The sequence below is a fragment of the Protomyctophum parallelum genome (genome assembly GCF_964188405.1).
Source record: "Protomyctophum parallelum genome assembly, chromosome: 5".
NCBI classification, from domain to species: domain Eukaryota; kingdom Metazoa; phylum Chordata; class Actinopteri; order Myctophiformes; family Myctophidae; genus Protomyctophum; species Protomyctophum parallelum.
The window spans coordinates 26,911,711-26,983,799 of NC_139702.1; the positions used below are offsets into that span (position 1 = coordinate 26,911,711).

Here is a 72,089-nt window from a genome sequence, read left to right on the forward strand (position 1 = left end):
GCCAGCTAGCCAGCAAGCCTGCCCAGTCAGCCAACGCAGCCAGTCAGCTCCGCCAGTCAGCCAGTGTAGAAAGTCAGGCTGCCAAGCCAGAGCATATCAGCCCTTGCAGTCAGCCATTGCAGCCATACCAGCCTTGCTCAGTAAGCTCAGCCAGTCCTCTCTTGAGGCCTGGCTCTCTGTCTGCCTGGCCCGGTCTGCCCTGCCCTGCCTTGCAGCAACAGAACCAGCCTTTCTGGAAAGCCAGCCAGCTCAGAATGCGAGCTGAGCAAGCCAGTGCAGCAGCAAGCCCAGACTAGGTTACCGCAGCCTTACTGTGCAGCCACAGCCACTCAGTCTAGACCAGCAGGAGCTGGCCAGGCTCCAACCCTTGCAGCGCAGCCGTAGGCCGGATAGTCCCCCTGCCTGCACTTTGTTGCCTTCCTGGCCTGTCTGCCTGCCTAGGCGCCTCGGTCTTCCTGTCTGTCTGCCTTGGCCTGCCAGTCTGAAACTGGTTTAGACTAACTGCGTGCTTGCCAGCTGCGCTGGCTTGCTGAGCTCGTATTCTGAGCTGGCTGGCTTGCCAGCAAGGCTGGTTCTGTTGCTGCAAGGCAGGGCGGGGCAGACCGGGCCAGGCAGACAGAGAGCCAGGCCTCGAGAGAGGCCTGGCTGAGCTGACTGAGCAAGGCTGGTATGGCTACAATGGTTGACTGCAAGGGCTGATGTGCGCTGGCTTGGCAGCCTGACTTTCTACACTGGCTGACTGGCGGAGCTGGCTGGCTGCGTTGGCTGACTGGGCGGGCTTGCTGGCTAGCTGGCTTGCTGGACTCCCTGAGGGAAGCTTTGGGATGGATCTCTAGGGGCATCGACTTGTGTTGAGCCTTCCAACGGCGTCTACCTTGATCTTCGTCCTAAGAAAGAAAGACAGAAAAAGAAAGACACACACAAACTCAACTACGCAGCTTCCACATGAGGAAGGCAGGCAGGCACGCACGCAGGCAGGCACAAGCTGCCTGCGTGCTTGCTTCGCCCTCCAGTTGCTGCTCCAGTTATTTGTTTTCCCTCAAACCCATCCTCAATGTGTTGGGTGAGGTTGAGCTCTGTCCAGCACAGGAGCGGCCGGGACGGAAACCAGCTTGGTCTTTAGTCAGTTTGGTGTCTATGAGTGGCATGAGGCGTTGGAGTAGCAGCCTCTCTTGTAGGTGATGCAGATGAGGGAAATGGGTCGGTAGCTCTTTGGGGATGATGGGTCTTTGCCAGGTTTAGGGATTGCAACCACTTTGGCCGTTCTCCAGACAGAAGGGATGGTTTTCTGTGCCATGCATGTATTCAGCATCCCTACGAGCCAGGTCTTTGCGTTAGGTTCCAGGTGCTGTATAATTTCTGCCAGTATGTCATCAATCCCTGCTGCTTTTCCGGGTTTCAACTTTCCCATTGCAGTTTCGAGTTCTTCTAGGTCGAAGGGTTTGGTTTGAGGGCTGGCTGATTGTGGTTGGTCTGATACCACTGTGCGATGGTATTCTCCTGTGGGTCGGTGGCGGTGTTGGTTACGACTGTTGGCCACCAGTTGTGATGCAACAGAGTTTGCTGTGACCGTTGTGAATTATGGGTGGCTCCCTGAGGTCCTTGATCCCCATGGGGTCCAACAGTGGTCATTGAAGCGTGCACAGACATGCACAAATGCACCTACACATGCACAGGCGCACATGCGTATGCACACCTGGACCTGTAAATGAACAACAACACAAAAACTAAGGCACTGGTGTCTGACTTCTGGTTTACCGGAACGGGGTTCAACTCCCTGCAGTGCCCTGCTCAATGTGTTATATTTACATGGTTCATTGGTCCATGGTCTCAGGTCATTGAGCGGCGCGCTATTGTGTGCGATTCTTCATCATTGTTAAGGATTAAAAAAAAAGGTGAAAATCAAGGAAAAGCGAAAGGCTATAGTCCATGGTCACGGACCGCATACTGGTCAAGGTAATTCATACTGGTGAAGATCATTTACTAGTCTTATGAAGGTCATTTATACTGGTCAAGGTCATTTACTAGTCTCATGAAGGTAATTTATACTGGTCAGTCATATACTGGTCACGGTCATTTATACTGGTCAAGGTCATTTATACTGGTCAAGGTCATTTACTAGTCTTATTGAAGGTCATTTATACTGCTCAAGGTTATTGATCAATATCAATGACCTTGATGACCCCAAGGTCATTAAGTGGCATGCTATAGTGCGCGATTCTTCATCATTGTTCACGATTTGAAAAAAGGTTAAATCGCGGAAAAGCGAAAGGCTATAGTCCATAGTCTCGGAGGGCATACAAAAATGTGTGGTGCTATACAGGCCGTTCTGGAAAATTTGGGACAGAGGTTCATCGTTGGCATCCAGGGAGTGTGTGTGCAAAATTTGGCATCGACCGGGTTAATGGTGCTGGAGATTAGCTGTTAACAAACTGACGGACACACACACACACACACACTCACTCAGAGTGCAAAACATACTCTATCCCCATGGCTTTGGCCTGGTGCCATACCGTTATTAATTATTGCCTACAATGTCAATTGTGAAATTACTTTACCGTTGCAATGCAACATTTACATTTCAACGAATGGACCTCGTAAAACAAAACAAAAACCAAGGCACTGGTTGTGGTACTTCTGGTTTACCGGAATGGGGTTCAACTCCCTGCAGTGCTCTGCTCAATTTGTTGTATTTACATGGTTCATTTTTATTTTCTGCTCATTGTGTTGCCTTTTCATAGATGATAACCCCCAGGTTCTTTAATGTGTTTGCACTCCCTACAGTTAGGTTACCAAGTCTATTTATTTATTATTTCTGTTCACTAGAACTAGAACCAATTACCAAAGTAGGCTTTCTAATGACACAACTCGCCTTTGTTTTTATGTGTAGCAAAAACGTTCTTTTTATTTACGCCAAAGAGTAGAGGCTGGTCTGCATTCATGCGAGCGGGGAAGTTTAGAGTAACATAGCTCTAAATGAAACGCATTAGAGCTATGGACCAGAGCTAGTAGTCATAGCACTTCATGGTATATGCATAGTTTATATAGTTTCATTATAGATATATTAAACAGAGAGGACTGGAGTCAATTGGGTTATATTATGTTTAACACTAATTTGAAGCTGTCAAAATCTGACAGACTTCTGGCGGCCATGGCCACGCCCACCTTTTGGTAACGCCCACTTTCGGCCAAGCCCACAAAAAGGACCCCCCATGTAATTTGCCAGGCAGGCTCCACTCTCAGACAGATATTTGGCCTTGTCTTATGAGCTAATTTAGAATTTCCTGTCTGAGAGCTAGCTAATTTAAGACATCCGGTTGCCTTCAGAATAAAATAAGGTTATTTAATTCGTTAATTAAATAATTGTCAATGCCCCAAGGCACAGCACTTTTTTGAGCGTTGACCTCAGTAGAAGGTCTGCTGCCGTGAATTTTACACCTCTCCCACTTAGCGGAGAGTGGGGTGTGGTACAGGACATCTCCCCGAACGCGTGGGTACTGCATCTACAAGTAGTACAAGATAAATTGAAACCATTGACACCTACTTCGATGGTTCAGTTGTCATCTATGCCGGGGAATTTAGCAGCTCTCATTCAAGCGTTTTTTCAAAATCCAGGTCACACATTTGATTGCAAAACAATCTGTGGTGTCACTCAACAACTAGTGAATAGCATCTTACTTGGCCTTAGGAATGCACAATGACCCATTAGATTTTATACACAAACTAGTAGTTTGGTTGAGTATGTGTGGTGTCCACACAGTTGTTCAAGCAAAACATACAGACATCTGTACATTCTGTGCCTGGACAGTTGAAAGCAATTAACAGAACAATAACGGAGGACAATTTGGAAGAAGATGATGATGATGTGGTTTTATGCAATGAAAGTCTAAATGACAATATGTGTGAAGCTATACCATTACCAATTCTAACATTTCTACAACAGACATCTGCTATCAAAAAATGTCACACACGGCTTGAAGAAGCAGCAGCGCAGGACTCAACATTTAGACGGAAACTTGAGAAATTCAATCTAGCCAACACATCAGTGTCATTAGTGTCTCAGAAATGTTCTAGGACAGAAGAATGCACCATATTAAACAGCTTTGTAGAATACACACTTCGGTCTCCTTTCCTTGGAGATGACCTGCTTTGCCTGAAAAGTCTTAGTCTGTATAGTTGTACTCAATGTGGTGACAAGGCCTTACCATCTACAAAGAACATGTCACAATTCATAGTGCAGCCACTTGACGTGTCACAAAAAGGCATCTTAGACACTATTGCACAAATATTACCTGCTCAATCTGAACAATGTGAAACATGTCAGCAGGAAAAGAGCTTATCAACATATGAAGTAATTAACAGCCCACAGACCTTACTTCTCCTGTTAAGAGCTGGCACAAAAATTCCAAAAACGTTCAATTTATCCTGTCTGTACCACCAAAATGAGTATGCTTTGACCAGTATGTGTGTATTTTTCGACAGGCCACCATATGCGTCATTGTACATCCTTAAAGATCATAAATGGCATATCTGGACAAATGAATCGAATGACACAGCAGGCTATACCTTTGATGCAAAGAACATCCGCTCGACAGCACACAAAGACAGTAGTCACAAGTAGTTTCTATGTCGTGTCATACGAGAAAATAAACAGTCGAGAAATAATCAAGTTTCGTCAGGACAAACAAATGCATAAATGCACAGACAGATGCAATCAACGCACACAAGTGACACCCATTCCAAAGCTAGAGGTAACTCCTTGACCTGACTTAGCTTGCGTAGAGAAAGTGATTTCATGTCAATGCCCCAAGGCACAGCACTTTTTTGAGCGTTGACCCCAGTAGAAGGTCTGCTGCTGTGAATTTTACACCTCTCCCGCTTAGCGGAGAGTGTGGTGTGGTAGAGGACATCTCCCCGAACGCGTGGGTATGTCCAGATAGTTGCCTCGCGGAGGCCTCTTTGTCCAGTGTCCATTCTGGGTCTGGAAACGGTACTTTTTTCAGCGTTGACCACAGTAGAAGGTCTGCTGCTGTGAATTTTACACCTCTCCCGCTTAGCGGAGAGTGGGGTGTGGTACAGGACATCTCCCCGAACGCGTGGGTATGTCCAGATAGTTGCCTCGCGGAGCCGTCTTTTGTCCAGTGTCCATTCTGGGTCCGGAAACGGTACTTTTTGTCAGCCTTGACCCCAGTAGAAGGTCTGCTGCTGTGAATTTTACACCTCTCCCGCTTAGCGGAGAGTGTGGTGTGGTAGAGGACATCTCCCCGAACGTGTGGGTATGTCCAGATAGTTGCCTCGCGGAGGCCTCTTTGTCCAGTGTCCATTCTGGGTCCGGAAACGGTACTTTTTGTCAGCATTGACCCCAGTAGAAGGTCTGCTGCTGTGAATTTTACACCTCTCCCGCTTAGCGGAGAGTGTGGTGTGGTAGAGGACATCTCCCCGAACGTGTGGGTATGTCCAGATAGTTGCCTCGCGGAGGCCTCTTTGTCCAGTGTCCATTCTGGGTCCGGAAACGGTACTTTTTTCAGCGTTGACCACAGTAGAAGGTCTGCTGCTGTGAATTTTACACCTCTCCCGCTTAGCGGAGAGTGGGGTGTGGTACAGGACATCTCCCCGAACGCGTGGGTATGTCCAGATAGTTGCCTCGCGGAGCCGTCTTTTGTCCAGTGTCCATTCTGGGTCCGGAAACGGTACTTTTTGTCAGCCTTGACCCCAGTAGAAGGTCTGCTGCTGTGAATTTTACACCTCTCCCGCTTAGCGGAGAGTGTGGTGTGGTAGAGGACATCTCCCCGAACGTGTGTGTATGTCCAGATAGTTGCCTCGCGGAGGCCTCTTTGTCCAGTGTCCATTCTGGGTCCGGAAACGGTACTTTTTGTCAGCATTGACCCCAGTAGAAGGTCTGCTGCTGTGAATTTTACACCTCTCCCGCTTAGCGGAGAGTGGGGTGTGGTACAGGACATCTCCCCGAACGCGTGGGTATGTCCAGATAGTTGCCTCGCGGAGCCGTCTTTTGTCCAGTGTCCATTCTGGGTCCGGAAACGGTACTTTTTGTCAGCCTTGACCCCAGTAGAAGGTCTGCTGCTGTGAATTTTACACCTCTCCCGCTTAGCGGAGAGTGTGGTGTGGTAGAGGACATCTCCCCGAACGTGTGGGTATGTCCAGATAGTTGCCTCGCGGAGGCCTCTTTGTCCAGTGTCCATTCTGGGTCCGGAAACGGTACTTTTTGTCAGCATTGACCCCAGTAGAAGGTCTGCTGCTGTGAATTTTACACCTCTCCCGCTTAGCGGAGAGTGTGGTGTGGTAGAGGACATCTCCCCGAACGTGTGGGTATGTCCAGATAGTTGCCTCGCGGAGGCCTCTTTGTCCAGTGTCCATTCTGGGTCCGGAAACGGTACTTTTTTCAGCGTTGACCACAGTAGAAGGTCTGCTGCTGTGAATTTTACACCTCTCCCGCTTAGCGGAGAGTGGGGTGTGGTACAGGACATCTCCCCGAACGCGTGGGTATGTCCAGATAGTTGCCTCGCGGAGCCGTCTTTTGTCCAGTGTCCATTCTGGGTCCGGAAACAGTACTTTTTGTCAGCCTTGACCCCAGTAGAAGGTCTGCTGCTGTGAATTTTACACCTCTCCCGCTTAGCGGAGAGTGGGGTGTGGTATAGGACATCTCCCCGAACGCGTGGGTATGTCCAGATAGTTGCCTTGCGGAGCCGTCTTTTGTCCAGTGTCCACTTTATAAAGTCCATTCACTCCAGTGAATAGCATTTATCCATTTAGATAACTTTATTATTATTATTATAAGGATTTAATTACTTATTCTTACACAGAAACATAATGTGTGTCTTATAGCATCATATAGCATCATTTAAATGCTTAATTTGTAGTTTTAATGTGCAAATTAAACTTTTTTTCAATACTCTAGAGGGTACTCTTATTTTGAAGAGATCGTCCACCGGAAGTCTTAAATTAGCTCACTAGATTAGCTCACTAGACGCTGCCCAATGTTTTTCCTCCGGGGTGGAAAGTAAAGCCTGGTGACGCGAGGTTAATAATGCAACGTTAACCCAACGTCAACTCTCTTTCAAGTTAAATTTGGTTTGTCACATTACTTGTAATGACGTTATGGTGTGGACTGTGCAGGAGGATCTCGATATTGTACACCTAAACTGCTGTCTGTGTGGGTAAACGTTGCTATATAGTAGCCTAGCCTCCATGGGGTATTAGAGAGGAAGTGTTTCGAGTTTGAGACAATTTCAAAGTTCATCAAATTACTTTGTCAATATTTAGTGAGGAGGGTTAGTCATTAACTGGCAGATGGCTGCAGTTGTGGAGTAGTTTTTATGCACCGCGAGTCCGCGACCGATCGTAGCAAACCGGTTGGCAGTCTGTTGTCACTTGTCAGAATGTTTGGAGTCCGAGTTTTGCGCGGTTTCGGTCCACTGTGCAGAGTTGGTGCTGGTAGTCAGTCTGGTCACCCCTTCGGGTTGTCCTGGAAACGGACCAGAGCCTACACAGCGACTCACAGACTGGACATCGGAGGGATCTATCCGCCCATCGCCACTCCGTTCACCGTTAACGAAGACGTGGACTATCAGAAACTTGAAGAAAACCTGAAGAAATATGCTCAGATACCGTTTAGAGGTAAACAACACTACAACTATGCTTGAATATCCATTCCAATCACCTTACGTCACAGATTGGACCTTTAAATCAGTGGCACTGGTTGCCAAAGTGTGGTCCGGGGACCCTCAGGGACAGCCTGGACAGGTTCCTCATTGAATAAAGTGTGAATAATATATTTATTGAGATGTTACTGATGCTACATTGAGACTTTAGGCACATAGTCAATGTTATATTCTCAATTTTCATCCCGATTCCCTTGAATCTAGAAGGATGTTAATGTAGATTATTAAACTACCTATGTGTTTTATGAAGCAATGCATGGCAGTCAATTTGCTTAGGGGCCAGGCCAAAGTTCTCCCTGCAAAATAAACATTCCATTGGCCAGTGTGTCCCTGCTTTATTCGCCCCCTGCTGGATTCTATCGTGTGGGACGTTTCAGGACCCGGCGCTGTCCACCACTGGTTTTCAGAGCATCCATCCTATTGTAATAATAAACTCTCTGCCACTGCCAGCATTGCAATACTACTGTGCTTCATTGTGTGAGCTACGGCTACCCTATAACATATTTCTATAAAAGCACAGCAACATAGGCCTATTATCAAGCACACATTTTTTGTTTTTGTTTATATATTTGTTTGGTAAGTTTAACTACTTAAATTCTATTCATTGATTGGGGTCCCCCAGGGGATCTACTCTAGAAACTTGGTCCTCTCCTTTTTGGCCGAACAAATCTCTTCATCAAAAATAACAGATCTACGAGCTCACGTGCTACTCGCCCCGGAAACATGGCTGTCGTGAAGTACGACTGTACGGCTACAAGCTTTATTGGTCATTTGTATTAGTTGTTGCTCAAAGTGTGTGTGTGTGTGTGTGTGTGTGTGTGTGTGTGTGTGTGTGTGTGTGTGTGTGTGTGTGTGTGTGTGTGTTACAGGGCTGGTCGTGCAAGGCTCCAACGGCGAGTACCCCTATCTGAGTGAGGGGGAGAGGGTGGAGGTGGTCCGACGGGTCAGGCAGTCTTTGCCCGGTGACAAACTGGTTATGGCTGGATCTGGCTGCGAATGTAAGTGTGTGTGTGTGTGTGTGTGTGTGTGTGTGTGTGTGTGTGTGTGTGTGTATTTTTTTGACCACACACATTTAAGTATGAATTTTCAAATGGACGATTGTGTTCCATTCATTCGAAAAATTAGAAGGAGAAAGGTCCAAGAGATGTGATTAAGGGTGGGTAAAAGAAAATAGCAAGAGAAAGCAAAAAAGAGTAAAAATGAAGAAAAGGTAATAAAAATTGATGGCTTTGAACCTGAGTTTTCCACATGGGGGTATTCCCATGTGGAAATAAAGAAGTGGAGCTTTACATTTTGACATATTGCTGAGACTTATCCGGGGCAACTTAAAATAGCTATGTTTATATCTAAGTACTTTTATGCAAATTACATTGTATCACATTCACATTAGAAATTCTGAAGGATAATGGAAAATATCCACCATAACAAAATGTTTTCACCCAACGCTTGAACCTTTTGTTCAGAACAAATTGTTTTGATAAAAGAAGCTAGGAGGAAGGTAAACGTATTTGTCACGTTAATAACATACCAACATTTAAACAGTAATTTTGCCAAATCGTATAGCCTCCGAAACCCAGATGTTTTTATTTCACAAATCGTATAACTCTATAACTATATTCTTCCCAGTGATCATGTAGTTTTGGTGGTCTATTTGCTCCAACCCAGCTGTAAGAGTCGAGATCGAGATGCAAGCAAATTGTATTTAATCTCGGCAATGTTTCAAAGGTTTCGAAGTTGCCAATTTGATGAAAACTTATAGCAAATGAACACTGGAGTGGAATATGGTAAAGTGAATATTTTAACCACTTAAACCATGGGGTCACACTTTGTTTGCCCGGGCACCACCAGGGGTCTATACATAGTCCCCCCCCCCCCCCCCTTCTCCAAATCTCTCCTGATTGCATTAAATTGGTATCCCGACCTGAAAATCATCTCTGTCGGGTATCGTATGTCCAAAAACTGATACTTTTCTGGATTCAAATTCAAAAACAGCAAAAGTAGCAGATACAAGCTCAAAATGCATTGCTTTGCGCCATGTTTTGAGCTTGCTGATCTGCTACTTTTGATGCTTTTGTGTGATGCTGTGATCAAGTTAATTTAAAATGTAGAAAATGAAGATTTCTGCCCTGACAGTGCTGAAATGCATTTTCTGTTGAGTTTCTAAAGGTCACACGGGCGTGCGATAGTATAAATCAGGCTTTACCCATTAAAACATTTTTGAGTTTTTGCGTTAACAAATAGCAGACATACAAGCTCACAGCGGGTCACTTCATGCCGTGCGGAGAGCTTGTACATCTGCTTTTTTTAACATTTTGGAAAAATCTTGAAAGTGTGAGAACTACTCATTTAGAAGGCATTTGTAGAATTAGCCCCAGGTCTTTACACACCAGGGGGCGAATCTTCGACGCAAATATATATATTTTAAACCTAATAAAATCAATGCATGCAAGTTTCCACGTCAGCCACGAATTTCCACGAAGTGAAAATGCGTCTATAATTGCGTCTCTGGTGTCAAATTTTGCGGACATTCGCTGACCAATCAAATGCAGCCCAAACTGCGTTTAGGTCTATAAACGGCGTACTGTATAGTAACTTGCCTGTTGTGATCGTGAACAGAGCAGCAGCCGGGCCGCAGCCCTGCAGGGAGCCCACGGCCCACTTCACCCTCCCTCGCCTCTTCTCCACGGTATTAACCTGCCCTCATACCACCACACCAGCCACCAACGGGCTCCGCCAAACTTTGGTCAACTCAACTGTCATTGCATCGCTGTATGTATTTATACATTTATTTTACAGACGGCACGTGTGTGGGCGGCCGTGGACCACAAATTACTCTGTTCTGCGCCTCAACACAATTGTGTTGTCTGCATCAACGACCTGAGGAGGAGTGGAGAGGAGTGTCGAATAATCACATATACGCATTTTAGATGTGTATAGGCAGCCGCGTCCAAATTCACCGGCCAAATATTTAGCATTTTTGGGTCGCATCGCTAATTCGCCAGTGTGTAATGACCAGGGGGGCAGTGAAGCCAATAGTGTCTGAAGCCAGTAGGAAATCCTGACTTTCTGAAAGTTCATATAATGGCCTGTTGTGGCGCTGTCATTGGGCCCAAAACCCATAGCTCTATAGAGGTCCATGTATTTGGGCCCAACTTCACCTAGACTGTATTACCTTAATAAACATGGTCATGAATACTTTCCGTCCATATCAGACCTGAAGAACGCTTTGTCAATTTTTTTTTTTACAGTCTATGGTAATGACCTTTAGTGTGTGTGTGTGTGTTGGGTCCCTACTCCCTTCCTCTGTGCTGTGCAGCCACCAGAGCAACGCTCCACATGACTGAACAGTGTGTGTGTGTGTGTTGTTGGGTCCCTTCCTCTGTGCTGTGCAGCCACCAGAGCAACGCTCCACATGACTGAACAGTGTGTGTGTGTGTGTGTTGTTGGGTCCCTTCCTCTGTGCTGTGCAGCCACCAGAGCAACGCTCCACATGACTGACCAGATGGCGGGAGCCGGGGCGGACGCAGTGCTCGTGGTGACGCCGTGTTTCTATAAGGGCAAGATGGACAGCCAGGCTCTCGTCCAACACTTCACAAAGGTCGGCTTCTTCTCGCGCCCGAACACACGCACGAGCAAAACACAACTTACAGCATATAGTAGGGGAGAGCCGCCACGGTTGTAACGCGTAACATGCACGTTATCGCTTGATTGGTCAACGCCATCAAGACGCCATCGCGTCAGTATGTGTACAGCAACGTACTCTACGTGCCCAGGAAGTTTGAAGTGTTTACCTTCATCCTACGGGGAATTATTGGCGAAAAACTGACTTTTCTCAAAATGCGTAAAATGTTACACCTGGCGGCTCTCCCCTACTGTGAATGAAGACAGTGGTTACTCAAACCTTTTCACGTCAAGAAGGACCCCCAAAATGATATGTATTTGCCCGCAGACCCCCATCTCAAAAATACTTTGTGCCAGGGACCTCTAGAGGTCGAGGATGTTTTCCTTATGTTTGCTTTATAGTTTGGCTCGCATTGTCACGATTTTTCATTTTTGGCTATACAGTATCATCAACCAGTTTAGCATGACGTTCGCCGATGATGGATTGGGGCGGCGAGATGGGAGCACCACAAGATCATTTCTCACAGTGTTGCTTTCTCTCACTATAATACACACAAGGAAGCATAGTGGCACACCCGAAAGTAGCCGGTAACAGCCTCACAGCACGTCGCGATGTGACGGTTAATACCTCAGTTTTTTCTTCAACTGGTTGGCTGAGCTGGTTTAGAATGCTTAATACCCAAACATCGTAATTCTACATTATTGTGATGTGCTCATTTTGTTTAGGAAACGGTGCTAGTGTGTGTGTGTGTGTGTGTGTGTGGGGGGGGGGGGGGGGGGGTCTCCTTTCATGCTGTTTCACAAAATCGCAGATTGGGGCGAGGCCTGACAAAAATGTTTCAAGTCATGAGATTTTATTTTTGCTTTATTCCATGAGACTAGACACAGGCCCAGACCCAGTCTCTTGTGTGCCCTGTACTGTACCGTACTGTACTGTACTGCAGGTGGCCGACAGCAGCCCGGTGCCTGTGGTTCTGTACAGCGTGCCAGCCAACACGGGCCTGGACCTCCCAGTGGACGCGGTGGTACACCTGGCCCAACACCCCAACATCCTGGGCCTCAAGGACAGCGGAGGGGATGTAAGAGAACCACTTTATTCATTCTAAGGGCCGATTCATACTATTTTACCGCTGTTTCGGCGCTGTAGTGCCGAAACGATTTCGGCTCGTCAGACATTTTCAGTAGCACCGAAGAGCCGACTTTAGGACGGTACCCCCCCCCCCCCCCCCCGAACCTCAAATGACGTCACATTGTAGGCTCGAACCGACTTTTATTCGGCTCTGAAATAGGAGTATGAATCGGCCCTAAGACAAGACATAATAGGACAGAGCGATACAACACATTATTTCAAACTTTCGCTTTGATTACAACCTTGGAATACTTAACGTTGAACATTGTCACACCTAACGTTTCGTATGTTTTACCCAATATAATAAATTCCATGAAAAAGGACAACAAAACATTGCAATTTGAGGTACTCTCCTTTAATAATTCAATATGAAAATTTAAATATATACATATTTTATGACGTGATTATCAGACAAAACAAACATGGACAAAAACTTTTACTTTATTACTTTATTTGGATTTCTTACAAATAAACAGAAAAAACAAACGCAAGCAACAACAACAGAATACGTATGCATGGATATTATGTATGTCAATGGCATTTTTAATGTTTGTTTAAGGCAAAACAAACATTAAACCTATATATATATATATATATATATATATATATATATATATATTGGGCCTGGGCCGTGGCTCAGTGGTCCAGGCACCTTGGCTGGTAATCCAGTCTGGCAGTGTACCGCGGGTTCGACTCCCGATCCCGACGGCCTTTACCGCATGTCACTCCTCCATCTCTCTCCCCATTTCCTCTCAGCCTACTGTCTGTCCCTCCTATAAAAAATAAAATAAAGGCGGAAGGCGCAAAAAACAAACATTTAAAAAATAAACCTATATATAGGAGGGCTGGAGGGGCTAGCTCACCCTCAAAAATAAAGAAATAAATAATACAACATATCAGTCATTTGACAATGGACAGTCATTGGAGTGCTTAGGCACCGCTCAAAAACAGACCTATTTTCTTAATTTCCACGCTTTCAAGAATCCCCCAAATGAATCACATTCTACCAGTCACACTACTTACTGTACTGCTTATACTGTATGTCTATTCCAAACATGTTCCACTCATTATTCCAGCTCCCTTCCTTCCGGCCGTTCCCTACGGCTACATAATGTGTCCAAGAAGACTGATGTCTAATTGATGATGTCATCATCTCTGACAGAGACGTGCTCTCCACTGAGCACTGGTCAAGAGGTGCACGGCACGCACATACACATTATGTCAACGGGTGCAGGATCCGAAGAAATGACTATGACAGGAAAGAGGTAGATTTAAAAAAAGGCGTCTAAATCCCGGAAAAACCCGTGTTTCTATGGCAGTGGTGCTCAACCTTTTTCATGTCAACGACCCCCAGAATTATCTCTATTGGGCCACGGACCCCCATTTCAAAATATGTAGTTCAGGGACCCCCCCAGAAGCTAATATTTTAGTTTAAAAAGTTCGCTCTGAAATATATATTCAAGGATTTGCACCACATTTGCACGACTTTTCAAAAATAGCAGACCTACAAGCTCTTGTAGATCTGCTATTTTTCAAGTAGTATACAGTAACCTTAGAGTATATAGTATAACTCGCGTCAGTTTGTGAATGGAAAAAAACAATAATTGTTGTTGTGTCCCCCCCCCCCTGCGCCCTGGGTCTCGTTTAGCATTTTTTATTCACTAATAAATTAATTATTAATTTCGAATTTGTTAAATTGGGGAAAGGGCTTCGTTAAGACCTCCATATTATTATGGTCAATGCATGTGTGAAAAGTGGGAGCGATTGGTGCAGGCGGTGAGGAGATACGGCAGTGTTTCTGACAGACAGACAGACACACATTCAGACATTGACTGAATTATAGTATGATGATGATGATGATGATAATCGGTGTACAGTGTACACTATCTCCATAGTCATGTGATCAACACGGACCTATCCGTTTCCCATATTCCATCCCCATTGCGCTAAGATTGCCTTCCAAAGTTTGCAGGATTTGTCTATTTCCAACAAAATGCTTAAAATCATGAACACAATTATGCACACACATTCCCACTAGGCAGAGTTAGAAATGCCACATCTCCCGGTTGTAGCGCCACCATGAGGCCGATTTTGTCATTTCTGTACATTACTGTACACAATTTTACCATACATCACGCAAATCGGTATACACTATCTCTATAGTCATGTGATCAACACGCATCTGTCCGCTTTCCCATACCCCCGGAGGGTGACATGATTGCGTCCTTTCTCAATTTAGTGAGTCTAAGGATGTAGGATGCGGCCTATTTGCACCACTGAATAAGATTAGGTGCCACACAAGATAGGGCCCTTGGTGTACTGTACAGTGAAAAAAATGAAAAGCAGTCAGCAAAAACATTGGGCATGCATTTGTCACATTGGAGAAACACAAACAGGGTACAACGCTTTGAGCATTAAAAAACAAACACCAGTGAGTCCCAGATAAAGATGAAACATTCATTTTCCTTAGATGAACCACTTATTTTTCAAGTTTTAAATTTAGACGTTGTCAGTGTGCGGCAGAAAATAGACTACAGTGGGTTCAGCGATCCTCAAAGGACGTGGGAACCCTCATCTGAGTCTTTGAGCGAGTCCCGCGTGCTCTCCCCACAACAACAGGAGCAATCATAACGGCATTGACGTTATTTATTTCTGTGTTCATTTATTTTGCACAATGTGGACTTGTGCTGCTGTTGAATTGAATGGGCGATATGACCATGAATTGATTTGAAGGACCCAACCTCTGGAACGCCCTGCCGCTCCATGTTCGCTCTGCTCGGGTCGTTGACGGCTTTCAAATCCGTATTAAAGACTCATTTTTACTCTTATCGCTTTTAATTCAATTTAATTTAGGTCTACCCATGTACGATGTTCCGCTTATTGTACAGTATTTTACATTTTGCTCTCTGACACATAGAAATAATGCTTTTCCTTCCTTTTTCCCCCCTATATTCTATCCCCTTCTTTCTGTTTGCCTCTGTGTATGTTATTATGCTCTGTAAAGCACTTTGGTTCGACCTCGGTCGATGTAAATGTGCTATACAAATAAGGTTTGATTTGATTTGATTTGATGATTTCAGAATCGATGTTTTGCGGCACGGTCAATCCAACAGTTTGCATACATGAAAGAAGTACAATAAATTAAGGGCACTTGAAACATTGAAATGAAAATTGAGACGAAACGACCCAACTCAAAATTTTCAAGGTTTTTGATTTTTCCTTTCATAAATCGATGCTCTCTTTACATCTGTGTGTTGGTTAAATAATAATATTCGCGTGCACGGCCGCGCACACACACACACACACACACACACACACACACACACACACACACAGACGCACCCGACAGAGACGATATACTACTACTAATATAAGAAGAACATGAACAAGGAGAATTAAAGCAACATAGTGGAATAGTAAAATATAGAATGTAATGAGCCAGATGCATGAATATGCATAACCGCCGATTTTTTGAAAAGGACTCCAAAATGAAAAGCCATGAAAATATCATAGCATTACACTGGGGTAATAATTCTTCATTAAGGCCCTTAGGAGATACGGCTACGTAAATATCCAATAAGCTTCCCTTCTCTTCAATAGTCACAGTTTCCGCCTCTTGAGTGGTATAGCGAGACCTCGATGCCACAAAGCCAGAGGGAGAATATGTCATGTTTCATATCATTAAAATGCACAGCTATAGAGGGTAATCCCTATCTATCGTTTCTGAAAATTGCCTACTCTTATCATATAAATCAATGGTTCTCAAACGTTGGGTCTGGGGACCACCTGGGGTCCAAATGGACCTTTTACGAACCGGGAAAATCATACTTTTTTATCATGTAATCGTGGAATTGTATTCGTCAGTGAAGTTTCCACAAAACTGCAACATTAGGAGTAATGTTACAGCATCACGCACGCACGCACGCACGCACGCACACACACACACACACACACACACACACACACACACACACACACACACACACACACACACACACACACACACACACACACACACACACACACACACACACACACACACACGCGCGTGTTAGTGAAGACTCTCTTTAATGTTTCATGTGATGGCATCATATCTACTGTATATGTTAGTTCATCATTTCAATGTTTCATTGCCCTTTCTTTATTTTACTTCCTCGTGTGTAAAATGTCGGATCGACCTCGCCGCAAAAACACCGCTTCTCATATCATCGATCAATTTATGGCCGGCTCGCCCGTTCAACTGACAGCAACAGGTCCACATTGTGCAAGATAATTCAGAAATAAATAACGTCAATATACTGTTGTGATTGCGCCCGTTGTTGTGGGGAAACCACGCAGGACTCTCTCGAAGACTCTTTCTGAGAAACATTATCGGAGTGGTGTTCTCACTCTGGGGCTGAAGCCAAAACACTGCAACCCTCTCCCCAGGCAGGGGACAAAATGTACCAATCATTTTTACACCCACCAACCAAATGATCTAGATATACGGCTCAGGTCGAACCCATTTAGGGCCTGACCTCGAAATGTATACAAAAAAGTCCTTCTAAATCCTGAATGAAATAATTTCTTTCACAATTCTTTCAAAAATAGCAGACCTACAAGCTCGTAGCGCGCAATGGCTAAATTATAACATAATGTTTAAAACACCAAAAGGGGCTCCCGCCCAAAATGGGTTAAATATATATATATATATATATATATATATATATATATATATATATATAATTACCCTTTACTTTCTAATCAAAATGAACATTTACTGTATTTGGTTCAGTGTAGTGATGAACTCTGGTTTTAGGGTTTATTGCATCCAAACAATTGAAGAAAGTCTGGGAATCTGTGAAGAGCATGAAAAATGTTCTGAAATGTCAGTGTTCTAAACTTCACGTGTTCTCAACGTCAAAACGATGGCGGAAAAGTTGTAATTAGTGCTAAAAGACCATGGTTAAAGTAATGAGTAGTTCTCTACCACCTGGGTAGACGGCCGTCTGTGCCGACGCTGTTTTTGCACAGCTGACACATATAGTATATCGTTGCTATCGGGCAGGAAACTTGTATCTCCAACTTAATTTCAAAGTAACTTCCTACTCATCATGCTATGTCAATGTCGCAAAAGAAAAGAATAGCAGATCATCAAGCTCACAATGCGTCACCTCGCAATGCATTGTGTAATTGTGAAAGTGGGTTTAACCCATTTAAGTCAGGAAAGCATCTGTGTCCTTTTAGATTTGAACCCCTATAAGATGGAGTGCCGTAATGTTGTACTTTTTCTGTTTTGTATGTGTCTATGGCAGCGTTTCCCAAACCTTTTTGGCCATGCACCCCCCCGTTACCTCCTGACCTATAGCTGACTCACCCCCCTACATGGAAATAAAAATGGCATAAGCTATATATTTCCTATATAACACATATATGCACATATAATGAACCTGAATATGGCATATATGCAGCATAGGCTATATTCTGCATATACTTGCCATATATTTGCATAATATGTTAATATATTTATAATAAAACCATTGCACCACCATTAGCCTTTTCATGTCGCGCACCCCCCTAGAAGGCGCTCGCGCACCACAAGGGGTGCGCGCACCACAGTTTTGGAACCACTGGTCTATGGAGTTAACTTTACTCTAATAGAACCACCAGGTGCGGTTATAATATTCAAATTATGTCTTCCCTGTGTATTTTTGGTTTCTTCCTGAAAGCTGAAAGCGTCAAAAGGCACAATTGAAATACACTACTTTAGTGGCATAATAACCCTAACCCCTTCCCCATTATCATACACCAACAGCTGTGGGCGAGGCTTACGTTTAGGTGAAAACCAGGTATACTTAAAGATGGAGTGGACTAAAACATGATCATCAGTTACTATGATTATACTAGGAGGAAGATTTCCCTGATGTCATCAATATTAGTATATGGATACATGTCAGAACCTGTTCTGACATTCCATATTATGTTGGTCCTTCCCCATACATCCTTCCTCTTCGATGTCTCCCTTTTGACTGATACCTGTCCATTTAAGCTCTAGCCTGCCCCAAAGCGCTCCCCGGCAGCCGGCGAAAACTAGAGTTCTCAACAGGACCGAAAGTTAAGGCCCTCCCTGGAACCTCATCAAACCCTGTACGCTCAAGACACTGCCCCCCACTTCAATGCATGAGTGAGCAGGCCTCTTCTTATCACCCGACAGGAGGGAGTTTCCCTGGTAGGACGTAGAAGGAACACGTTATTCCAACCACTTCCTTTCTCCTCCATAGAGACCAGGCAGCATATATAATAACCAGGGTTACGGCGAGTTTTTTTTTAGGGTACCACCAACCCTAGGGCAGGGGTTCTCTACCTGGGGGTCGCGACTCCTCCGGGGGGAGGGTCGCCAAATTATTTTGGGGGGGTCCCCAGATTATTTAGGGGCGCTCCCCAGATTATTGAGGTGCGCTAGCCCCTCCTATATACAGCTTTTGTCCCCACACGTCTCAAGATTTGCCATTGACAATGAAAGGGGAATTCAGGTCAAATGTCCGCTAAATCTTGTCCCCACACGTCTGAAGATTTTGCCATTGACAGTGAACCGAGAAAATTGGTAAACATTCCGCTAAATATAACGATGATTGACATTGAAGGGAAAATTCAGCAAATCAGCCAACCAATCACAGGCAACAGGCATTCTGATTGGCCAGTATGAAAGGATGTACGATGAAGAGCGCCCCTCACTTCACATGGGTGTGATTATTTTCAACTGAATAGCTTGAAAATGGAAATCATGAGTTTACATAGCACTATGCATAAACTTTCCGTAGTGATTATATATGGGGTTTCAGTATTTATTTAAACGTTGAGGACCCCTGCCCTAACATTGAATGCCATTGACAATGAATGGCCAGTTTTGAGTGTTTAAACATTGTGTAAAAACAGACATTGAAGACAAAAGTGAGGACGCAAATTGTGATTGGCCCAGAATGAGATCATGTATGATGATAAGAGCGCCCCTCGCTTCACACAGGTGTGATTTCTTTTAACTCACTGGTAATATAGCAACATACGTTTTTTTTTTTTTTTTTATCCTGTTAGGATTTAGAAGACATTTCAGCCTCAGGTCTTAATGGGTTATGTTTTGTCTGTGGGTTTTATAAGTATTGAACCTTGTGACTAAATAATGACTACATTGGACCCATTGGAACACTGATGCTTTTTTTCATTTTTCTGAAAACTAACAATTTTGGACATACAAGTTTTCCGGCCGACAGCGACGCTATATACATACAGTATGTTTGGGTGCAGTATTATTCACGCTGTTAGCGAGGACTAGCGGGAGCTCCTATTATAGCCCTGCCTGAGTGATTGATCAATTACAGGCTCCTGTGTGTTTTTCAAATGACTGATTGGTGGATTGACTGACGCCAGGTGGTTAAAAATAAATCCTCCCCATAAGTAACGGTGATGGACTGTGAAACTGGAGAGGTGCTCCCCAGCGGAATGTCGTCTCCGCGCGAAGGAAAGGGGGGGGAGGGTGGTGGTGAGGGGCAAGGGGAAAAGGGAATTATCTTACATTCCCTTTGAACATTTCAACATTTCAGGTTTATTTGGATGTATAGCGCTTGATATCCAGATTGACAAAAGAGAATACGAAAGGCAAACAAAATAGTGAGGGGAATGAATTTTTCATGAGCTCTCCCCATCCTCCTTTTTCTTTTCTTTTTGAAGTTGCCTCTTCTCTCTCTTCTCTCCGGGGACTCCTCTCTCTCTCTCCCTCTCTCTCTCTCTCTCTCTCTCTCTCTCTCTCTCTCTCTCTCTCTCTCTCTCTCTCTCTCTCTCTCTCTCTCTCTCTCTCTCTCTCTCTCTCTCTCTCTCTCTCTCTCACTCTCCACAGCTCACTCTCTCCATGACTCTCCCCTCCTCCCATTTAGGATGCAGAGAGACGATCGGCCCTCCAAACCCCCAGATTTTTGGGGGACTGTCGGTTGGTTCGGTTATTTGGTTTCTCACTCTTAAAACCAAATTCACGCTTTGAGGCGTGACGATTATACAGTGTGCTTGGGGGGGAAAAAATGATTTTCGACTGAAAATACACGCGTCAAAGAGATATAGATGCAATGGCGTATAAATTAAGCCTCGGTGACAGCTACCCCCAGACAGTAAAATATTAGCCCTGACAGCAGGGAGGAGTGACGAAGATGAAGCGAACAAACATTTGAACATTCTTTATTCTCTCTCTCTGTCTCTCTGTGTGTTTTATACCCATTCCTCAGATCACTCGAATCGGCCCTGATTATACACAAAACCAAAGCGCAGGATTTCCAGGTTCTGGCTGGCTCAGCGGTGGTTTCTCATGGCTGCCTATTGTGTCGGTAAGAAAGAACCTAACACACTCCCGGGGGAATAAAGGTAAAACGTACATTCACAAAGATGAAGATCAAAGCTTTAGTGGACCATGCCAGTGGTCTGGCTCGTTAAGCACATTAAAAAAAACAGTTTTTGTTTATTTTTTGGTGGGGGAGGGGTCAGTAAGGCCTGTTATTTCAGCACTTGCGGTCCTTTGACGATGTCCAAAAGCTGAATAAATGCCAGTACTGTTACTGTTAAACTAAAATAAAAAAGTAAGACGCCTGGCGGCAGACTGCTGGGTGAGCGCTGGCGCTTTAGCATTGTCAGACGGACAAAAATGTACAATTTCATAGTAAATGTGACCAGTGTGGGCGCAATAAAAAATTTTTTTGAGTGAGGCATCACCAAAGTAATTGTTTTTGCTGTGAAATATTTGCGACAAATGTTGGGAAAGTTTTATTCATCACACTTCCCGGTGTTTAAGGACTATGTTTACTGTGTTACTGTGTTACATGACTGTGTTATTTCTATGTTTACAAGGCGGTCCCTGCAGAACATGGCAAACCTTCTGTTGTGTTTTTGAACACATCTCTCTGTCTGCTTGCAGTCAGAGATGGAAAGTGATTGACAACGCTGCAGCGTGCACTGTGAAATGAAAACATGATAATTCGATGGTTGAGAAAAGTTTCATTTTCTCAGATGATTAACCCATTTAGTCGACATTTTTAAATTTTCTTCTAAATCTTTAGAAGACAATTTTCTGAAAAAACTCATGTTTCTATATCAGTGGTGCTCAATATTTCATGTCCAATGAATTATATGTATTTGGCCGCCAACCCCCATCTGAAAATATGTTGTTCCAGAGACCCCGACAGAAGCAAAGATTTGAGTTAAAATTGTTCGCTGTGAAAGTATATTATATTCAAAGATTTGCACGCACATTTTCACGATTTTTCAAAAATAGCAGACCTACAAGCTCGTAACGCGCCACTTGGTGGTAACAATGTTTAAAACACCAAAAGGGGTTCCCGCCCAAAATGGGTTAACTGACTTTTAGCATTTGAAGATGTCAAGTCAAAGGACAATGCCACTGTCAATACATTGTATTGACATTGTCTATGCACAGCCTCGTCCATGGCCATATATCAAAGATTGTTTTTATGTTTAAAGGCTTTCTTTACATATTTTCAGCATTTGGTAACTTCCTCCTTAGTCGTTAAAATGTTACAGAATTACAAGAATAATGGAGTCAATGTTATTAAATCATGGACAATTTAGTTTGTAAATCAATGATTTATGCAGGGACTTGTTTTCAGCTAGATTTTTTTAAATCAATCCGCCCTTTTAAATAACTGTACCATAATGTTGTATTAGATTACGTATTTTAGAACTGGTTGGAATAACGTGTTCCTTCCATGCGCTACGTCCAACCAGGGAAACTCCCCCTTGTCAGGTGTAAAGGAGCAACTTGGACACTCAGGCATGAAGGAAGCATGAGTTCAAGTCCGTTGCTCTCCCCTTGTCCCCCATATATGGGAACTAGGTTGGCGGAGGGTGTATAGAGCCCAGGATCACATTAGATGATTGACACAGGGGTGAAAAATGGGTTACAAAATCGTGGGATAAAAATATATTTAAAAAAAATAGATTACGTATTTTAAGTTTCAAGTCTCTGAAGTTGATTTTCATACAGATCAGAGAATCTGCAGTTTGTTTCCAAAGCACATTAGATGGGTCTGAGTGGTTCAGAGTGTGGGGAAACGGGGTGCATACTTAGTTTAGACTAGTCATTGGTTAGACATGGGTTAAGGATTAAGGTTAGGTTTAGGTGTGCTGCCCCGTGGGAGGTTAGGGTTAGGGTGAGGGTTTGAGATAGGTTGTAGTTGTAGGACTAATGACTGGTCTAACCAAATGACTAGTCTACTCTAAACCAAAAACTGTCTAAACTAACTGCAGCCGGGGAAACAGGAGGTCTCCGGTTCGCATCCCGGCCCCTGCCGTCTACGTGTCCCTGAGAAAGACACTTAACCCCTTAACCTCTCCCAGAGGCGCTGCCTCTGGGAGAGGCCACAGCGTAGCGCCCACAGCTGATCCTCCATGCTTAGGATGGGTTAAAAATACATCATTTACCACATAAACCGCAAAGGAGTGCGGACCGTATGATTACCGCTAATATTATTATTATTATTATTATTATTATTATTATTAATATTTTATGTCGTAAAGATGAAACATTCCATTGAGAATTGTACGATAACGCAGCGCTCCAGTGCAGTGTGCGTGGAACACACGTGGAGACTATACGGCGTGCGATGTGATATATATGCTATACGGGTGCCTCATAAGTGGCTGCTTGCTATGTCAGCCACGTACACTTACACCATATGCGCGGGTTAGATAACACATTTGGGGATAGGCATCGATATGATATTATGCTCAGGAACTTAACCCATTGAAGACCCGAGAAGAACCATTCTAAAAGTATCTTCTCTAAATAAATAAAAAAAACTCCTTCTAAACGGTTTAATTAGAATCTTATGTTATATGCTATAGATCGGTGGTATAGGTGCTGTAACGGACCACCCAAAATTATATGTATTTGTTGGTCACCGATCTCCATCTCAAAATGTTTTGTTCCAGGAACGCCCCGGAAGCAAAGATTTGAATTAAAAATGTTCTCTTAAAAAAGAATATATATATATATATATATATATATATATATATATACATATATATATATTTATATATAATATTAAAAGATTTGCACAAACGTTAAAAAGAAATCTACAAGCTCATAGTGCGGCACAAAGTGATGTGCTATGAGCTTGTATATCTGGTATTTTTTGAATAGCCGCAGGTATAAAAATAATGCTTTAAGTGGTACGTATTTAAGTGGCTTAACATCTAAAATGACACGGCTGCTTTCCCGGTTCTAATGGGTTAATGAGTCATGTTCTGTGCCTTATAGCCCTGTCAAAGACATGCTTTCTCCTGTCTCACACGTGCACGCGCACACACACACACACACACACACACACCCGGTCATACTTTGACATGCACACGCGCAGAGTTCTCTCTGATCTATGCTCCCTGGTGTGTTCTCGTTTCCATGACTGAAATATGAGGTGTGTGTGTGTGTGTGTGTGTGTGTGTGTGTGTGTGTGTGTGTGTGTGTGTGTGTGTGTGTGTGTGTGTGTGTGTGTGTGTGTGTGTGTGTGTGTGTGTGTGTGTGTGTGTGTGTGTGTGTGTGTGTGTGTGTGTGTGTGTGTGTGTGTGTGTGTGTGTGTGTGTGTGTGTGTGTGTGTGTGTGTGTGTGTGTGTGTGCGCGCGCGCGTGAGTGCGTGTGCGTGTGCGTGTGCGTGTGCGCAGGTGCGTGCGCGTGTGTGGAGCGTAGGGCTAAGTGACTGACACAGTTACCGCAGCGAGGGTGATCTGCATAAAGGTTGAGTAGCAACAACAGCCGACACTGAGCGACTGATATTAACATGTTTCAAGATGTCGGTGTGAAGTCGGTGTGCCGTTGCGTACGTACATGTGTGCCTTGCGAGTGCGTTTGATCAGGCTTTGATGTCCCAGGGTTCTGCAGTCTCAGAACTCCCCCTATATCCCCAAAGGATTTAGAAAGGAAGGAGAGGGGGGTGGGGAGAGGTGCGGAGGGGTCTACCTGTCACTCAGAAACCACTTCCAATTCCAATTTCAAAAACCCAAGGAACTTCAGAGCCGTCAGTCGAGATGAGGCGAGATCGAGCAGGGCTCTTTTAGACCTTTTCGCCTCGGGACACAAAAGAGGAATTTTATGTCTCCCCCCCGGGAAACACAAACTTCCCAGATCTACAAGCTCACAACGCGTCACTTCGCGCATCATTGTGAGCTTGTGGGCTCGGGTATTTTTCACTAATACACTATACATTCGTTTTTTCGAATTTTAAGGAATTTATTTTGATCAGTCTTTTATTTCTTTACTGAAAATGAAACCAGAATTTGTTTGAGTGGTGCAACCACTCCAAGGAACAGCAATGTCTGTGTTAACCTATGTGACTATGAGTACCAGTAGGGGCAAAAGTGGCGCTGTTGTGCCAGAAACAGAGAGAGAGAGAGAGAGAGAGATAGTGCTGCACTGTTGCCTGCTAATGAGAGAGGGGGGGGGGGGGGGGGTGTTGCACCACTCAGTTCACACGGGTGTGATTTTTATAATTCATGAAAACTTTTAGCTTTTTTTTTGGGAATGTTTTTTTTAAATGTTATTAAATAACTAAAAACCAAAATGTACCGCTGGCTGTGCCGTCGTCGGATGCAGGTGACCCGGCGGCGCTGTGTGCTGCTGCTGTCGGGTTCTGGTGGTGTCTTTCCGGGAGGGGGCGAAATGTACTGTAGCCTCTTCTGGATTTATACAGTAAAGTTGCCAGGCGAGTACAGGCGATGGCCCCATGTATGTTCTGTCGTTGTTGTTGTCGCACGTCTAATTAGACGTGTTGACAAAAACAATGACGCAACAATAGGAAGCCTGCAGCCCAGTAGCTATAATTATTGCTTTCGGGGGAGGGTTAGTGTTATTTTCGGTCAAATCAGGCGGCACACCTGGACATATCAAACGGCACGCCAAAGTGCCGCGGCACACAGGTTGGGAAACACTGCTTTAGACTGTCCATCGTCGAGGAGCTTTGGGCTCTGGCCCAAAGCTGCCTGGCAGCCATTTGATCTGTGCATGAGTTGGGGGCAGAGTACAGGCCAGATGCCCTTGTGGAGTCATAAAGCATTTTTTCAACGATCAGTCTCCATTGGTTTGCTGTGCTGGCAAGCTGCACAGTGGGGGGGGGGGGGGGGTGTTATGTATCTGCAGTCATCATTTTTTTTCTCACCAGACAATGTCATCCTACTGTTGGGAGGAGAAACGCGTGCATGTTTTCTCTCAGAACGATCGGATATACTACAGTATACTTATTTACCGTGCTTGCAGTATATCGTTGTTGTCGGGCAGAAACCTCTTATTTGCATATTTTAACTTTTTGTGTTTTTTTTTGTAAATTAATGTCTTACTTGATCATACATACTACAGCATCACACAAAGGCATTAAAAGTAGCAGATCCACAAGCTTGAGGTTTGAGCTTGTAGATCTGCTACTTTGCATATTTTTACCTTTACCTTTTAGACATAATGGAGACTGTACTTCTACGCTTACATTCTCATACTCATTCGTCTATATTGTGAAGTTAACCAGCTAACATCCAATGACAATGATTTTTGTACCACAAATGTACCACATCTCAATATTACGGTATGTAGAATTTTTCCCAATTACTTTGGACATTAAGTTGGATATACAGAACAAGTTTACAACACATCATGTTGTAAGCTCGTAGATGGCCTATTTTCAGTTATTCTATAATATTTTTGAGTGTTTGAAACGGTCAAACCAGCAAAAGAAAGCATGTGTGATTTTGTGATTTTCACAAATCACACATTAGATTACAAACGTTTTTTTTTTTTTTTCCAAGCATGAGATTTTATTTTGCTTAAATCCGTGATCTACATACAGGTGTAGTGGTTAGTGTGTGTGCGCTGACTAACGTGTATAGGTGTGTGTCTTACCATCTACATACAGGTGTAGTGGGTGGTGTGTGTGCGCTGACTAACGTGTATAGGTGTGTGTCTTACCATCTATACAGGTGTAGTGGGTGGTGTGTGTGCGCTGACTAACGTGCAGGTGTGTGTCTTACCATCTACAGGTGCAGTGCAATTTACAATTTAGGCATTTAACAGAAGCTCAACCCATTTTGGACTGAGGGCCGATTATAAAGCCTTCTAAATACTGATCTAAGTTTTCTGAAAAACTTCAATGATTTATATAGTGGCATCGACATTTTTACATTTTTTAATACTGTACATACTGTACAAAACCCCAAAAGGGGTTCCCGCCCAGAATGGGTTAATCCACAGCGATTTACAGTGAGTAAGAACAAAAGCATATACATCATATACATAAAAATAGTCATCATGAATCATACATAAGCTAAGAACCTAATATCTATATAATGAAACTATGCATATAGTGCTATGTCTACATAAAGTGCTATCTAAGTTAGATAAGTTGAACCTTTGCATACGCCTGTAAGGTCGTCGGGGCTAGGGCAAGTGCTACGGGCTAAGATGGAGTCTGAAGAGGTGGGTTTTCAGACTACGGCGGAAGATTGGGAGTGAGTCTGCAGTTCTGACTGCAATGGGAAGTGCATTCCATAGTTTTGGAGCCAGAAGGGAGAAGAGTTTGGGACATGTGGAGCGTTGTCCCCGGCGTTTTTTAACCCATTCTGTACGGGAACCCCTTTTGGTGTTAGCATTATGTTATGCTTTAGCTATTGAAAAATAGCAGATCTACAAGCTCATAGCGCCACCGAGTGGCGCGCTATGAGCTTGTAGGTCTGCTATTTTTGAAAAATCGAAGAACGACTGACATAGAAACATGGCTTTTTCAGAAAACCGTCAGGATGTAGAAGACATTTTTAGAATCTGATCTCAGGTCAGAATGGAAGGTATTCTTCCAGCTTCCCTGAGTTGGCTGATCTCGCGGGAGGGTGTGTGGGTGTTGTATTAGGTAGTGTGTGTGCGTGCGCTGGCTAACATGTAGGTGTGTGTCTTGCATCTGCACAGGTGCAGTGGGTGGTGTGTGTGCGCTGGCTAACGTGCTGGGCAGAGAGGTGTGTGAACTGGAGCGTCTGTGTGCGTCTGGCCGCTGGGAGGAAGCCAGAGAGCTGCAGCAGAGACTCATTGAGCCCAACGCCGCCGTGAGTACATTGTGAATAAAATGTTACGTTGTCCAAATCCGCATGCGGTAGAGCGTCCATCCATCCATCCAACCATCCATCCATCCATCCATCCATCCATCCATCCATCCATCCATCCACTTTTTCAAGCCAAGAACCCAATGTATTTGGCCGTGGACAACATCTGAAAATGTTTTGTGCCAAGGACCCCCAGAAGAGTTTTTTTTTTTATCAACGTTTCTTTATAAATATTTTCAGGTCACATACGAGTCAAAAATATCATACATTTTACCCCTCCCTCCCTCCTTCCCTCCCTCCCCCCAGAGTTCCCGCTCCAAAAGAGCCACAACCCCCGGCATCTCGTACCATTAAAACACCTTGGGTTAAATCAGAGCGCCCAGCGATTTATAGCAACGGAGCACATTTAGCGGCGGACCGGATGTTATCCCGGATGTGGCCGAAGTAACATTGAATGTTGCGCAATTCGATTGTTGCGCAACATCGAATGTTGCGCAACAGACGCTCCCAGCCTGTGGAGCGATGCGATTGGTTTTGATATCAATAATCTCCGTCCTATTAACCAATCTCCGTTTAGGGCATCGCACGTAATTAATTAGCAAAGATACATTGGCCCAGGCGGTGGCGTAACCGTCTGGTAATCCAGTCCGACTGGTAATCCAGTCGCAGTGTGTCGCGGGTTCGACTCCCGATCCCGACGGCCTTTACTGCATGTCATCCCCCCATCTCTCTCCCGTTTCCTGTCAGCCTACTGTCTGTCCCTTAAAAAACCCAATAAAAGGCATAAGCCGCAAAAAAAATATCTTAAAAAAACAAACAAAGATACATTGAAATAAAAGGCACATACAAATATACATATTCAAAAAATAGACGTAATTAATAAAATATTAGAAACCAGAGAAGATTTAACAGTTTCGAGTAGTTTGTATATTCAGAACAGACGATATGCCAATATGCCCATGGGCATTCCAAGATATGGGCGTATCATACCGATGACATCAGGGATCTCCATGTACTGTATTATATGGGAACAAAAGGGACACAGACAGACAGGTACTCTGACAAAGCCCCCGACACTCTGACTCAGAGACATAATGGGTTGGAGACGGCAGTGTAACGTAGGTGTGAGGGTCGCATAGTGGCTCCAAACCTCTAATTATTTTATAAATAGCAAACGGTTCCATTTGCACACTCTTCCGACTTAATGGCGGTTCTTGACATTGAAACATTTACAGAGCCGTTGCTCCGTCTGAACTGTGACAGCGTCTGGATAATGTACAGTATAGGTACAGTATAGCACAGCTGCAGTACAATGGGCCAACAATGGCTGTGCTCCTCGGCCATACGGTACATGTACCACATGAAGAGAGGAGACATAACATGAACAATAATGGCTTTGTAACATATATATATCATTGTAACATATAGAGTGATTTAGAGCACTATACCTGCTTGTTGCTAGGTGACCAGGACGTTGGGAGTGCCCGCTCTCAAGCAGGCGATGGAGTGGTTCGGATACCACGGTGGCACCTGTCGATCCCCTCTCCAGCCACTCACAGAGGCCCAGACGCGGCAGCTGAGGCGGGACTTCTCCAGCAATGGCTGGTTGTGAGGAGACGTGCGTGTGCGCGTGCGTGCGCGCGTGCGCGTGTGTACTTGTATTACTATACTTGCGAGGGCCAAATGTACGCACGATAGTAGAATTTGATTGCAGATATTGTGTGACGACATTATTGTCCCGGTCCTCACGAGAGAAATGAGTTGTTTTTATGGTGTACAAATACCAAATAAATACATAGAAATAGGAAAAGATTTGGGGTTAGGATTACATTAGACATTTAGAGGTTAGTATTTGTGAGTGTGTATATTATTAATAATAATAATTAATAGATATTAATATCTACAAGCTCACAATGCGTCGCAATCTTGTGGATGTGTTCGGCTTCAATGCTTAAAATGGTTAAAAATATAACATTACCGTCCTAAAGTGTTAATGTCCTAATGCGCGCGCATGTGTGTGTGTGTGTGTGTGTACTGTGTACATAGCATGTGTACTGTGTAGCGTGTACATACACACAGCGGGAATACACACACACACACAAACACTGTAAACCACTTTATTGTGACATGCAGCTCCCACAGCCCAGAGTGCGTGGACATATATTTTGATAGTTACACGGAGCGGTCATGTTGGGTTGCCAGGGAGGGTGATATATACAATATGGATGCTTCTTGTCTCCGATGGAGGTCACACAACATGGAAAGCATGAAGCTCTTTCCCAAGAAGGCTCTTAAAAGAAATATTGAGTAATTATTACAAACATAATTCAACATATTACATATCGTCTCTGTCGGGTGGAAAAGTCATTATGTCTAAAACTGTTACTTTTCAGTATTAAAATTCAAAAACAGCAGGTGGGCGAGCTTAAAGCGCATTGCTTTTGACGCTTTTGTGTAAAAATATGGAGAATATGAGGTTTCTGCCCGACAGCAATGGCGTATTATACAGTGCATACTGTATAGTTATACATGCACTGCATATAACTCAATGGGCGAGGCTCTTAGATTGAAAGCCGGAAACTCTTGAGTAAAGATCCCCTATTTATAACGGCTGTCCTGCAAATGTCATTTAATCCATACCAAAACATATACATGTAAGCAAGGATCATATCGTTTTGATAAATGAGGCGCAAATCTAGCTTGTTTTGACCACAAAAAGAAGAATCTGAGATATTAGATATAGCTTGTTGCTTAGCAGAAAAGGAAATAAAAAAAATAAGATCTAAAGATATTTTAAAATATATTTTCCTGAACGGAAATGGCAGCTTCTGTTACTCTGCTCATGGGGGCTATATAGGTCCAGACTCTATATAGCATTCCTTACTCAGCTCATGGAAGCTATAGGTCCAGACTCTATATAGCATTCCTTACTCAGCTCATGGAAGCTATAGGTCCAGACTCTATATAGCATTCCTTACTCAGCTCATGGAGGCTATAGGTCCAGACTCTATATAGCATTCCTTACTCAGCTCATGGGGGCTATAGGTCCAGACTATATAGCATTCCTTACTCAGCTCATGGAGGCTATAGGTCCAGACTATATAGCATTCCTTACTCAGCTCATGGAGGCTATAGGTCCAGACTCTATATAGCATTCCTTACTCAGCTCATGGAGGCTATAGGTCCAGACTCTATATAGCATTCCTTACTCTGCTCATGGGGGCTATAGTTCCAGACTCTATATAGCATTCCTTACTCAGCTCATGGGGGCTATAGGTCCAGACTATATAGCATTCCTTACTCAGCTCATGGGGTCCAGACTCTATATATACTGTAGCATTCGGAGATTGTGGAATAGTTGTCTTGGCTACGCGAGACTACGTCCCCATAGACGGCATAAGCCAGTGAAATTTCCATTTCCGTTTCCAGAGTGTTATACAGGGCACGGTTGCTCACCGTAATCGATTGATATCAAAATAGGCGTGAAAAGGCGATTTTGGCGCCGAATGACTTCCCTGAACGCTATTGAAAAATAGCAGATCTACAAGCTCATAGCGCGCCACCGAGTGGCGCGCTACGAGCTTGTAGGTCTGCTATTTTTGAAAAATCGAAGAACGACTGACATTTTTTTAAATCTGATCTCAGGTCAGAATGGGTTAATCAGACCAGTGTGTGTCCAGTGGAAACCTCGTATGAATCTGATCTCAGGTCAGAATGGGTTAAAGTGGTTAATATTATCCACGTTGTCGCCGGGGAGAAACCTTGTACTATAGGCTATACGTTATGAAAACCTCATACAAATAATGAAATATTTGTTGAGATGAGAAGGTTTCCGCCCGACAGTGATGATATTCTATGTCTTTACAATAATGTACTAAGAGTAAAGAATAACCTGTGGCACTGAAAGAAAGAAAAACCCAACAATAATGAATGAATAATGATTTTTATAGTGCCTCGCCAAGGATATTCAAACAATGTGAATTGATTTCCTTCCAGATCTCTCCCGCAAGGCCTGTGGCTGACATTGACGTGATGCTTATGATAGAGAAAATTAGCGAATTAATTAATTTTTTTAAATAAAATAATGGCGGAAAACAAAGAAATGTCATGTTTTGAATCCCCTTCGAAGGCCATGGGCAATAAAGAGAGCGTCTTTTCACTCTCCCATGCCTTTTCTTGAATAAAATAAATCCTTCAGATGAAAAAAAAAGGAACATATTGATTAAACTTTATATTCAGCTGCTGTCCTGCATGCTGCTACGTGCTGTTGTCGCTGTGGCTGACCACACGGGGGCAGCACACCCCACCGTGCCCTGCTCGGATCATCAAGGGCAACTCTCTGATCTCAATTAGTGGTTCTCAAAACCTGGGGTGTGTGATGCTACAGTATGCCCCTCACAGCCATGAGAGATGGTAAAAACCTGAGGTGTGTGATGCTACAGTATGCCCCTCACAGCCATGAGAGAGGGTAAAAACCTGGGGTGTGTGATGCTATATGCCCCTCAGCCATGAGAGAGGGTAAAAACCTGAGGTGTGTGATGCTATGCCCCTCACAGCCATGAGAGAGGGTAAAAACCTGGGGTGTGTGATGCTATATGCCCCTCACAGCCATGAGAGAGGGTAAAAACCTGGGGTGTGTGATGCTATATGCCCCTCACAGCCATGAGAGAGGGTAAAAACCTGGGGTGTGTGATGCTATATGCCCCTCACAGCCATGAGAGAGGGTAAAAACCTGGGTTGTGTGATGCTATATGCCCCTCACAGCCATGAGAGGGTAAAAACCTGGGGTGTGTGATGCTATATGCCCCTCACAGCCATGAGAGAGGGTAAAAACCTGGGGTGTGTGATGCTATATGCCCCTCACAGCCATGAGAGAGGGTAAAAACCTGGGGTGTGTGATGCTATATGCCCCTCACAGCCATGAGAGAGGGGGAGGGGGTGGATGACCTTTTACACAGAGCCTGGTAGTCGATGGTCACTGAGGGGGCGCTTGTTATACAGGCGACTGGATTAAGGTTGGTGAGGGGTCCGTTAAAACGACCGGGTTAAGGTTGGTGAGGGGTCCGTTAAAACAACCGGGTTAAGGTTGGTGAGGGGTCCGTTAAAACGACCGGGTTAAGGTTGGTGAGGGGTCCGTTAAAACGACCGGGTTAAGGTTGGTGAGGGGTGAGTTAAAACGACCGGGTTAAGGTTGGTGAGGGGTCCGTTAAAACGACCGGGTTAAGGTTGGTGAGGGGTCCGTTAAAACGACCGGGTTAAGGTCGGTGAGGGGTCCGTTAAAACGACCGGGTTAAGGTTGGTGAGGGGTCCGTTAAAACGACCGGGTTAAGGTTGGTGAGGGGTCCGTTAAAACGACCGGGTTAAGGTCGGTGAGGGGTCCGTTAAAACGACCGGGTTAAGGTTGGTGAGGGGTCCGTTAAAACGACCGGGTTAAAGTCGGTGAGGCGTCCGTTAAAACGACCGGATTAAGGTTGGTGAGGGGTGAGTTAAAACGACCGGATTAAGGTTGGTGAGGGATGCACTGCTCCGTGCTTGCGGTTATGGTTAGGTTAGGGTTTTGAGGTAGGTATAGTAGCCAGGCGCTGTAAAACAAGCGTCTCATCAGCGCCCATCTTCCCGAGGAGTGGAGCGGAGGAGTGAAGCAAAGGGGGTGGGGATCAGTGTTGCCACCATGTCTGCTTAATCTAAGCAATGTTGAGCTAGTTTTTCTGTAAAGTCACTTTATTATGGTTCAAACCAGTGGTTCTCAACCATGTTCAGGTCGAGGACGAGGACCCCCAAATTAAAATGGTACCTCGTTTGAAAAAAAATTGTTCCAGGGACACCCATACTTAGAGTATATATAAGCACCCATACCAATTTTGTGTTGTTGGAATGTTTCATAAAAGTACGCCACATTTTGCACCCCCCCCCCCCCCCCCCAAGAGTTTTTTTGGCTCGCAATGCGACTTGTACACTTCAAATAGTCGATGTACAGTACAGTATATACTGTAGCTTCAAAGAAGTATGACCCGGTCGCTTCTTTTGGGGCTTGTTTTCATAGACCTGTATGGTTGCTTGTTTTTTTCCCACACATCTGGCAACACTGCTGGGGATAAATGGATGGATGGGAGAAATCCCACTCTCTCTCAGGCCTGAGTGGCGAGTCAGCAAAACTGCTGCTTTGCAGAGCTCAGGCTGCCCTCTGCCAGCTGCACTGTCCCTGTCACATAAATATGATGTGTCATCTCTCTCTGCACTGTCCCTGTCACATAAATATGACGTGTCATCTCTCTCTGCACTGTCCCTGTCACATAAATATGATGTGTCATCTCTCTCTCTGCACTGTCCCTGTCACATAAATATGATGTGTCATCTCTTTCTCTGCACTGTCCCTGTCACATAAATATGATGTGTCATCTCTCTCTCTGCACAGTCCCTGTCACATAAATATGATGTGTCATCTCTTTCTCTGCACAGTCCCTGTCACATAAATATGATGTGTCATCTCTCTCTCTGCACAGTCCCTGTCACATAAATATGATGTGTCATCTCTTTCTCTGCACTGTCCCTGTCACATAAATATGATGTGTCATCTCTCTCTCTGCACAGTCCCTGTCACATAAATATGATGTGTCATCTCTTTCTCTGCACAGTCCCTGTCACTATTTTGGCGAGCCACAATGTTGTCGGAGGTTCTCGTAATGCCTGACACCCGAGCGCAACCAAACATAAAATGACTTGTCTTTTATTAGTTCTACTGGATCTCTTCTACACTATAGTCCCTCCCTGACATTTTTGTCTGGTTTTGAAGTTGTTTTAGTCATCACAGCTTATAGACTTTTATTAGTAGAAAACTAATAAACAAACATTTTTCATCACAGTTTTAGTCGACGATAATTAACGCTGGTCTCTCTCTCTCACCCCCCCCCACCCCCCCTCTCCGTCTACAATCAATGCTCCACATCTGGGAGAGAAGTCTTGTTTCTCTGGAGGTCTCACATCATCCCTCTTCCTGACACAAGTTGGCTTTGCCTCATTCTTCTCCTGTACACTTCCATGGTATAGCTTCTCTCTCTCTCTCTGCTCCTCTCCTTTCCTCGCTATACCCACCCAGCCCCCTCTAGGCGATGTGGTGACCTCTCTGTGAAATGTACCATGTATACTGTACAGTACAGTATAGGGCCCACATTCTCTCTCTCTCTCTCTCTCTCTGCTCTTTTCCTTTTCTGGCTGCGCCCCAGATTAAAAACACGCTCAAAAGATTTTATGATTTCATCCCCTCCCCCCACTTGTCTTTGGCTCTCTCTCTCTCTCTCTCCTCTCCTCTCCTCTCCTCTCCTCTGCTCTCTGCCTGTGGTAAACTGCCAGCCTGTTTTTTTTATTTTTTTTATTTGTATTGATTGAATACTTTATTAGTCAGAAATGTAAACAGCACGTGGTACAGTAAGACATTTATAGGCTATAAAAGGATAACACACACACACACAGACACACACAAAACGGCCCTATGTATTCAATTAATCAACATAGCATGACAAATGTACACATATATACACGTCAACAAATACAAAACACTGTGTGTATTTATTTACAAAAGAGATTAGAAAATTACTGGTCTGACTCGAATGCCTGTCTCACTGTGTGTGTGTGTGTGTGTGTGTGTGTGTGTGTGTGTGTGTGTGTGTGTGTGTGTGTGTGTGTGTGTGTGTGTGTGTGTGTGTGTGTGTGTGTGTGTGTGTGTGTGTGTGTGTGTGTGTGTGTGTGTGTGTGTGTGTGTGTGTGTGTGTGTGTGTGTGTGTGTGTGTGTGTGTGTGTGTGCGTGCGTGTGCTACAGCCTCTTCCGAGACAGACTGACACAATGAGTTGCCACTCATTGTAGAGAGAGAGAGAGAGAGACTAATGGAGGGGTGGAGGAGAACAGGATAGACGGGGGAGAGGAGAGGAACAAGCAAGAGACAAGGAAATGAAAAGAAGAAAGTGGGAATGTGCAGGTAAAAGGTGTGTGTGTGTGTGTGTGGGTGAATTCCGTGAAACCTATTTATTTTACATAAAAGGGTCCCGATTGACCATCGGAGAATAGAGGACTGATGATGGTGACGTGAAGGGGAAAGAAGCAGCTAGAAGAATAGAGAAAAGAGCACAAAAGAGAAGTAGGAACCTTAAATCGATGAAAAACCCTGGACCAATTTCTCTCTCTCTCACTCTCTCTGTGTGTGTGTGTGCGTGTGTGTGTGTGTGTGTGTGTGCGTTTGCGTGTGCGTGTGTCCATTAACCGGGGCTGTTCCACAGCAATGCAAGGCCCTGTGCTTGGCAGCGTCTCTGCGCTGCTTAAAGTAGGGCTAGGGACCTCTATTCAGAATCACACATGAATCGAGACAAGACGAGGCTATTAAACATTTACTGATACATGACATCTGATGCGGCCGTTCCCCCGTGCACTTATAGTTCACTGACTGTGAGTGTCTATGTGGAGATGGATCAGTACACTATACATCACTGGACATGCTGGTGATAGAACTGAATATGTAGATCATGTCTTCACCCCCCTCGGTACACTACACTACACTACACTAGACACATATGCATGCACATGCACATGCACACACGAGATCAAGAAAACCCATATTCTCTCCTCACTTGAGCTGAGCTCAAGTGTCCCCTTGCCCTGACGACATCTCTGCATGCAGCTCTGCATTCCCAGGGGCGTCATTTAGGCTTCCACCGAATGGAAAATTGCCCCCCCCCCCTAGCTTTTGCATTTTAACCTCAAACATTCAGGTCTTTTTATTCATTTTTCCTCCACCTCTGGTTTTGCAGATTAACCTGACTTTAGATCGACACTCATAGACACTCAGTTGTATTCCTGCAACCATACGTTCATTATCATTAATCACTTAAAAAAAAAAGAACTGGCCTCCCTATTTTGGGCATGTAGATGCTTTTTTTCCTCCACTCTTTTTTTAGTTTTTCATATATCTAAAATAGTCCATCTGCAAGCTCATAAGCTTGCAGATCGAATATTTTGAATGCGGATTTGCACCAAACGATGACACGTTCTATCGGTTACACACCCCACGAAGCCTTAATTATTATTATTCATTATAATCTTTTTGCATTCCTGAGCCAATAGATGCTATAGAGGTGGAGTCTGAGACTCCTACTGACCGGGTGATAATTGGATTATAGCAATGCGACAAAAAAATAATAATCTATGAATTCAAGGTTTTTTTTGTTGTTGGTTGAACTACTCCTTTAAGTGGTCATTTTTTTGCCACCCTGTAGTTATTTTTTTTAATGAAACGACCCTCTTTCCATTCCTCTCTTTTCTTCTCTCACTCCTTCGTAGTCCCCCCCCCCCCCCCTCTCTCTCTTTCTCCCTCCCTCTCTCCCTCACAAGGCCAAATGGAGCAATGCATGCTGCAGCTAAAGGACCTTGCTGTACTATAGTGCCTAGAGGGGGAAGTAGTAGTAGTGGCATGTACAAAAAATTAACTGTCTAAATGCGACCATATAAAGCTAATGTGTACTGGCATTAAAATCAGCAAAAAGATGCACCGTCCATGGCAGTATATAGTTAGCCCGAAGGAGACCCTGTGCTCAAACACTTGATTTTTCTTCTTCTTTTTTTCTATACTGCACTGTGAAATCCTTAGTATTAATTTAAATCTGCAAGATTGTACAATTCTAATTTGTAGTCTCTTGAGCTACAAATGGAGAAATTATCACTAAGCTATAGCGCTCAGTGTTGAGAAGATTAATTCCCAGAAGAGAGAGAGAGAGAGAGAGAGAGAGAGTGTGTGTGTGTGTGTGTGTGTGTGTGTGTGTTTGAATGCAATTAAAATCGGGCAAAATCAAAGTAGTTTTCACTGTTCACTGTGTTTCGCTGTGAGCTGAGCATGCGTCTCTACAGTCGGTGTTATCAGCCTTCTGTGTGCAGTTTCCGCACTAATAAGATAACACACAAAGACCTCCCTTTTATAAGAAACAATCAAGCCCAATAAGAAAAACAGGACATCTCTCAGAAGTCAACATTTGTAAACAATGTTTTTTTATTTGTCACTTTGCTTGTGAATGACAAACACGAGCAGTGAAACGTTGGCGGGACTTTGTTCGGCAGAACTTTGCTATAGCATGATAAAAAAAAATAAGGATAAACATTATATGGATGTAATAGAAATACAGCTTTGGGTCTTTGACAGCATGCAGGCACAGTATAGCTTATCGTTTTAAGCAGAATGTGTCCAAAATGTGCACGTACAATGTGCAGATATACAATATCTCATCCTAAAGCAGCAGTGTCTAAAAGTACATAAACAGAGGCATAGCATATCCTATATCTTTCTACTGTATATCTTTAGCAGCCGTGTCAAATCAAAAGTGCAAAAAGTATCGGATCAGAATCAGAAAGACTTAAAAAATACAGTAAACAGTATTACAGTAAACAGTATTACAGTAAAGAAATACTTCATTTGCCACAGGGCTCCTCAGACTTGCAGTTAATTAATAAAAAGCTAAATGCAGCTACATCACTATATTAAAAAAAAACATCAACCCATAATAACAAGGCATATCTTCTTCATATTACTCACTAAAACATTCATCACATTTATATCAGAATTCCTTGTCGAATTGCTTGGTAAAAGAAACTTCTTTGTATAAGAAATCAGAGTAATTTTTGTCTGTTTCATTCTGTTATTTTAATAGTTTTTCTTGTTCCTGTATGCTTTTTATTTTCGTAGGTTTTTGACCATGTCCTCATTCAAGGCTCTGATGGAATACATTCATATTTTTTTTGTCAGGGAACAAAAGAATGCATATATACTGTAGTCTACATCTGTGCTCGCATACATACGCACGCGCGCACGTGCACAGTGCACACACGCACACATAACTGCCACTTCTGAACTGTCAGGTGAAGACGAGCCGCAGAGCATATATTTAAATAGGCCTACTTTGCCATGGCAACAGGCTCTATGATTAGGGCCAAACAGGAAAAACTGCAGCACACTCTACTTGGGATTGAGATGATACAAATTAAGGGAACTCTGGACTGTTGCCATGGGGACCGAATAGGCGGAGGGGGTTAAAGTCCACCCTAAACACACCTTAAAGCTATTTTAGTGACAGGCAGAAAGGAAGAGAGAGGGGGGAGGGGAGAGGAGACGGAGGGAGGGTTTCTGTCTGCAGAGCTGAGATGTGTGATCAGAGTTCAAAATCCTGTGTGTGTGTGTGTGTGTGTGTGTGTGTGTGTGTGTGTGTGTGTGTGTGTGTGTGACTGTGTGTGTGTGTGTGTGACTGTGTGTGTGGCGGATAATTTACTTATTTATGTATGAAAACTGATTCGCTTTTTATCTTTTTAAAGTAATAAGACAGAGTGTTAAATTTTTTGGAGATTGTACATCTTCTGTTTTTGAATAGCCAACTCTTTTTTTCTTTTTTTTTAACTTAAAATGTTTATCCCACAATTTTGTAACCCAGTTTTTCTTTTCACCCAGTGCCAATTATCTAATGTAATCCTGGGCGCTACACTTCCTCTGCCAACCTGGGGGGGCAGCGGACTGACCTCATGCCTCCTTCTATGCATGAGGAGTCCAAGCTGCTTCTTTTCACCTGACAGGGGGGAATTTCCCCAGCCGGACGTAGCGCGTGGAAGGGACACGTTATTCCGACCAGTTCCTTTCCCCTCCATCAGGCGCCAACTCTTAAATTGAAAAAGACGCTTTCTCGGTTTTAACAAAAAATTAAAAATAACTAGAAAAAGTGCCCTTCTGGGCACAGGTCTCCACCAGGATTCTTCCTCAACCTAGTGGGAATATGCGTGCACAGTTTTATCGCAATCGGACGCTGTGTTGAGGAGTTGTGGCGATTTGTACAAAGCGGGCTACTCCTGAAAACTGTAGGAGCCAATCGTGGCCAATCAGGATGGAATATGAGAAATCAAACAAACCTGTCTTGATCACATGACTATGGAGATCATGTGTACCGATTTGCGTGAAATTTGGATAAAATCTGAAGGAGTAATAATAGAAAATGTGTTTTACATATGTGGGCCTCCTGGTGGCGCTATAAAGAGCAGATGTGAAAAATTCCAGACAAAGGTTTTTCCTTGGCCTCTAGGGAGTTGGCATACAAAGTTATCCACAGATCCGTGCAGTTAGAGGTAAAACACTTTTCGGCCAGTTATAGCGCCACCTTGAGGCTGAGTTTAAATTGTTCATGTGGCATTTCGTCCTCGGCCTAGTGGGAATGTGGGTGCACAATTTCACGGAAATCACGCGATGTGTTCATGATTTGCAGCATTTTGTTTGAAACTGAGCACTCCTGTGAACTTTGGAAGCCAATCTTAACCAATCAGGATGGAGTGTGAGAAATGTGAAAGACCGGTTTCGTTGAATGGCTCTAGAGAGACTGTGTACCAATTTGCGTGATGTTTGGACAAAATCTGTAGGTGTACTGTGCAAAAACGTGTTTTGCACAAAGCGGCCTCCTGGTGGCGCTATAATAGGCCGTTCTGGAAAGTTTGGGGCAGAGGTTCATCGTTGGCATCCAGGGAGTGTGTGTGCAAAATTTGGCATCGACCGGGTTAACGGTGCCGGAGATTAGCTGGTCACGGACGGACACACACACACACACACACACACACACACACGGACGGACGGACGGACGGACGGACGGAGTGCAAAACATACTCTCTCCCCATGCCTTCGGCCTGGTGGAGACAATGAACTGAACTGAATCAATTAGTGTGATGAACTAAATAGCTAAATAGCTTAGTTTTTTGTTTCGTTTTATGAAATCATAATCGATATTATGTCCAAAACTGTTACTTTTCACAATTCAAATTCAAAAGCATAACAAAGTAACGGGTCTACAAGCTCGAAACGCGTGGCTTCGTCACACTGTGTTTCAAGCTCGTCGACCTGCTATAGGCCTAATTTATGATGCTTTTGTGTGACGCCGGGACAACGCTCAACACGTCCCAAACTCTTCTCCCTTCTGGCTCCAAAACTGTGGAATGCACTTCCCGTTGCAGTCAGAACTGCAGACTCACTCCCAATCTTCCGCCGTAGTCTGAAAACCCACCTTTTCAGACTTACCCTACCCCCCTTAGATAGCATTTCTGTAGACTTTAGATAGCATTTGATACAGACTTATACTGTAGCATGTTATGTAGACAGCACTATAATTGCATTGTATGTAGTCCTAGCACGTCATAGTACATATGTATAGCATAGTATAGTATATATGTAGGGCGGCTATAGTTTATATGTATAGTTTCATTATATAGATATTCCACTGTTACGTTCTTAGCTATACGCATGTTTCATGATAAATGCTTTTTATGTGATGTATTCCCATGCTTTTTTGTTCTTGCTTAATGTAAATCGCTCTGGATTAAGAGCGTCTGCTAAATTGTAAATTGTAAATTGATGTGTAGTATGAATGATCCAGCAGATGGTTAATTTAAGGAAAAAACACAAAGTAAAAAAATGGAGATAAGAGGTTTCTGCCCGACAGCAACGATATGACTCATATACGGGCCACTCGCACCCTATTGATGCAGTACAAAAAGAAAACACTACTGGAAACAACAGACCTATAGTTTAAAACAGATTTCGTTTATTGTTTATTTCATTTTTTTCCACTTCAATGTCATACCCATGCAACAGCTTCTTTGTTCAACCACATTTGTTACATTTACATTTTTTTCCAAGTGCTGTCTGTTTGCTGTCAAACCTTTTGCACCGGGAACAACTGATCATATGGCTTCTCCAACAATGGGCCTCGTATATCAATATTTACATAAGATTTAAATCTTTTAAAGGTGCAATAATAGAGGCTCTGTATGTCAAACATACATACATGTACATGCAACAACGCTGTCTGCTAAATGTCTTGCACAGATTTTTTTTTTTTAGATTGTCTATTAGATTCTGTACGATAAATCATTTTAGAGTATATCAATTTAGGGTATATATATATATATATACTGTATATATAAGTCCCGTTTGTGTGTTGATTTATTCGAAGTTGCTCTGACTGAATAATTAACAATTAATTTTGTTTGTCTTATCAGGCGGCTGCGTGCTCTAGCCGTTATTAAGCATAGGCACAGAGTTCATTATCGTTGTTTAGATCTAATGGCATACATTTAGTTTGCTAATCAGTATGCATTTGCAACCTGTGGAAGCATTTTTTTCCCGTTTTTTTCCCCCCGACAAAAGCAGATAATGATTTTTAATGAGAATGTCTGGAAAGAGCTGAATCTTGCAATTGCCAGACAAAACAACTATTCATTTGACACACATGTTGATTCTGATTTGGATATATATATATTTTTTTTAGACTGCTGTGATGCAAGGTGTTCCAGCTCAAAATGGAGCCCCCAAAGCAACAAGAGGCCTCTATTGAGTCAATAGCGGCGGTGCAGGGTCTTGTCATTAGAGTTAATAGACTATTATCCCACCAGCACACAATGTACAACCAGGTGAACCAGCAGACACTGTGAAACAGTTTGTTCCCCCCCTCTGTCCGCCATTAGCCAAAGAGAAGACAACCGGTATAAAACGGCAACAACCACTACGACGACAACAATGACAACAACAACAACAACAATAGCATCAATTTAGAAAGATGGTCTAAAACAGTCTTGTTCAAATCACAGTAGAGGTTCTGTTCAGGCACTAATTAAATGTCCCTCAGTGTCATTTGTGTGTTTTTCAGGCGTGGCTCTCTCTCTCTCTCTCTGTCAGAGGCTCCCTTAACTACAAGTACCTCCACATGTACATATGCTGTATATCGTCTGTCGGGTGGAAAGCAAAACTAGCAGATCTACAATGCTTTTGTGTGACGCTGTGGTCCTGTATAGCAGGGCGTTCATTTACCAAAAAATAAATACAATAACAATAAATATGGAGATAAGAGGTTTCTGCCCGACAGAAACGGTAATGATATATTGTCGCTGTCGGGTGGAAACCTTGTAGGCTATGTCCAAAAACATGTTAACTTATCAGCAACGCATTGCAGATCAGTGATTTCCACTACTTTTGCTTCTACAAGGTTTCATGCCTGACGGCAAAGATATTATTTTATATATCTTTGAGTGGTGCAACCACTCCTATAGACAGCTATGTGTGTGGCTGTGTCCCTGGGTCTGTAAGTCCCTGTGTCCCTGGCTGTGTCCGAGCACGAACATAGCGTTATAGCGTTTGTTCACCGCCAAGTGTCACTGTTGCACAGCCTAACACACAGACACACAGGCCAGGGAGGAGGGCTTGTACAGTACAGTACACTAAACTTTACTTTGATAATGGAAGTCATGGGGGCTCGGCTCGGGGGTGAAAACGCGCCTATTCATTTAGAGTCATATGTCATAGATGTCGTCTCTGTCGGGTGGAAATCTCACAAGTCTAAAACTGTTACGTTTTGCTGTAGTATGATCAAGCAGGGCGTTCATTTACATACAACAACAACAAAACACGAAAAGTTGATATATGGAGATAAGAGGTTTCTGCGATGTGATGTCATAGAATAGATGACTGATGATGTCATAGAAAGGCTTTGCGGTCAGTGTCCAAATGTGGCAATTATGTATCCAGGAATGTTGTCATGATGATTATGGCGATGGCTTTAGTTGTGTGTGTGTGTGTGTGTGTAGTGCATCAGGCGTGCGTGTCTAAGAGAGGAAGAGAGAGCATAATGACGTTGATTACATCTCTAGTTCTATGTAAATTGAGTGACAAATTAAACACCTTTTGGGTGCAGATACAGTATCTAGCACAATACAGTATAGAGCTTATTATATATATAGTGCTCCCAACTCCCAGAGATATAAATAGCAAAGAAAATAAAAAATAAAGATACATTCAACGACTTACAAAACCCACAGTTATTAAATAAACAGTCACACAGCCTCCAAGGAAACAAATATATATCAAAGCTTATCCCCAGGTTTTCTTTTTTTAAAGTAAACACTCACGGAAGGCCAGAATTCCCCCAAAAAAGGTTTTTGGAGGTGAAAATCACGATCATATCTCAGGAAGGGAGCTGGCCACTTCAGGAGACTTGATTTTGACAGAAAATTCGGATTAAGTTTTAGTTATAGACTAGATTCTGGCCCATGCTGGCCTAGCGGTCCGGGCACCCAGGTCCTGACAGTGTGTCGCGGGTTCGAGTCCCAATCCCGACGACCTTTGCTGCACGTCTTCCCCTCCCCCTCTCTCCCCGTTTCCTGTATTCAGTGTCTGTCAATCAAAATCTATCAAAAAGCCCCAAACGATCTTAAAAAAAAAAAAAGATTATATGTTTTAGTCATATTTTAGTCACCTGAAATGTTTTACTTTTACTCTAGTTTTAGTTGACTCCTGGGAAATGTAGTGGGTCGCCTTATCTTATATCCTCAAATGAGTGTTGTTTGTTTGTCAGTTATGGCCACATCAGCTGAACCAGAAAACAGTCCCACATCCCTGGGAACTGGTAACTGTAACATACTGTATCTGTATCTGTATGTAACTAAATCAAGTCTCTCATTCATTAATTTTTCTAGTTTGAAAGATACTTGCTTGTGGTCGGGGCACCTTGAATTCCAAGCCATAATTTAGGATAGAACTTATTTGCCTTAATTGTTGTCACGGTGGAGATTTCAAAGGGATATTTAACTTTCAAACATGTTTATGGGTCATTTCATCATCTATACTCCGGCTTTTGTGAGCACACCAGACCAGTTTTTAAGTTGCTCGATTCAATATTTAGATACTTTTGCAGCAGGGTCAATGTGTTTAAAGTAAAAAAAAAAAAAGATTGGCAACATTTTACCTCCATTTTACACAATGCCATAATAACACATCAAACAGTAGGCTTTGATGGCTCCCCCCGAGAGACAACCCATGGCAACTATACAGACAGACAAGCCAATATAACGATATCTTCATTTGGATCCACACACCAATTAAAGGTGTGATGTTTTTTTTTCCATTGGCTGCCAGCGAGTCTTCATCACTATAGTGTCAATTTATTCCACACAGCGGAGGCACAGCCACACGGAACCCCTCCCAAATTAATCACAATTAGAGATAATCATATAACCAACTATTAAGTTTCCCTGTAACCCCACCCCCTGCCACATGCAGCCACAAAACACAGTACGTACGTACGAACGACACCGTACACAACCAGTCTCATCACAGACACACACACACACACAGATTCCCGGCAGGCACTATACATGCGTGAAATGTGTTGTTTCCCCGCTAATGACAGGGTTCGTTAGCCTCACAATGGTAATCGTTTCTTTTTTTCTTCCCTTCCGCTTTTTTCCCTTTCTTTTTTTGTGTTGCCTTTTCTGTGATGAATAGTACGCACATGGAACAAAAACAACATTAAAGTGACATCATTAATAAGCACCGTTGTGAAAACTAGAAAAATCAAGTCACAGGAAGTGGCTGAGAGCGTAACCACCCCTCTCTGCCCAAAGGTACAGTTAAGTATAGTAATAGTGCACAATGGAGTTTCATTCCAAAACGAAGCCTAATTTATGCTTTGTCGCATTTACATTGTGCCGTTGGCTAGAGGACCTGTCATATTGTTCAGCCAGCAACACTTGTGTGACAAAGTGTAAATTACACTTTAGAACAGGGGTTTCCAACGCTTTTCCAGGCCAAGGACCCTTTAGCGAGGGGGAGAGAGAAAGCCCCCCCCCCCCCCCCCCCCCCCACTACATAGCCTATTATAGAATTTGATTGTGTTGCAGAATAAACCTTTTCATAGATTTCATATACTGTATAGATGGCTTCACTGATGTGTTGAGTACCTCCCCCTGGCCAGCCGGGGCGCCTGATGGAGGGGAAAGGAACTGGTCGGAATAACGTGTTCCTTTCACGTGCTACGTCCGGCCAGGGAAATTCCCTCCTGTCAGGTGAAAAGAAGCAGCTTGGACTCCTCATGCATAGAAGGAGGCATGAGGTCAGTCCGCTGCCCCCCCCAGGTTGGCAGAGGAAGTATAGCGCCCAGAATTACATTAGATAATTGACACTGGGTGAAAAACCTGGTTTTCAAAATCGTGGAAAAAAAACACAAAAACAAAGCCAAAAAATATGTGTTGAGTAAATTAATGCATGGCTTTTGTGTATGTCTAGACATTTAGCCACTTAAACCCTCAATGCTTAGTAAACTTGACCTTTGGCTCTGTTAGTTGGTTTGCTCCTTTTCCCCCTGTTAAAGACCCCTGCTTTAGTAAGAAAGAAAATAATAATAACAATAATACCTACTCCTTTTTTTTTACAATGGACATAATCATTTTGGAACAAAATCCTTCAAGTGTATACAGACTAGAGTGATCTGAGGTGGAGCCCCAAAGTCTAAATTAAGAAATTGCACAAATCTACACATACACACAGAGCTGCTTTTCCCAGACAAAGCAAACCAACTTGGGGTTCCATATTGTGAAACCGAACAGAAAGACTCATCACAAAGACTGCAGGCGACATTTGTCTCCCTAAAATTGTAATTGCACCGTTGGAATTCAGCGTGCGACACTACCCAATGCCCTGATACTCGACTTGCTAATGCCGCCACTCAGCATAACCAAGTGTTCATTAACTATGAGAGGCTGTTTTACACTCTCATAGTCAAATTGGAAACAAGAAGAGTGGGCACGTCAATGTCAACTTTGCCCTTTTTTATCCAAAATGTAAGAAATTCTTCTTAAAGATGCAGTGCCATGATCTCCCCCCCCCCCTAAAACATCCTTACTAGGAGGAAGATTCTTTTTTGTTTTTTAACCCATTTAGGCCTGTGGCCAATTCTAAAAACACCTTCTAAATCCCGACCTAAGTTTTCTGAAAAAAACTTCAAATATTTATATAGCAGCATCAGATTTTTTACATTTTTGAATACTGTAGGCCTACATACTTGTACAGAACCCCAAAATGGGTTCCCGGCCTGAAGGGGTAAAACACCGAAATGTCGTTTTTATGTGGCCAGTTCATTAAATATACCTGGTTTTCACCATAGACATTTAAAAGAAATAGATGCCTCACTGGCCGCTGCAGTTCATTGGAGCGACGTGTCTTTGCAATGAAGGCAGGAAGTCAAGCAGGAAGTGCCATAGAGGGAAGCGCAGCTGAAGGCACGCTGCGTCGCTGCCCAAAGTGACGTCACTCATGCGACTCCTCCGTGTCTCTCGCTGTCACTCAAGTGACAGTACTGGCCAATCACAGCGTGTCTTTTCCCGGGACTTATATTTTACACACGCGGCAAGCTTTCCGCTCATGCTTCGCAAAGGAATCTCGGGGGAAAATTGTACCTTCAATTTTGACACGGCTCCCAGAGCCGGGAAGAGGCGTCTACGTTTATATGTCTATGGTTTTAACCACCACACACCTGAACTTATATGCCTCACCCACAGCTGTGTGTTGTTGTATGATAACGGGGGGTTATAATATAACCCCCCGTTATCATACAAAAATCCACAATTTATGTGACCTTATATTTAAGGTCACATAAATTGTGGATTTTCGATTGGGCCTTTTGACTCAAAGGATTTCGGGAAGAAACAAAAAAATACACAGGGACGACATATTTGAATATTCTAACCACACCTGTGCGTCTATTAAAGTCATGTTAAAGGTAATTTCAGTGATTTCACTCAAAAAACCTTAGGTTTCGTTTTTGGCTATAGGTGGCAAAGCCTTTCATCCAATCAGGATAGAGAGCCAAAAACTAAACCTAAGGTTTTTTGACCCCAGGGGTTAACTGGGGACAGGGAGGAACTCCTTATATCAGGGTTCCCCAATACATTTTCCTCAAGGGCCATATTTTGACTAGCGTACCAGGCTGGGGGCCGAGTCTGCACGCGCGAGGTCGAGGTCTTGCCCTGAAAATTCATTTTCAAGGCAAGACCCCATTTGAAAAGGATGCCCAGTTTGACATGCATAGGCTACTGACCCCCATTTAATGCCATTTATATCTGGGACCCTTTTTTTTTATTCTTTCATGGGCCACAAGGGGGCGCTCTGTGGGCCGCAAATGGCCCGCGGGCCGCCTATTGGGGTACCCTGCCTTATATGGTCAGCACACTCTATAGTAGATAGGATTATCACAACAAAACAAAAAGAATAAGTGATATTTGAATTAAGTGAAATCACTGAATATACCTTTAACTCCATTAGACACCTACAAAACAGAAAAAGTACGAAAGTCCCAGCACTCCATCTTTAAGTAGTGCATAGTATACATGATTTGAACGATGCACGATACATCATTATCAGAGCTTCAACTTCTTGTTTATGCTCAAAATGATTGGATATAATTATACAGGATTTGTAGCAATTTGTAGCACTTATGTTTAGACCTCAATTGTCAGATGTTCAAGCATGTTCTAATCATGTAAGCTTTAAATTACTTAAGACAATTTTTCTAATATATATATATATATATATACATTTTGGACAAAATAACCAATTCTACACGGAGGTGCCCACACTTCCTTAGCGGCCATTCTTCCTGTTACCGTTAAACGAACACAGGATTTCGCTGCACAGTGTTGCACGCTCCACTCCCTCCCATCACTGAGCCCGATTGCCTGCCTTGGGGCTTCTCTTCTACTCAGGTAAACTGACTCCAGATCAGCTCTCGCAGCCTCTTGGCACTGTGTGATTGGCACTGAGTATGTTCTAAATGGTCTACGGTCAGTTTGAGCCGTATAGTGGCACTGGGTGGAGAGAGAAAAAAGAAAAACATACTGCACACATGTTATTTTCAAGCTGAAGTCATACTTCTTGTGTCCTTTTGGCAATTTGATTGACTGACTGACTGACTGACGTTTTTGGATTAGTAGCACAGCTAAGAGGGAGAGAGCTAATGGGTTAAAAAAAAGACTTCAAAGTTCAAAGTCCCTCACTGTCTTAAGACCTATATATAAATTAAATATACTGACATATGTAGGTATATATTCTATACACATGGAATTCAACAAAACAACAGTGTTTGTCTAAATATCTCTAAATATTTTTTGCATGAAATGGTATTCAAGCCAACCATCGAACTATACCTGCTTTGTTTAGAGACAATTACCCCTCTCGCTTGCCAGGAAACATTCCTGCCAAAGCAAGTGTGAATAATATACCGTTTAACACAATGCGGGGGGGAAAGAAACAAATCACTTTTGTGGCACAAAGCAACACCTTTTGAGAAAGTAAGAGAGTTTCAAAAACACTTTGATGAAAGGTGTTTTTGTTTTTGGAGTTGACGCGTTTCCAGGCTGATTATGGCGAGTTACGTATAATCCAGGAATCCAAGAAAGTCGTTTTTGCTTTAATGTAATGTTGATGGAACCCATAGCATTTCTGTTCATGTTGATGGAACCCATAGTATTTCTGTTAGTGGAAAGGGGGGGAAAAGTGCCTCTGCTGCTTTTCCCGTTTTTTTATTTTTGTTAAATTTTTACTGATTAAAATTTTAAATTATTTTGTTTTGTCTTTTTTCTGTTTTTTTGTCCCGATGTGTGTTTCTGTAGTCGACATGACTGCATGAAATAAAGTTGCTTGCCCTCAGAGTTATTATACAGTGTGTGGCTTTGCTTATCATACAATAATTTACTAGTTTCACGTATCACCTAATTGTAGCAGTGCTTTGGACCATGCCCACTCATTTTAAGTAGCATTTAGTTAGTTTGTTTGTTTGTTTTTAGCATAAAAGCCACCCCCAAAAGAAGCACTTGTGGTCGTAATAAAACATTTAACAATATCTCACTCTCGTATTGAGCAAATACTAGAAAAAGAAGTGACATCTTGGAAGGAGTGAGGAACGGCACAGAGTGGTCATAGAAAGTGATTTAGCACCAGGTGTGTTGAACTCTGCTGATTCTGAACCAACGGATTCCAAGCTGACTGAGATGAAAAGGAAGAATTAAGTGTTATTTAAGTCAGTGGTTCTCAAACTTTTTCATGTCAAGGACCCCCAAATTGATTATGTACCCCCCCGCCCCCCATCTGAAAACGTTTTGCGCCAGGGACCCCCAGAAGAGAAGATTTATGTCCAAACATTTTCGATATACATAAAAATAATAATGCAAGATCTACAAGCTCAAGCTTGTAGAACTTTTTGAATAGCCAATATATAAATGGATACAGTGGTTAAAGGGATTGTGATATTATATACTACTTTTGCTGGACCCCCCTGGAACACCCCCCCCCCCCTCCCAAGGACCCCTGGCGGTCCCCAGGGCCACACTTTGAGAACCACTGATAAGTGAACCCTAGACTTCAGGGAATAGTGTAAACCACGAATGATCAATAAATAGCGGAGGTAGGTGCTATAGTAATGAAGTGAGGGGGCGCCCACTGTGGCTGCCACATGACGTCACTGCATAAAAGCAAGCATTAAAAGTCCATAGACTTGTCCTTAGACATGTGATTTGTGAGTGGGTTTCTGTTTTGTTTTCTGAAAGCCAGATGTCTGTCCCCCCCCCCCCAGGGGGGACATCTGGAGAAGAAGAAGAAATAAGAGTAGTCTTGAAAAAGTATGGTTGCTGTGATTGGCAGTCCTCGTTTTTTTGCAACTACACCTAAACCTATAAGCCTATAAGCCTAACCTCAGTAAAACTATGCATGTCCTGGAGCCAATCAGACAACATGTTAAGGCGGGTCTAACCTATAGAACGTTGGTGCGATTCATAATCCCGCGTTGTTGCTGGGCCAGGGTCACATCGTGGCCTGGACCCGGGCCAGGGTCACATCGTGGCCAGGGCCCAGGTCTTGCTGTGTCTGTGTCTGGGTCACATCATAGCCAGGGTCCAGGTCCTTGCTGTGTCTGGGTCACATCGTGGCCAGGACCCAGGTCTTGCTGGGTCTGGGTCACATCATGGCCAGGGCCCAGGTCTTGCTGTGTCTGGGTCTGGGTCACATCATGGCCAGGGCCCAGGTCTTGCTGGGTCTGGGTCACATTGTAGTCAGGGCCCAGGTCTTGCTGGGTCTGGGTCACATCATGGCCAGGGCCCAGGTCTTGCTGGGTCTGGGTCACATTGTAGTCAGGGCCCAGGTCTTGCTGGGTCTGGGTCACATCATGGCCAGGGCCCAGGTCTTGCTGTGTCTGGGTCTGGGTCACATTGTAGTCAGGGCCCAGGTCTTGCTGTGTCTGGGTCTGGGTCACATCATGGCCAGGGCCCAGGTCTTGCTGTGTCTGTGTCTGGGTCACATCATAGCCAGGGTCCAGGTCCTTGCTGTGTCTGGGTCACATCATGGCCAGGGCCCAGGTCTAGCTGTGTCTGGGTCACATCATGGCCAGGGTCCAGGTCCTTGCTGGGTCTGGGTCTGGGTCACATCATAGCCAGGGTCCGGGCCTTGCTGTGTCTGGGTCACATCATAGCCAGGGTCCAGGTCCTTGCTGTGTCTGTGTCTGGGTCACATCATAGCCAGGGCCCAGGTCTTGCTGTGTCTGGGTCACATCATAGCCAGGGTCCGGGCCTTGCTGTGTCTGGGTCACATCATGGCCAGGGCCCAGGTCTAGCTGTGTCTGGGTCACATCATGGCCAGGGTCCAGGTCCTTGCTGTGTCTGTGTCTGGGTCACATCATGGCCAGGGCCCAGGTCTAGCTGTGTCTGGGTCACATCATGGCCAGGGTCCAGGTCCTTGCTGTGTCTGTGTCTGGGTCACATCATAGCCAGGGCCCAGGTCTAGCTGTGTCTGGGTCACATCATAGCCAGGGTCCAGGTCCTTGCTGTGTCTGTGTCTGGGTCACATCATAGCCAGGGCCCAGGTCTAGCTGTGTCTGGGTCACATCATGGCCAGGGTCCAGGTCCTTGCTGTGTCTGTGTCTGGGTCACATCATAGCCAGGGCCCAGGTCTAGCTGTGTCTGGGTCACATCATAGCCAGGGTCCGGGCCTTGCTGTGTCTGGGTCACATCATAGCCAGGGTCCGGGCCTTGCCCGCCGCCCCCAGCGCCCGCTGCACGGCCGCCTGGCTCTGGCTGCTCTCTCTCCTCACCAGCTGGTTGTTTTCAAACAGCCCCTCCTGGCTGCTGCCCCCCGCGCCCGGCCCCCCACCGCCGTCTGTGAATGTCAGGACCCCTGCAGGGCCAGGGGGGAAAGTATACTCTTATGAGAGTAGAAAAGTATCAATAACGGCAATATAGAAATGCTCTGTTTTCAGAGTGAAAGTCCCGTTATTCAAAATGTAATTGAATAAAAAGTACAAAGGTTATTGGGATAAAAATGTGCTTAAAGTACCAAAAGTGAAAGTGCTCATTATGTAGAATGCACTGTTTCAAGTTTGCAAATGTATTAGAAAAATGTATTTGAAAACAGCAGATCTACAAGCCACATCACATTGCGACACATTGTGGGCTTGTAGATCACCTATTTTCAAATGGACAAAATTAAGTGGTTAATGTATGTATATTGGTTTTGGAACAATAATCAATCTACAAAATAACAACTCAAGTATTCAAATACAACAGTTACGGGTGGAGTAAAACAGGTAAAAGCATTCGAAAATTGGAAATACTCCAGTAAAGTAAAAGTACCTCAAAATGTTACTTATAAGTACAGTACTTGAGTGCATGTACTTTCCACTACTGGACGCATTGCAATGAGCACGTCCGTCCAGCTTGACCGTATTATCATTTCTCAAATTTACCGTATACTGATCAGAGATCAGGCTTTAATGTCTTATTCTTTTCCGTCGGTCTATTTTTACACACAATGTTAAAAGCATTGTTCCTCTGCAGCCGGTTGTGACACTCCCCCCTCCTCCCCAGATGTCCTCGTAAACGTGTTGATTACCTCCAGAGACCTTCTTTATCCCGTTACAACCTGCAGAATGTCTTCTAGATCCCTACAGTTAAAAAGCATGTTGCTTATAATAATAATGAGAGCCGCTCAGAACCTTTTCGTGTCAAATTAAGGACCGCCAAAATGTCCCGTGGCCATTTTAACCCATTTTGGTGTTTTAAAACATTACGTTATAATTTAGCTATTGAAAAATAGCAGATCTACAAGCTCATATCGGTGGCGCGCTATGAACTTATAGGTCTGCTATTTTTGAAAAATCGTTAATATGTGCCTCAAATCTTTCCGAAAATTGTCATGATTTTAATAGAAAACCATTTTTTTTTTTTCGTCAGGCCTGAATGGGTTAATAATACATGCAGTATATAATCAAAGAATGTTCCCGAAGTGACGCGCTATGAGCTTGTATAATATCTGCTGTTTTTTTTTAATAGCCAACCAATGTTCTATATTAGCTAAAATCTAAAATGACATGGATGCTTTACCGGTTTTAATGGGTTAACACACATGGGAGCTTTACACCCAGCTAGAGCACAGCCAGATAATTATCACTTTCTGAAAAAAGTATTAGAAAAATTGTTGGAATCCATATACCTTAACCTTAGGCACTCATACCTAATAATATACATTTAATAAGAAATTGTATCTATGAGGAAGAAAAAGTAAAAAACTTTTTAATTGATAGCAGCAGGGTTAAGAAAGACATGTGCAGGCTTCTGGGAAATGAATCACGGTTTTTGTACTTCGTGGTGTGAATTGAAATCTTTACCATAACCGTCGACACTTCCACTTCTGAACTCTCCCTCGAACTTCATTCCATCGAAGCGATTGAAGACGCCCACACCTTGGAATTTTCCCTGACCAAATTCACCTTCGTACCTGGAAGATAAACAAGCACGAACGCACGCACAAGAGTGCTTTTGCAATTACCGCAAACCAAACCTTGAAACCAATTCTAAAGCTTGCTTGCACAACTGCAATTTAGCTGCTTTTTGTCTTTCCGTTGATTGTGAGCGTTTAAAGTTAATTGGCTCACTTAACTTACGACCTAAATTTATTTACTCACAGGAGTCGCAGGCTTACAAATCAACATAAATGTCAAACAAAATGAGGTAAGTAACAAAGGGCGCATCTCTGTCAAAATGACCCTGGCCCTGGAATATTATTCTATTCAGAACGCACTTCCAGTCTGTAATGTCCTCTGCACGCCATAACCCTATAGCTCCAGAAATGAGAGGAAATCATACGTCTCTGGTCTATAAAGCCACACATTTCTTGAGGGTCGTAAGGGTCTTCCTGTTCATTTAACTTATTTACTTTGCTGCATTCATTGCTGCTGTTGCATTTACCATGCTTTAAAAAAACACAGTGTACAGAATGTGGAGAAAACATACAGTTATGTCACTGTGTAAGTGTACTGCTTAATGAAATGTCACAGCGAGAGCAAACATGTAATGCGTGTTTTAGCAGTCACGGACACAACAAAGTCAAACGGCTAATTTGCATTTCGTTTTAGTCATAGTCTTTTGAATAAAATGTAATTCGTTTTTAGTCATCTGAGTTTATGTCGACTAAATCTACAGTAAAATGTTTTAGGTAGTTAGTTTAAGTATTTTTTGTTCTTTTTTGTGGCTTTCGCTTTTATTTTGTATTTATTTATAGAGGGACAGACAGTAGGCTGACAGGAAATGGGGAGAGAGATGGGGGGGGGGGAGACATGCAGTAAAGGCTGTTGGGATCGGGAGTCGAACCCGCGGCACACTGCCAGACTGGATTACCAGCCAAGGTGCCTGGACCACTGAGCCACGGCCCAGGCCTCTACAGTTAGATTTTGTTGACTAAAATCAATCTTAGCAGGCCGCTATGGCAAGTTTGGCAACGCTTTGTTTATACTTGGCTGCATGCCTAAAATAGCAGATCTACAAGCTCACAACGTGTCACAGCGATTTGTAGATCAGCTATTTTCGGCAGACTGTCTAGCTGGATATTCTAAATCTAAAGCAAACATAGCCAATATGGTACGTAGCTGGAGGAGTTAGTTCAGTCCGATATACTCGAGGAAACAAAACAATTCCGAAAGCTGCTGTGAAATACGTTTGACTGTGACACTGCCACATAAATGTATGAAGAAATGTATTTCCTGTCCTGGTGTATATATATAGTATTGAAAGAAAATGAAACATGACATACTGGGTGATAACAATTAACCCATTTTGGACTGTGGTCGATAAAAAAGAAAGGCTTCTAAATCAAAAAAATATCTGAAAAACCCATGTTTCTATGTCAACCTTTTTCATGTCAAGGATCTGCAGAATTATCTGTATTTGGCCGCAGACCCCCATCTGAAAATATGTTGTTCCAGGGACCCCCCCAGAAGCCAATATTTTAGTTAAGAATGTTCGCTCTGAAATATATATTCAAAGATTTGCGCCACATTTTCACGACTTTTCAAAAATAGCAGACCTACAAGCTCGTAGCGTGCCACTCGGTGGCGCGCTATGAGCTTGTAGATCTGCTATTTTTCAATAGCTAAAGTAGAACATAATGCTTAAAACACCAACAGGGGTTCCCACCCAAAAAACAAATCCTTACAGTATAAACTACAGAATTACAGATGCATTGCAGGTACAGGAAATGTATTTCTATCAGTTATTTAATACAGACATACAATGTTGTGGTTCTGATTGTTATATATCACTGTTCACATCTAGTTCTTGTAGTGGAAAAGAGCCATTAGTTTGTATCACATCAAGTGTGTTCATCATTCTGCTGTTATTTATATCTGGTGGTGAACATTCTCATCAACTCATCACTGTATCCTATATGATAGAGTGGGTTTGCCTTCCTTGACTGACAGGTGAATTATATCACATTTTTTAAGGCAATTAATGGGACTTTACCATTGTATATTACATCTCTACTGGATTGTATGGATTGCCCACAAATGTCTGCAACTGCTTTTAAACTTGTGTTGTATCACACAATATCAGTGTTAATTTTGACAGCAAATTCGGTCTTTTGAATAACATGCCATTTAGCTTTATTCCTAAATGTAGTCATCTGAAATGGTTTAGTCTTAGTCTAGTCTTAGTCGACTAATCTTCAAAATCATAGTCTTTCTGTCAAAATGAACACGCACTGCACGATTTGGGAAAGTTTCTGTTTAGTTTTTTATCCTTGATGTGAACGTTAACGTGAAATTGCACTGTAAAGTATCTCGACGACACCACAGATGAGGGAGAACCTCAATGTCTTGCGAGAACAACTAAAGATTTGAATGTGTCACGATATCAGTCTGTTGCACACTTTTATTATGTAGTGTTGCCCTAGTGTTTCCTGTTCTGCCTAGTTGTGGTAGCCCATGTCTTGTCTCACCTCCATGTGATTACTAGTTTTCTCCACCTGTGTCCTGTTAGTCTCCCAGCCAATCCCAGTGTTGATTGTTTGTTCTGTTCACCTGTGTATTGTGATCCCTGTGTCTATTTAAGCCCTTTGTTTGCAGCGTGTCCTTGGTTCGTAAACCTATGTCGAGTGAGTTTTGTGTCTGATGTTGCCTATGTTTTTGCCCTTTTGAATACCCCTGGTTTCTAGTCAATTAAACATTTTTAAGTTATCTACTCTGCCTCTGGTTGCCTGCTTTTGGGTCCTACTCCGTAACCCATTCCTGACAGAATGAGTGAAAAGGTCAGAGGTGGATCATCAAGGCACTGACTTGGAGCCGTCGGGGAACGCCAGCACCCCGCGGCCGTTGAAGAGGCCGTTCTCAAACTGCCCCGTGTAGCACGTCCCATCGCTGAAGGTCAGCTGACCCAGTCCATGACGCAGGCCTGAGACAGGAGGAGACACACACACACACACACACACACACACACACACACACACACACACACACACACACACACACACAAAAGGCTGGGTAAGCATTGGTAAAGCAGTGGTGTAAAAAGTATTCACATTTCTTTTTTTAACCCATTTTTAGGCCTGACGTCGAAATTAAAGAAATTCTGACAGTTTTCTGAAAGATGTTTCTGTATCAGTGGTGCTCAATAATTCATGTCAAGAACCCCAAAATTGATATGTAATTGGCCACCAACCCCCATCTGAACATAATGTTGTTCCAGGAACGCGTCAGAAGCAAAGATTTGAGTTAAAAACGTTCGCTCCGAAAGAATATATATTCAAAGATTTGCGCTACTATTTTTCAAAAATAGTAGACCCACAAGCTCGTAGCGCGGCACTCGGTGCCGCGCTACGAGCTTGTAGATCTGCTATTTTTCAATAGCTAAAGCATAACATAATGCTAACACCAAAAGGGGTTCTCGCCCAAAATGGATTAAAGTATCAATAGTGTTACTCCGTTACAAGTAAAAGACCATAGTTCAAAAAGGACTTGATTAAAAGCACGAATGTATTGGTATCAAAATGTACTTGAAGAACTACTGGTCTCTGGTTTTTAACTTGTTGCGCGTTTAACGCCCTTCTTGATCATAGTATACAGTGTCACACGAAAGCATCAAAAGCAGATCCACATTTTGAACTTGTAGATCTCTGCTATTTTTTTACATTTGAATCCTGAAAAGTAACATTGTCGGAGGACATGAGGTTTCTCCACCCGACATACAACATACGTACAGTATAGGGCTTATATAGCCTACAGTACGTGGTTAAAATGTGATCTCTCAAGCACTATACTGTGTTGTTTTTTTTGGTCACTTGATTGCTTTAGCTTTTTAGCACACTGCTTTGCAAAAGTTAATAAACGGGCTCAGCCACACGCCCACGCATTTCAACAGAGTCTTCTTCTGGTCATATCAAAACCAGTGACAGCTCACAGTACAACAAAGGCTGGTGGCAGCTGCCAGGCGACCACAGCAGCATGTATTGATATTAATTGACACAGTTGCAGTTAAGAAAGTGGGTGTGAATATATATATATATATATATATATATATATAATTAAGTCGATCCTAACATACGTATAGGCATCAATGTGTTTATGGTTAGCAAATCTGTCATGGGTAATCAATAGCATCGGGTATTCACAAACAATCATATACAGTAGAGCAGCACTCATTAAGCTGAAGAGCCCATTTCACAAGTTTTCACATGTATACAAATCATATTAGATCTACAAGCTTTAATAGCTTGTTTCAACTATTTTCAAATTGACAAAGTACATTATACAGTATATAGGTCTGAAGTGGTTTTGTATTAATAATCCAAATATACAAAGTAACTGGTAACTTAAGTTTTCAAATGTACAGTATTTGCCTCTGAGGTGTAGTGGAGTAGAAGTAAAAATATTGAAAATTGGAAATACTCCAGTAAAGTACAAAAATGTTAAATACAGTACTTGATTACTTTACACCACTGATTGCACATTAATGAACCGCAGAGAGCTGTAGACAGCCGCAGCTTTGCGACATTTTGGGCACAAGGAATGAAGCAATTATATCCAAACCCAAGATGTTTTCATTTCCAGATCGGATGAGAGATGCCTGGCTATAAATTGTGTCAAATTTGCAAAACATGAACTCAACCGTGACATGTTTTCTTGTTATTGGAAAGACGCAGTGAAGCGTGCGTTTCTGCCAGTTTTCAGAGACCGGGATTACTGTTTTTGCCACGTTGTGACACTTGATAAGAGATGAAGTTCTTAATGGGACCGAAAGGCTTAACCCTGTAACACCCAGCGTTGCAATACTACAACATATTTTAATTCATTAATTATTATTATATAATTTTTATGTTATTTTTTCACCTAAACGTCATCATTGATGTTCATTGCAATGCCATTGGTCATGATATTTGCATATAAATACCCCCCACAGAGGCTGAAATTAACACAAATAAATAATATCTGGACATATAACTGTAATATATGTTTTTTTGTGATCATTAGAATGTCTAGAACACGTTGTATTCATTACTGTGAAAGATATCCCCCAAATGTAAATTATTAATTAATTATTATTAAATGTGCATAACATTTGCACTAAAAAAAAAATTGACATTTCTCATAAGTCCTAGTAGTAAAAAGTAGTAGTAAGGTTGAAATCTGTTTTTTTGCAAGTAGAAATTAATCCGGGTTTTACAGGGTTAAAACGCTCCAAAATATTGAACATAAGGGCGCAGATAAATTTAACAAGAAAAGATGTATAGTGGAAAAAGTACGGAGGAGATTTCTACACTATTTTAAATGGCTCTGCTTGTATCATAACAAAACTGAAGCTATGGTAGTAGCGAGTCAATCAAGAAACTCGTTTAACCCATTAAAACCGTGTCATTTTTATACTTTGGCTATTCGAAAATAACAGATGTCGTGATGCACTATATGAGCTTGTAGATCTGCTTTTTTTTCTTTTTTAAACATGACAAAATGGCGCAAATCCTTTTTAAAGCGAACATTTTAACTAAAATCTTTGCTTGTGGGGGTCACTGCATGGAACAAAGCAGGGTCCGCTCTCCGGTCGAGAGCTGAATAATAAAATAATAATAAAATAAAAACGGCAATGTCCGTCCTAACCTATGTGACTATGTTTAGAGTACCAGTAGGGGCAAAAGTGGCGTTGTTGTGCCAGAAACTGAGAGAGAGATAGTGTTGCACTGTTGCCTGCTAATTACACAGAGAGAGAGAGAGAGAGAGAGAGAGGTAGGGGAGAGGGGAGTTGCACCACTCAGTTCACACGGGTGTGATTTTTTTAAAATATAAATGTGAGTTCCAGTGACTATTTAGCGTCTGTATACCTTTGTTGTCCCACAGGGGAAACTCTATTTTATTGGGTAGGCCCTAAAATTACTTATTTTGGGTACTTTTGATTCCACCTTGTGGTTTCCTGCCAGATGACTACAAATCATTGACCACAACATGACGTAGATTACCATCCGCTCCAGACCGGTTCACACGGCCATTTTGGAACACAGACCGGGCTTTCCTCCGAGGTGGAAAGCCTGGTGACGCGAGGTTAGGGGTCCGCAGCTACATACATAATAATTCTAGGAGTCTTTGACATGAAAAGGTTTGAGCACCATACGTTTTTCTTTCTTCCCTGAACATTTGTAGAATTGTGTGTGTGTGTGCGCGTATGCGCACGTGTGTGTGCGTGCGTGTCTTGTGGGGAGGTGGGCACTAGCAGCAATGTGAGATGCGATCTTCTACACTACAGTATTTAGACTATCTAGGACGTGGGGTTGTGACTTCTTGTGTTCAACTTGGACACGTATACCAGTACGAGTACATAGTTTGTCACGCAGCAGCACAATAAAACAGTGTTACAAAGTGCTTTGAGAGCAGGAAAATAAAATGCAGACACAGTTACATATCATATACATATATATGGTTGTATAGCCGTGTGTGACAGTTGTGTCAACACCAAAGCATCGGAGGGTACAGCTGCCAGCATCTCGACATTATTTTAAGACAGCGTCAGACAGCTGCTGCTGATGCCTCGAGATGCTGACATTTTGTTAAAAGTGTCAAAGCGAGAGCAACAAGCTACACATGATTGGAGCAATTCTATTGTTTGGACAGCTGTTCTCACATGAAAAGGGAAATGAAGCTGGCACTGTAACTTCATGTTACAGTATACAAACTACAAGTCACTAACTTGTAGTTTGGCTTTCAGTTGGTTGACGTGACAATGAACGGTGAAAATGAGCACTATCTTTGACGTTTTTTACTTTACGCTTTTCACCTATAATGACATGCCCACACAATAGGGATAGACTGCCAAAGTGGCACTATGTAACTTTCTTTTAATGAATCAAATAGAATAGAGTACAATATATAGGTTGTATTTTGTTTCCCTGCTCTTATATTGAGACATTTAGATCGTGTCAAGGGTTATGTCGTCTCACCCAGACACAGGATCTTACAATTTTGACCTGATGGTCAAGATTCCATTCATCCCCTGAGCAAGCAGTGCTGAAATGTTTGAGCTAATAATTAGCTCAATGCTAAAACATTTCAGCGGGGGCATGGTGGCACAGTTGGTAGTGCTGTCGCCTCAAAGCTAGAAGGTCCTGGGTTCGATTCCCGCTCGGGGCGCTGTGGGTGCTGGCGGCGTGTTTCCTCCTCCGCGTCATCAGTGCCCATACCCGAGTGGCGAAAGGGCCTTTCTGTGTGGAGTTTGCATGTTCTCCCTGTGTCCCCTAGGGTAGGTACCCTCACAAAAAAAATGCAGTAAGCCTGGTCTCTAAACTTCCTCCCCCTGGCCAGCTTGGGGCGCCTGATGGAGGGGAAAGGAACTGGTTGGAATAACGTGTTCCTGCACGTGCTACGTCCAACCAGGGAAAAGGAGCAACTTGGACACTCAGGCATGAAGGAAGCATGAGTTCAAGTCCGTTGCTCTCCCCTTGTCCCCCATATATGGGGACTATAGGTTGGCGGAGGGTGTGTAGAGCCCAGGATCACATTAGATAATTGAGGGGTGAAAAATGGGTTACAAGATTGTGGGATAAAAATTAAAGAAGAAAAACAAAACATTTCAGCACTTGTGCAGGAGACCTATGCAGGTTCAAATCCGGGCGAAAAGAGGAAAGTTACATATAGTGCTGCTTTTCTTCCGGGATAGATTATTAATCAATTATTTTATAATATTATTGATCATTTTGTAAAAATCAATTAAAAGGGATTTCACTGCACCCCTGCAATGACTTATCAAACGGTGTGCCCTGACACAAGTCATGACAACCAAACATTATTGCAATATGCAGCATATCGTCTCTGTCGGGAAACCTCATATCCAAAGCTGTTACTAATTCAAATTCAAAAATGGCAAAAGTAGCAGATCTACAAGCTCAAACGTAGCTCAAATGTGCCGCATGCTGAGCTCGCAGACCTGCTACTTTTGTGCGACGCTGTAGTGTGAAAAAGGTTTTAATATATGGAGATGAGATTGTTTCCCAACACAGAGGCAAATTCTATATCCTAGACGTTTTAACTACTTTTGAACCTGGAGTACCTATTTTGGGCATGTCATTATGATTAGAGGCAAAATAAAAGATTATTATTATTCACATTTTGGTAAAGATGTAAACACATAACTATTCACATGATACATCGCTAAAAGCGATAATTCGATAACTAACATTTTGATTTGATTCCTTTTCTTCCGTTGAAAAATAGCAGATCTACAAGCTCATAGCGCGCCCCCGAGTGGCGCACTATGAACTGGTAGGTCTGCTATTTTTTTATTAATTTTTTTAATGTGGCACAAATCTTTGAATATATCTTCTTTCAGAGCGAACGTTTTTTTTTATTTCGACGTCAGGCCTAAATGGGTTAATCAATTATTTCGCTAAATCGATCCACCCCTACAGTAGCCTACATGATGGGTACTGTACATTTTTAGCATAGACTATAGGTGGCAATAAATAAAAATTCACTAAACTCAAACCGGAGTGCTTTGTGAGCAGAGGTCATTATCTGAGTGGACCTGTGTGCACCACCCTATCGCTGGTGTGATCTAATAACATGGCTGCCTGGAGTTTGTGCTGAACTTGGTGACTCTGACTCCCATGCACCTATAGCTCCTGGATTACCCTGCAGGGTAGCAGCGCTGAAAACGGATACTCTGGTCGTCCGCGGGTCTCCTTAGGAGCACGGTGAAAACAGGCAAGTAGGTCACCACAACATGTCACTGGTTTTAGATTCTTGTTTTGGTTTTCATATATCTTCGCTGTCTGCCCTATTTAATACGTTGTCATATCACAGCGCATGTAACTGTAGGGAGATATACTCTCTAGGGATAGGAGGACTATGATTGATTGATTGATTGAACATTTAATTTCACAGTAGGCCTATATGTAAAATGGGTACATTTCAAATGAAAGTCAATACTAAAACTGCTACTTTAAGGACGAAATTAATGAAAAGCACTAAGACTTGTTTACATCACGGTCCTCCATTTTCAATTCATCAGAACATTTAAAGACGTTAATATACACCTCTATGAAAAACAGGAAATCATCATAAAGAATGGGAAAAAATGGAAAAACATGTACAGTATGGGGAAAAACGGGTGGGAGGGGGGGGGGACTTTGACTTATTTTCTTTTTTTTTACGGGGGCCAGTTTTGAATTGCAGCCGTCCATACTCCATAGGTGCTCTTTGAGAGTGGTTTTGAAGGAGTCTTGGGATTCACATTTCTTAATGGCTGTTGGTAGGGTGTTCCACATTTTAGTGGCATAGGGAATTGAATGTAATCCGTTGTTTGAGCTAAATCTGGTTTGTTGATCTCCCTTTGGTGTTGTGGGTGTGGACTTCGTTGACATTAGGGAAGTATTTAGACAGGTACATGCTGGGTATCTTACTATCTTCTGGGTGGTGTAGCGAATCTTGTAGACCAGGCCCATTGCAATTTGCTGTACTCTGACCCTCTCAACCCTAAGCCGTAATGGCTTAGGTAGCCTATCAAAATGGGCAGGGGTGAGGTGGGTTCTGGGAGTGAGGCCAAGGAGTAGCCTGACCCAATGAACATTACACGGCACGAATTCCAAAATGATTGCGATGGACATTATTATTGCGATAAAATCAAAATGCCACTTTTGTTTACTTGGACCCTCAGCATCCCTATTCTGGGCTGAACGTTTGCTTGTAGATCTTCTATTGTTGTAGATCTACAATTTGCGGTCCGAATTTAATTTACTGGTCCGTTTTATCAAGTATAGTGTTTAAGTGGTACTGAATTTGCAGCTCAACAAAAGCTAATTCATCCTATATCCGTATGACAAAGGACAATTTCAAGATACATTAAAATCTCTTCGATATGATTATTTTGAGCAGTTTTTTATCACGATAAACGATAACAATCATCGTCCCATTCCCAACACTCTCTCACTTTCTGTTTCACATCTTTTTATGGATTTATCATTATTCATAATGTTTGTTGTTATTTATATCTATGCTGCAGCATTGTCTGAAGGAAGACAAACCAAAATACGTTTTACTCTTATGTACCCGTACACAAGATTTAACAATAAAGTACAACCTTGACAAATGCCAATTAAATAGTGGACCTTTATATGAAAAGGGTTGAAAAAACACTAATCTAATACAGTGGCTTTCAAACATTTTTCATTTTCGTTTTTTATAGCCGCTCTACGATCTGCAATCTACAACGTATGCTTATAGATCTGCTATATCTTCCAATAGCCTACGAGTATGAATTTGGATTAAGCCCAAGCTTGTGGCGCTACGAGCTTGTAGGTATTTTCGAAAAATCTTATTAAAATCGTTAAAATGTGGCACAAATCATTGAATATATATTTCAGAGCGAACATTTTTAACTAAAATATTTGCTTCTGGGGCGTCCCTGGAACTACATATTTTGAGATAGGGGTCCGTGGCCCAATAGAGATAATTCTGGGGGTCCTTGACATGAAAAAGTTTGAGCACCACTGAAATTTTTTAGGATTTAGAAGCCTTTTTTAAAATCGACCTCAGTCCAAAATGGGTTAAATAGCCGCTCTACGATCTGCAATCATATGCTTTTAGATCTGCTATATTTTCCAATAGCCTACGAGTATAAATTTGGATTAAATTAAACACATTCCGATACTATAGCTATATTAACACATTTTGCCGAATCCCCCTCAAGGAACTCTGGGGTGGTCCTACTGTACTACTCTGAGAAAAAAAAACAGCGGAAAAAGAGAGAGAAAAACAGAAAAAGACAGCCCATGTGACATTAGCACCGGATCGTTGCAGCCGACACACACCAACATTGATCCCCGTTTGTTAGTGGGTGTCTGAAATGGAGCCAAACTATGGCAGTACTGCTGACATGTACCTTTGTGCCAGAAGGTCACGGTCTCCCCTGCGTGTCTTTAAGAAGCTAATACTACATAAAGAGCTTAGAGAGCTACTCTGAATGAAACAAGCTGCACCCACCATGGCTCCGCTATACAAGCAATACTGTGGCTTACTGCCGCCTCCCACTAAGCCCAGGGGTCTTCAACGTTTTTTCCAGGGACAAGGACCCCTTAGCTGAGAGAGAGATATATTGTATACAATTGTGTATACAGATTACACTTTTTCGTAGATTTCATGGATGGCTTCATAGACCTGTTTAAAAGCACTATCGTCAGTGTAGTGTAAATTCTTGTTTTTGAGTGGTGCAACCACTCCAAAGAACAGCAATGTCCGTGTTCACCTACTCTATGTACCTATGTGGCCAGTATATGACTATTAGTACCAGTAGGGGCGCTGTTTGCCAGAAACAGAGCGAGAGAGATAGTATTAGTGCTGCACTGTTGCCTGAGAGAGAGAGAGAGAGGGGGGGAGGGAGGAGCACCACTCAGTTCACACAGGTGTGATGTTTTTATACATTGAATTCATGATAATGTGTATTTTTTAACCACTTCTTAAACAGTCAATATTGTGTTAACTTGACCTTCCACTCTGTACTTGGTCTGCACTTTTTCCCCTCTACACCAGACCTCTTTTCCAAAAACGGCACCTTTCGGTCAGCTTGTAGATCTGCTACTTTTGGTAGTTCTCCCTAAAATAGGGAATGGTTCATGTAAAATATAATAGCCTATAATATACTATCACACAAAGATTTTTTTTGGCATGCCAAAATAGGGACGTAAATAGGGACAGTAGTGCTACTGTATTACATGTGTTTTTAACATTTGTCTTCTTTTGTTCCTTGGTGTGACAGTGTGACTCCACCCTGTCACTAAATTACATTTACATGCCTTTCAGTAGCGCGCACTGTTAGAGTATGCAAAAACAACTATAAGCAAGCAGCAAACGGACCACACACCGCTCTCATCAAATTCCTGCAAATGTGTCCTGTCACTTTAAGTGGGGACAGCTTAACTGGCCAGTTTGGGCCAAACCAACTCCACCTCTAGGGATGGGGAGGATTGCTTGTCGCTGAGGGACAGTGGAGTCTAAAAGGACTCTGGAAAAGGACTTTAGAAAACTAAAGACTTTGTGAGATAACAGAGCTACAAGCTCAACTGCAATATATATATATATATATATATATATATATGTAACTATTGTGTGACTGTTTTGAGCGACTAACATGTTGTGGATCATGTTTACCCCTCTTTTCATTTGGTCCTGTGTTGTGGGAGGAGCCAGGGGGTATATAGCTCTAGGAAATGGCCCAGTCAGTCAGTCTGCTGTCTGGAGCTGGTCAAAGAAGGGTGTCAGTCTCTGAGGAGGTGAGGTTTTGTTTATTATTTGTATAAATGCATTTTAGATCTATTAGATCTGTTTTATTATGATGTATATTATAATATATATATATATATATAATGTATATTATATAGATTTAATGTTTGATTTGGTTTACATTGAAAAGGCCTGATTTATAAATATGTAAAATACTTATATTATACAATGATTAATTTAAAATGATTGTTTTTTTTTTATATTGTTGTATATAATATGAAGTATTTTATTTTGAATATCCTTTTTATTTTCTACTTTCAGACATATGGTCTCCTTTGTTATTTGTCACTAATTGCACTTAAAATAAAACTGGTTTCAACTCTGCCCATACTGTGTTGCCTTGCCATCTGTAATGTTCATATGACCCTCGCCTAAGACAGGCGTGTGACACTTGGTATGCTGTATTTAACATCAAACTTTCCAAAGAACATGCATAATAAAACAGAACACTATAACGCTAAACTCTTGAGCTGCCTGGCAGGTCACTATATTATATTCAACAGGGTCAGAGGGTTTATTTGGGCTCTGGATGTTTTTTGAAAGGACTTGGTTTGTTTGCCAGAAGCAGAGGGTGTGTATACGGTACACGTCAGCTTTCCCAAGTATGACAAAAGCTCTTGAGAGAGCCCATGCATTTTTGAGTGGTGCAACCACTCCAAGGAACTGCAATGTCCCTATGTCCACGTACCTGTCCCTATGTCCACGTACCTGTCCCTATGTCCACGTACCTGTCCCTATGTCCACGTACCTGTCCCTATGTCCACGTACCTGTCCCTATGTCCACGTACCTGTCCCTATGTCCACGTACCTGTCCCTATGTCCACGTACCTGTCCCTATGTCCACGTACCTGTCCCTATGTCCACGTACCTGTCCCTATGTCCACGTACCTGTCCCTATGTCCACGTACCTGTCCCTATGTCCACGTACCTGTCACCTATGTCCACGTACCTGTCACCTATGTCCACGTACCTGTCCCTATGTCCACGTGCCTGTCCCTATGTCCACGTGCCTGTCCCTATGTCCACGTACCTGTCCCTATGTCCACGTACCTGTCCCTATGTCCACGTACCTGTCCCTATGTCCACGTACCTGTCCCTATGTCCACGTACCTGTCCCTATGTCCACGTACCTGTCCCTATGTCCACGTACCTGTCCCTATGTCCACGTACCTGTCACCTATGTCCACGTACCTGTCCCTATGTCCATGTACCTGTCACCTATGTCCACGTGCCTGTCCCTATGTCCACGTACCTGTCACCTATGTCCACGTGCCTGTCACCTATGTCCACGTACCTGTCCCTATGTCCACGTACCTGTCCCTATGTCCACGTGCCTGTCCCTATGTCCACGTGCCTGTCCCCTATGTCCACGTGCCTGTCCCCTATGTCCACGTACCTGTCCCTATGTCCACGTACCTGTCCCTATGTCCACGTACCTATCCCTATGTCCACGTGCCTGTCCCTATGTCCACGTACCTGTCCCTACAGTATGTCCGTCCCTATGTTTAGAGTACCAGTAGGGGCAAAAGTGGCACTGTTGTGCTAGAAACAGAGAGAGAGAGAGATAGTATTAGTGTTGCACTGTTGCCTGCTAATTACACAGAGAGAGAGAGAGAGAGAGGTGTCTGCTAAATGCTAATTCCCCCACACGGTAACTCACATTTTGTCATTTCTAGACCGTTTCGGACACAGGGCAACTCATCAGAACCGGGCTGGCAGCCTGGGCGCGTTTCTGTGGGTTAGGAAGTTCCGGGGACCCACCGGGGTTCACACTCAGTTCACAGGGGTGTGATTTTACAGTCTCTTTAGGAGAGTGACTAGATGAGAGGGCGATATTGATGATAATTAAGGATCTTGTGTTCCTCATAGCATCTGCTATCGCAGTGGTTCACAAACTTTTTGGCTCAAGACCCAAAAGAGAAATTAGATGTTTGCCCATGGGACCTGAAAATAGCTGATCTACAAGCTCTCAATGTGTCGCTTCGCGCCACACTGTGAGCTTGTAGATTGGCTATTTCCACTACTTAAAGGTTGTATGACATTCATTTTCATTTTTTTTTTAAATTATTTTAGGTTTTATGACCTCAATTACACCCAAAAAACCTGAACTTTGAACATTCAGTGGACTTTCTGTGGTCTGAAGTTTTCTTTGGGTTTTTTTGGGCCTTTTGAGCTACAATGAAAACAGGCAACACAGTGAAACAGTGACATCTGCTGGCAAATCCCATTGACATATATGGGATTTGCAGTAAGTGATGTCACTTACTGCCGGCAAATCAGAGCACCTGTTTGAGCCAGAAAACCCCAGATCACAGAAAATCTACTGAATGTTAAAAGTTCATGTTTTTTGGGTGCAATTGAGATTAGAAAACCTAAAAAAATAAGAACAATTCCAAAACCTTTTTTTTAATGTCACAATCCCTTTAACATTTAGTTTTCTAATTTCTTAGATTTAAATTTTTTGATGAATTACTGAAAATATTTGATTGAAAATGTTTTGAAACAATAATTCTAAACAAAATGTAGGAAACAATAAAATAAAGGGACCCATAAAAATGGCTCTGCAACCCACAAATGGGTCCAGACCCAGTGTCTGGGAACCAGTGTACTATCGTATACCGTAAGTATCACCATTTACCAGCGAGCTGATGACCCCTATCAAACACTTAAAAATCACACCCGTGTGAAGTGAGTGGTGCAACTCCGTGTGGGGGTTCCCGGGGGGGGGAGGGGGAGTTCCAGAACCACAGGAATGCACCCCGGGGGCCGGGCCGGTTCCGGCTTGCCGCCAGGGTCCGAAACGGTGCCGGTCCCTCTACTGTACTGTACTGTCACTGTACTGGCACACCCAAAATCATCATATATACAGTTAATATGTGCATGTGTGTTTGTGTGTGTTAGGTTGCGCACAGGTGGTGAAAAATAACCATGCTGTTTTCGTGCTCATACCCACCCAGCCAGCCAGCCACCCACACACACAGCTCCGTAAGGGAGTGGTTGCACCACTAAAAAACCCCATACTGTATGGTTAGCGGAGTCCCTCAGGCGCTATACTAAACTCTTCACAAAAAGTTTGGAAACTTAACTTTGATCTGTTATTTCTCTACGCCCTCTCTTTTTTTTATAATGGGAGAATTGGCACTCAGAGCCTAAACTGGTGACCACCAGGTGGCGCTGAAGGAGATTTATCAACGATAAATATAATATAATACAATACCAAGTGGTATTGTATTATATATATTTTTTATCGTTGATTAGTCGCCTTTACAATGAGGTACAGTTTGTAAGGATCAGGCATTCGTGGAATGAGCAACACAGCTAAACGTGTGGGTATATAGCACCTCCAAATTGTTTGCCAAAATGTGGATGTGTTCACCCTTTCTTTGAGTTGCTTAGCGGTCGTCAAATAAGGAGTTGTTCACAAAAATGTTTTTCTATAAATTACCCACCCCATGATCATGTCAAAAATTGTCATCAAATTGTTGTCTCAGGAATGCAACAATATAGGCCTATCACAATTATTACCTAATCGTCTAATCAAAATTATTTGAGATAATCACAATTATTTTGTCATAATCGTCATATTGTTTCAATGTTGACAAAATATAGCAGATCTACAAGCTTACAACTGCTATTTCTCATTTGTTTTAGCATACAAATAATGAATATGTCAGTAATCTCTTTGTATATTATTATATATTTGTTGATTACCAGGCAAACAGAAATGTGTTCTTTTTTGTTCCAGTGTTCAATGCCAAAAACACAATTACATTGTTAATCACAATTATTTGTAAGACAATTAATCGTCAACTTAAATGTGTAAGTGTGACAGCTGGTATGCAACATAAACTAAAAACTATCCATGAATTCAAGGCTTCATGGTAAGTCTTTTTTGGGTGCACTACTCCTTTAAGTGGGGGGGTGGGGGGGGGGGGGTGCAGCCTGTTTGCAGGTACAGTAAAAAGGAACCATGAAGTGAAGCGAGCAGTGGTGAGCTTATACTGCAATACTGCATACTGTAGTCTTCCTCGTTTACTGTGGGGAGGTGAATTAGGCAGTCCATCTGTCAGTCAGGAGGACTGCTTAAAGTGCTGCCCTAATCTCAGCAGGGTTTTTCACAGGAGATTTGGAGAGCAGATTTGACCGAGTTCAAACTCGCATCACGTAACTCTGCAGAGAGCTTGCCACTTGTTTTCTTGGAAAGCGTGTGTGTGTGACGTGTGTGTGTGTGTGTGTGTGGGTGCGTAATTTGCGTATGCATGCCATGCGTCTTGCTGTGCACTACAAAGACACCCAAAAGCTCAAAGAAGCTCTAACCAGGCTGGCATAGAAAATACATCGTGGTGAACGTAGTGAAGGAAACAGGAGTTTAGTATAAATGAACCCTCACATCTCACAGCCTCAGAAGAAGGTTAACGATTGAAGTGGGAGCTGAGAGAGGCTGACATTTCACGAGCAGGCCAACGGTACTAAAATCACAACAACACACCGCCCGTAAGGACGAGATGCCACGGTGTTACACGCTTAAACATGAAGTGCTCAAACATACCGTATGCAATTTCTCTCATCATGGAGATTGGCCAGGCGCCTAAATTGGACTCTTCCAAGTCCGCACTGAAGAGATACTTGTTCACTCAGGCTTTTGGCAAATAATTTGTTTATTTATTTTTTGAAAGTTGCTACATAAATTAAATTATTATTATTAATTTATGTTATTTAGATATACACATAACATTTTATTTTCCACCAAAGTACAGTAAGTTTAACGTTTACTTTGTGCTTCTTTGGGCTCTATTTCCTTGTCCATTTACCATGTAATTTGTTAACAAGGTTTCCTGCCATTTGGATAAGAGCATCCTGCTAAATTGCCTAAATTGTAAACTTGTATGAACTGCCAGGAGCCATGTTGACAGTATGAATAGAGTGCCATTGAAATTAATTGAATTAATGTCAACTGACAAAACCAAAGGCTATTTACACACCACTTAAAGCTGATACTATATTTTTCCTCTGCCTCTAAAGAAGGATTATCTAGTGAAGCGCTGGTTTGAATGGACTGGTTTCTATTTCTTTCTCTCTCTCTCTCTCTCTCTCTCTCTCTCTCTCTCTCTCTCTCTCTCTCTCTCTCTCTCTCCCCCCTCCCCGGTCTGACTAGCTCCTACCAAACTGCTTCAGACAGACTCTAATCTGTCCTTCAACCCTTCCCAACGCCTCTCGCTTCCAATCTCATGTCAGGTCACGGTCTCTGGCTAATTAGGGTTTAGCTGAATTTGTCCGGCTTTTATGTCAATCAATAGTGGTAATGCATGGATGTTAAATGGCCGTGTTGGTGCACAGTATAGTAAATGGTCCACATCAAGCCCCCATGCCTCTGACTGTGGATGTACACCAAAACCGGGCTTCCTGTAACCCGAGACCAAGCCTGCACATAGAGGAACCGTGTTCAACCATTTCGCAGTTGAATTATTCATATGACACTAAAGCCTGGCAGTTTATACTTAGTTGGGCGCGCTGGTGTCGCGCATCCGGAAAAAACATCAGATCTACAGGCCCACCGGCATGCCTCATCGCCACGCGCGGTGAGATTGTACATCGGCTATTTTGAGTTTGCGCGTGACACTTGGGTGCATTTAAGTATAACCCCATGGCTTAGCCCAGACGCAGGGTTCAGTTCCAGTCCAATGTGCAACTATAGCCTGCATTGTCTGTTTGCAGTTGAGTACCATTCTCAGGTACTTTTTACTTGACTGGAGGATTTCCAATTTTCAGTACTTTACTACTCTACAATTATTTAACAACTTTAGTTACTCTATTATTATTATTATTATTATTATTACAAATGAAATCACACTAACCACTTCAGCCCTATATACATTTCGGCCAATTGAAAATAAGGTCACAATGCATCGCATTGAGAGCCTGTAGATCTGATCAGATTTTCAAAAGATATTTATACATTTTATACATTTGAAAACTTGTGAATTGGGACATTCGACATAAAGAGTAGGCTACCTTTTTACTTTGGACACTTTAAGCGCTTTTCGATACCAATGCGTTTGTACTTTTACTCCAGTACATTTTGATTACCGGACTTTTAATTGTAACAAAGTATTTCTACATTGCAGTATTGATACTTTTACTTAATTCACTTAGACCCGAGGCTTATTCTAAAGAACGCCTTATAAATCCTGAGCTAATTTTTCTGAAAATCGTCCAGATTTTAATTCAATGCATTTAAGAATCACCACTGTGTGTATAGGGATGGGCCGAGACATGGCCACGGTACAGATGAAATGTATGCATATATATGCACGCACAGACACACACACACACACACACACACACACACACACACACAAACACACACACACACACACACACACACACACACACACACACACACACACACACACACAATACATAAAAAAACTTTCACAATGATGTGCATAAAAGAAGGAAAAGGTGTGCTGCTTCTGAAATAATCTAACACCTTTTTGCAAGTGGCTCCTCCAGAGTAGACAAAGGGAAAAGATTGTGACAATTCTTTCAAACTGTAACTTTAAGAGCAACCATATGTTTTCCCCAACCACTCGCCACCCCTG

At 42.9% G+C, this 72,089-nt stretch overlaps 1 protein-coding gene across 1 annotated transcript; it reads left to right on the forward strand.

Annotated features, from left to right (window-relative positions):
• Nucleotides 1-7,022: 7,022 nt before the first annotated feature.
• hoga1 (4-hydroxy-2-oxoglutarate aldolase 1) lies at nt 7,023-29,394 on the forward strand. The gene is given in 9 exon segments (XM_083765656.1): nt 7,023-7,635; nt 8,549-8,677; nt 11,150-11,277; nt 12,245-12,379; nt 20,679-20,693; nt 20,695-20,748; nt 20,750-20,777; nt 27,401-27,534; nt 28,994-29,394. Coding segments are annotated over 9 exon segments (1,074 nt in total). The 5' UTR covers nt 7,023-7,334; the 3' UTR covers nt 29,144-29,394.
• The last annotated feature ends 42,695 nt before the right edge of the window (nt 29,395-72,089 follow it).